Source organism: Miniopterus natalensis, chromosome 2, assembly GCF_054644295.1.
Source record: "Miniopterus natalensis isolate mMinNat1 chromosome 2, mMinNat1.hap1, whole genome shotgun sequence".
Classification (NCBI taxonomy): domain Eukaryota; kingdom Metazoa; phylum Chordata; class Mammalia; order Chiroptera; family Miniopteridae; genus Miniopterus; species Miniopterus natalensis.
In genome coordinates this window covers 170,559,757-170,631,845 of record NC_142082.1, presented here as the reverse complement: position 1 = coordinate 170,631,845, position 72,089 = coordinate 170,559,757, and the positions used below count along the sequence as shown (strand labels likewise).

The window sequence follows — 72,089 nt, the reverse complement described above, 5'->3', positions numbered from 1 at the left end:
CCAGCATGAGCCCATCTCCACTGGGCAAAGACAACTCAGAGCACATACCTACTTGGTGAGGTCCAAATTGTGATGAAAAATGTTAGGCTTTGCTATTTGAGCCATGGAGTCAGAGTGCCTGGGACCATCCAAAGAACAAGAGAAGAATTCTGAACTCTTTATTTAACCTTTTTAGGTCTCACAATTCCATAGTCATTTGGGGTTTGAATGTGTAGGACAGACAATGTGTGGCTTTTCTTCAAATGCCCAAACCCAGATCCCATATTATCCTCCATGGATTAAGGTAATGTCGTCGGTGGCTCCTCTAATGAAGTGAGGCCTCTGATAAGGACACGCGGGGGAAGCAAAGTGGGAAGGATTGCTTAGCCCAGTATTCATACTCCTACTCTTTTCTCATGCCGTGTCTCCGGCTTCTGCCATGGCCACTGGCGAGACAGAGATTTACTCATATGCTTGCTGAGTGAGATCACTGTTTATTGCAACACCCTGTTCCCCTGGCCACCACATTTATATGCACTTTACATAGGAATGTGAGATTCATTGCCAGCTAATAATCTTGGAAAGGCCAGTGTCTGGTGACACATTCAATATCCAGAGCTGTTGGGTGAGGCTGAGCCCTTCCTGGAGACAACCACTTTTGCACAAGTTGCATCAGAGTTACAGCAAGTATTGGAGTTTAAGTATAACCACTGATGGATAAAGGAGGGGGGAACTGAGCAAATGCATGGCCATCCTTGAAATCACGGGCATGCTGGCAGCTCCTCCTATCTCACGTGGGTAATAGCCAATTGCAGCCCACTGAGACTCAGCAGTAATTAATTAATCTAAGTAAGTGTGTCCATTAAAATCTACTGTCTGCTTCTAATGGTACTTGTGAAGATATTTAGAAGTAAATACGTTCTCCAGGGTAGAATACTTTGTAAGAAAAATTTGCGAGAAGCACTCACTCACTTGAACTTTTTATAAATTCCTGGGTCAATTAATTTTTAATCCTTGACTCTTGCCTATGGAAATTTGTCTGATGTTCTAAATCCTGACATGGATTGTTCCCTGATTCCAGGGACCTTTCCTTGCTCTGGGTCCCCATAGTCATTTTGCATATGCCACTCGTTACATTTTATCTTGAATGGCCTAGTACAGAATTAAACTCTCTTCACTCTTACAGTAGATCGTTAACTGTGTATGTGTGTTTGTTCTACTTCTCTGATCATATATTTTTTATATCTCTTTATTTCCCTCCCTCGATCTTTCTCCTTCCTATCTTTCCCTTCCATTTATTCACAAATAGTTGAATACCCACTAAGTACCAGGGACATTACTAGGATTGGATATATGGGAGTAAGCATGGGATTTAAAGAGCAAAGTAAATTACAATAAAATAACTCTGGATACAAATATGGTGTCACTGATGTTCACTACACTCTATTTTTTATAGCAATCTATTTCATACTTTTTTAAAGTTTAGGCACTTATGCTTACTGATGCTTTTCCTTACCCACAATTATTCTATAGACTTTAGTGATAAATACAAATTATAATCTCTATGTGTTTATACATTAAACTAGCATCAAAGTTACAACTAAATTGACAATTTTTCGCAAGCACACTGCTATGTAAAGGCAGGGAGAAAACAATTCTCTGAGCACTGCCAGTGGGCAGTGTCTAAGGAAAAGGCATCATTGATCTTCCTGGGGCAGCCCAGACACTTTCAGGAGGCAGGCTAAGATCCCATTGTGGGGGAGAGGCAAAAGATGGAGAGGCAAACTGGAACAGAAATAGCTTTTATTAGAATTCTCACTGAAAAACAATACAGAAAACCAGTGACAATGAGTATAGGTCAAAAGTCAATATTAAAATAGTTCAAGGAAAAATACATGTACAGAAAACAGTAAAACTATTCATCGGTCATTCATCAACATGAAAACAGTTTTCAAGCTAAAACAAAAAGTTAAGCTATTAATCCAACTCAGGTATTTAAGACACATATCGAGAGAAGCTACAACTAGACATTCTTTCCTTTCTCAAAGACGTCATGGTTAGACCAACATCTCAAGGTAGCCGAAGGACATGAGAAGGAAAGAGAAGGAAAGGGGAGAGGGGAGAGAGAGAGGAAGGGAGAAAACCTAATATTTCATGAGTTGTTGTTTTTTTAAAATATGCTATGTAGTTAGGCACTGCGTGCATTACTTCATTAATCCTTACAACTTTGCAAAGTGTATGACTCCTCCCCATTTTTAAAGCTAAAGAGGGTCATAGAGTTTAAATGACTTGCCCAGGTCACGAAGTTGGAGTGGCAGAGAGATCAGAACCCGCCTCCACTCCCAAACCCTCCTTCTGCCCTCTGACACCAGGCGTTTCTAGACTACACTGTACCCGGGAGTGGAAAACACCTCTGGGTGGGTTCATGGACCTGAGGGGGTATCGATTTAGCCCATTCAATGTATACCTTATTTTTGGAGCTTGGGAGTAGAGCAATCTGGACCACATTTCCAAGACGGCAAGTCTGATTTGACAATTTCTTCTTTGTTTCAGAAGAAAGGCCACAAGAGGAGAAAGCAGGCATAGGAGGCCCGAATGCCACCCACTAGATTGGTGGGCTGTCAATAGTTTTCCGAGAGCATGTTCGTTAACAGAAAACAGAGGGAAAATGTATGGTAAACGGAAATGTGCAAACCCAAATGTGTACGTAAATCGATGATTACGAAGATGGGTCAACTCTTACAACCTAGATTCCTTAGCTGTCGAAATCTGAGGATAAAGAAACTCAAAGAAACACCAAGCATGTGGCAAAGCCATACACTAAATCATCTCTGCGTCACGTCCACAGCCGCACAGGCCAAGGTTTGCTATCCTGACGGCCCCTTCTTAGTTGATGATTTTTCACAATGTATTTCATGGCTTCCATCCCTACATGAGACTTTATTACTATCACATAGGAATAAAAAGCCATAAAGCACTAGAGTGAATTTATCTTGGTCGGATGCAAAACTTATTTTCTTCACATGACTTCACAACCATTTCAAAGCTAACCAGTCATTTCATGCTACATTAAGGAACATTTTAAACTACACGTAAGTGACAGGAAGCACACTTAAATTGTGACATCACAAATTAACAAGACTTCACCCTTCAGCAACATTCTTAGCTACGAGGACCAGGAAACGAGACCAGGAGACACTCAGCAACACGCAACCATCGAGCTCACCAAAAACAAAGGACACTGGGGAGAATTCCTGGAGAAAAGCTCGTCACTTTGACATGGGACTTGGAAACACATGAGGAAAGACAGAAGACAGACAGATCACCGATACAAACTGAAACCAGGGGATTTACTTCAAGCCTCTTGTTTCAACTCCTTCCCCCAAGAAGCTTTCTTACATGCCCACAGCCAGCTTTCAGACTTTTTGTTTTGGAGCAGGTCGGAGGGGGGATCTTTAGCACCTGTTTGCACTAAGAAGGCATTAAGACTTCTACACCTAAATGAAAATGAAAGAAGAAAGAGGGAGAAAACTCTACAGCATGCTAAGGGACCACAAGTGCTAACTGCTCACCTACAGCCCTTCATGGAGCCTGACACCATCCCCCACCCCCACACATGGGCGGAAATATCTAACTCTGCCAGAAACAATATTGTGCACGAAATCCCTCAGTGAGCTAAATAACTCAGGGCCACAGCCCAAAGACATTCTTTTGCTGTATTAGAGTGACATCGTTCATTCGTGGAATTACTAATACACTTATAAGTGGCCACACCAAAACCCAACTCTCCAGGACCACTGAAGACTCAGCGTGTACACTGCCATGGATTTCTGGCCTTTCGAAGATAAACTGGGAGTAATGCCTAATACCAACTCCCGAAACAGTGTCCCAGACTGGTCAACGGACTGGTAAGCTGCCCTCTGCTTTTTAAAATAACATTATATTATGCAAATTCAAATAAAAGCAACAAGAACTTGAGTTTCTCATTAGGAGTAAGGTCTAGGCAAGCACTGTCCACCTAGAGGTTACCATAATGACATCTTGGTTTGTCATCACAGGGAGGGGACTGGAAATAGTTAAATGAAAGGGAGTGCATACATAAATTCAATTATCATGCATGAAACATGCAAATGATTTAAGCACTGCGTCTGAAACTCTAGTTTATATTCATTAATCTCAGGTTGCACTTTTGAAGGAGAAAGACATGTTAATTGGGTCCAGATTAATGCACTCCCAAACCTCTCCAATTTGTTTTTAGGTGAGGGTTAAATGATATGTATTAAAATAAACACAGCTGCTCATCTGCCTCTACAGGCCGCCTCCCCCACTCCACCTCTACCTCCACTCCCAGCTGCCTCCCTTCCCCTGCCTCACCCCACTCCCAGCTGGCTCACCTCCCCCCCCCCCACCCCAGCTGGCTCACCTCCCCCAACCCACCTCTCCATCCGTCCCTTAGGGGAGGAATTAAAGAGCCCTAACATTTTCCTTTTGAAAATACATTGGAAGAATAACTTTGTCTCTTAGCCTTTCCAAATTCCAGAAAGAGAATCAGCTGCGTATCAAATCCCAAGGATGCCTAACTGTGGCATCAAGGACTCGGACACAGGGGCACGCAGGCTGGCATTTCCACGACAGGGGCTCTGAGTCCTTTGACCAGGAAGAACAGAAGGGCAGTTTCAGTGTCCCAGCACATGCTTCCTTGAAGCCAAAGTTGCTGCAGGTTGGCATGGCAATCCTGGGACTCAGTTATGTGGGACACTAGAGAACTGAGAGAAAACTTGGGGTTTTTGGTTGCTGTTCTTTCTCTGTGGCTCATGCTGCCAGCAGGAACTAGCATAGAGCAGAGGGCACCCAAAAGGTCCTTCAAAGATCACCTTGCTTCCCTCTCCTTCCTCTCTGGCAAAATCCAAAATTACCCTTAAAAAGAAAAATTCCTTCTTCCTTCCTTCCTTTCTCTCCCCGCCCCCTCTTTTATTGGCAACAAAGGAATAAAATGGTTTGGAAGACTCTTATCTTGTGAATAATGAAAGTTTAAAAATAGTAAAACATCCAATATCTTTTTCTTGGTTTCTTGGACCTGATCTTTAGAAAAATAAAACAAAGGAAGGGAACTCTGGGCTACAGGGGACAGACTGAGGCACAGAGGCAGGAGGGAAGGGATTCTCTCTCCCTGTGACAGCAGCCAGCAAGGAGTTAAACCAGCTCCCCCCCATCCCCCCCAAAAAAGAGGCCTTCGAACTAATTTCACACTGAAAATGAGGTTTAATTTGAATCACGGTCTTCCCAAAGGGAAAAGGTTCGTCTCATCCCTGGGCTTAGGTTCTCTTTCCCCTGCTCCTGTCATAGGAATTGAAAATTCAGATTGACCATTAATCATGCTGTGACACATTCTTTCTTTCTGGTCCAAAAGTCAAATGAAAGCCTGGGACCACACTGGCTGGCCAGTCCTCCCAGCCGAGGTGCACAACAGAGAAAAGACAGGAACAAGGGCACATCACGGACACAGAGACAGAAATTACCGGACGTGCACTCACAGCGAGACACACAGACACACAGCTGTTCACGGTCCTGGGCCCGGGGAGCCTCGTCGCCTCCACCCGAGTTTTGTGTATTTGCAAAATGTGAAATCAGTCACAGCACAAAACAAGGAGGACAAGACTGACATGGAATCTGTCGACATCCTGACAAATGCTCCGAGCACTCCTTAGTGAGCAAAGACACTCGGGCTGGTCATCGCTCCTAAAAGAGAAAATGATTATACGCTGGCCAAACCCTAAGTACAAGCTAAAGACATTCACCTCACGAAGCCATTCCTCAGCTAGCCCCTTGGCACTTGCTGGAATTACTCGTAGCACGAGCTCTACTTTCTCATTTTCTGCTGACTCCATGTGGGTAATTTCTCTCTCATGATTAAAAGTGAGCTTGGCAGATGCTTCAAAGCGTGGCTTCAGGTGTGCCGGGGGTTCCGGGCGCATCCTTTGTCTAAGGCAGGTGGCTGGTAATTCATCGGGGGACCCGGCAGGCCAGGGGCATATTCACACACCTACAATGATTTAAAAAAAAAAAAAATACACCCTTAATAGATATCTTTATATAAACATATTTTTATACTGAAACATGCAGCTGACAGATGAAATGAACTGTTTACCTTGGACAAGAATAGGCAGGCTTTTCTCTTCCAAATAATCACTCCGGCCTTTCTGAATGTCATCCAACAGCGATTCTGCCTCGTTCGACTCATCCAGCATCTGAGGCTTTGAGATAACCCTCGTCGCACTGGCCTCCTTCCCCGGCCCCTTCATTATTAGCCTCCTGGTGGGTGAGATAGAACACAGTGAATGTAATAACCGCACTTCACACAACAGGCTCGCTCTCTCTTTTAAATTGAAAATCCCCTTATTACAAAACAAGGGGTGTTCTTTTTCTACCTTTAAGTAGGACTGCCACATTCATTGCTTTCCACAAAAACGCAGCTGCTTTTTAAGCTACAGATAAATAGAATCTGCTAGGCGGTAATTCGACTCAGCCTGAATGCATTATTTTCTGAGACACTTTGGCGAAAGGCTTTTTATTATAAACGGGAATGAACAAGGAAAGTCCTTTTCTCTTCTCATTATGAATGTGTTTTGTTCCCTGCTATTAACCTATAATGTCAGATTGATCTTCTTCTTTCTTTCTTTCTCTGCAGCCAGTTCAATAAATCAACTTTTTTTTTTTTTTTTTTTTTTTTTTTCTGGAAAATTAGAGGGCTGATGATTAAGTCTTCATGAACTCCAGTAACAAAAATAAAAATAGCACAAGGGAGAAGCAAATACACACGCGGTAACCACAGACACAGGCAAGGAGGTGGCCCTCTGATGTGCAAAGTCACGGATCCTGTTTTGACACGAAAAGCGAAGATAAAGGGGATTTGCTTGTTAATTTCATTTTAGTTCATTTAATTTTAATAAAATTATGGTTTGCCAGGCATTGTGATGAAGCTGATCTTATTATATTTATTCAGCTAACAAAGAAGATGTAATGAAGCCGTAACTTTTCTCTATAAAGGGCCCAAACCTCCTGTGCTTGTTTATTTGTTCACTATGTGTCACAGCTGGTAATTCTACCGGTCGCCCCTCACTTCTCAGAGCAATGCCATGAAGAATTACAACCGAAGAGGAAACACCGTGAGGAAGGGTATCCAATTTGAATTTCTGCTGCCATGGCTCTAACTCCAAAGACAAACACTGAGGAAAATGGTGAGCTAATAATATCCAAAAGCAGTCGAGGAACCCCATTAGCTGAGGTATTGGTTTAATTTTGACCCAAATGTTGATATTTCTGACCACAGCATTACAATAGACCACGGTGGCTACGCTCTATGTCCATATGGATATATTGCCTTGTCAAAGGGAGGGAATCCCACAGGGTATCAGTGGGGTTCCAATTAAGAAAAAATAAATACTGCTGCAACCCTGACTATAAGTGGAGGTTGCCAGTATATCACAGAAGCACGGGCAGGTGCCTCCTACTAAATCTACAGACGTGAAGCCGGGGCTGTCATTTCCCTTCCCTCGGCCGTAATGGGAAGCAGGAGTTGAAGAGGAACTGTGTGTGGCAGGTAGCTTCAGAGCGATTTATTCTTGTTTATATTATTTTGACTTTATTTCCAATAGGAGGGTAGTGGGAATCAAAGGGGCCTTGTGCAAACACAAAGGAAAAAATCTGTACTGAGATCCCATGCATATGAGAGAGAAGGAGGGAGAGAGAGGGAGGCAGAGAGAGGGAGGGAGGGAGGGAGGGAGGGAGGGAGGGAGGACAGGCTTGGCATCATATTTCCATCTAAAGCCTTCCCTGTAGATCAGTTTGAAATTTTTAAAAGGGGAATATTTATTACAAGTGCGATGCTCCCAGATTTTCAGAACACTCACTCTAGGAAGAGATATGTTTGCAGTGAATGGTGGTGACAGAGCTTTTGAGATTCTACCACTCTGCTTAGATTTGAATCAATTTTCTGTCTTCTGATATGCTTGGGAACAAATGAGGCCCCATCGGGCTGCCGGCCTCGGCTTCAGAGACTAAGTGACTAAGTGATGCTGTGTCGCCACAAGAAGCCCAGTTACCCGCAATAAATAACCAAGCTCCTTCACCGAGGAACAGGCGGAAGTGACTCGGGCATCTCCAGAAGAGTGAAAGTGGAATCCTCATGCATCGATATCTCCAACGAGCTAAGGCCTCGACAGCAAGCCTGCTCTGGCAATCAAGAATGTTTATTTTTGTAATATTGATGTGTGAGGTCAACAGAAAAAGAAAAAATATTTTAGGTATATATTTGAAGGAATTTAATTTCCTGAATATTCTGATGTATAGAGAAGAGACAGACAGTTGTCAGAGGAGAGGGGTGTTGCGGGGCTGGGTGAGAAAGGTGAAGGGACTACGCAAAAACCCCACAAAAACTCACAGACACAGATACCAGTATAGTGATTACCAGAGGGAAAGGGGGGGTGGGGAAGGGGGGAGAAGGCATGGGGGGTAAATGGTGATGGAAGGAGACTTGACTTAGGGGGTGAACACACAATACAACATACAGATGATGTATTATAGAATTGTACACCTGAAACCTATGTAATATTATTAACCAAAGTCACCCCAATAAATTAAAAAAAGAGACACAGGTTTTACTGGGCTACCAACAAAAATACCTTTAAACACTTGCTTTCCTCAGTCCATCTTTTACCCTGGTAAATCATTAACAGAGAAAAGACAACATATACCCTTCTGCCACCTGTATTATCATTTTAAGGCAATAAAGTTACCTTCTATACTAATGGTCACATAAGCACCAGCCAAAACTCTTGCCCATATTAAACTTTCAAAGTAGTGAAATGAGTCGCTCTACTGAGAGCAGCTCTGACGATGGGGGAGCGTGGCTCTCACGCTGAAGACACGGGGGGACCTGCTTTAACCACCTGGCCGCCATTCATTTTCTCCTTTGGCAAAGAAAAGGGGAAGGAGCGACGTAAGAGGAAAAGACGAGGTACTGGGGAGGAGGAACCGTCCCGCGCCCACTGGGTTCGACAGCCGTCTCCTTCCTTTCCATGTGAAAACCATCCCCTCCACGCCAAACGCTGTCACTTACAAGCCAAGTCAGCTTCAACCACCGGGAGCCTCGCGCTCTGCCCGGTAAATACGGGACAGGGGCCGGTCTTGTCAGGCTGCGATGAAGGCTGAGTGGGCTGCTGAGTTATCTACGACAAACCGGCAAACAGCAGCTGCCCGCAACGAGGAGCCTCCGCGCAGACACGCACACCTGCGCGGCCGGCCTGTCGGGGCCCGCAGCTCCACTTGAGGAGCAGACCTGCTCCGGCTGCCCCTCCTGCAAGTCTTCACTCTCTCCCAGCTGGTGATGAAAACGCTACTCGGCAGCGCAAATGCGGGGTCGATCTGATGCAAAGCTGCCCCAAGGCCTCACCTCTACTAGAAAAAGATACAGGCCCAGGTTGTAAGGAGACATGGCTGGGGTTATGACTCTATGGCCAAGATGGATTGAATTTCAAACGACAAAATAGCGACTTCAAAAAAACCCCCCCTCATATTCTTAAAAATACTTTCTGGGTATCCTTTTAACTTTCATCAACACCACTGTCTTTGTTTTTTTTTAAAATGGAAAAGATAAGCTATATTATGAACATAAAGTTTGACATAAGTATATAGTCTCCCCTCAGTATCCATGGAGAATTGGTTCCAAGACCCCCCTCCCCCAACACACACGCAAATACCAAAATTCCCAGTGTTCAAACCCCTTCTATGAAATGACATATAACTTAGGAACAATGCTTTATATCACCTTATATCACTCACACTGCCTAATAAAATGTAAACACCACGTCAACAGTTTTAGAGTGTGCTGTTTAAGGAACAATGACAAGGAAAAGAGTCTGTGCATCTTCATTACAGGTGCAACTATCAGAAGCTTAACTACTGAATACAGGTCGGCGACAATGTAACTTTTCTCTTCCCAACATTTTCCATCTGCTTGGTGGGATTCTGCGGATACAGGCCCATGGGTATGGAGGGCCAGCTGTGCTGTTTCTACACTACTGTAAATTTTAAAATATCTGTTTTTCACTATTTTCCTTCTAAAACCCGTTTTCTGAATTGGGTTATTTGAAATGATCTCGCTTTTATAAAGCCAAAGATCTGTGCTAATCACACCTGACAATTACTGAACGAGCGCACACAAACTCTTAGGAGGGCAACTTCAGGCAGGTTTCCTCCTCCTGGCAGCGGCTTGCCCCTGAACAGAGAGGTTCTGGAAAGAGGCTCCAGGCTCCACGGACCCCAGGAACTTCCAGCCGAGAACCTCACCTCTGCTGCGGAAGGCAGTGCAAAGGCGGGGACGGGAGCCGCGCAGAGGGCGCGGGGACCCGGGGCGTCCTGCAGGCGGGGAAACGCGGCATCTCCCCCAGAGTCGCAGGCAGCTCGGGGGCGCTCTAAATGTGCAAGGCAAGACAAGCTTTTTAACTCCTTGCCAAGGCTTCCTGACATCCCACGCTTTCGGGAGGTCAAGAAACGTGTCCTCAGCTTCTGTTTTCTGTTCCCCTTCAGAGAACACAGTGAAGAACCGGCCGGCCCAGCTGCCTGGTGGCGCGCCACACTTGGCTGACTCCCGCCCTTACCCGGGGAGTGTAGTGTGCCCGGCGCATTTGGACTCACAGAACAAAAACCAAAAGCAATTTAACATGAAAGAAATCCACATATTTTTGCCTCTTTAACATCCTCCAGAGTGCCCCTGGTATAGTTGCACTGAAAAAGTTTTATCTAATGAAGATTACTGAGGCCCAAATCATGTAGGTAAAAAACTAAGACGTCAGATGGAGATGAAATTTAAAGCTAATTAAATTCAGTAAGGGCTCTCAAAAGACAACCTTCCCCATGCTAATATTCTGTTTCGGAAGGGGCCGTAAGGGGACATAGATTCCACAGTGTGATCCTTTAGCAAAGCCTGAGAAAGAGGAAAACAGATTAGATGCGTGGATTTCTATGCTGAATGGATGCCAGGGCCAAGATGCAAAGAATAGATAAGTTTGAGATTCGGAGGAACTAAATTTGAAGCCAGCCAGTAAAACGGATTGAACCTTATTACCTCTAGTCACTGAGAAATTCCCGAGACAGTTGGATGCAATTTGAAAAGGTCAGGAAAATATTTCCTGCACAGCATTGCTGCTTCATGGTTTAAGGGTGTACATTTGTGAGATGCCAGCTCGCATCATTTTTATTGACTTAGCTTTCCAGAGACAGACAGACAGTCTGGGAGGCAGGACCAGTAGATAAGAGAAAGGCAATCTTATAAATGAAAATCTCTCTTATTTTGCTCTCTCTTTCACTTGTGACTGTGAAAAATTCCAACTCTTGCCCACTGGAGGAGAGATTACACCAACTTCGCTGAAGAATGATGAAACAGAAATGAAAGATGGAGAAGTATCGCTCTAATTCTAATAATGCTATGTTTTTCTTAATTGCTGTTTTATTTAGCCTCTCCTATATGCTAGGCATAGTGAAAGGTAAATGATGCTATACTTAAACCTGAATGTGACTATTTAAAATGAAACACCGTAAAATACACTGGGGTATGGATATTAATTTATTGTCAGCATTTCCTTTGAGGGATGGCTTCATGATAGAGGGAAATCCACAGGAAAGGGTAAAAATTAATTAAAACATAAATATATACTCAAGATAGTGTCTTAATGAAGGCTCTATTGTGATTAGAACCGTTCTAAATATAAAGGAAAAAAATCTCTTTTTATTGCAACTTGTATGTAGTAAGAACCTTTGTTAGCAAATGCATTAGTGGGTCTTTGTTTTGGTATGCAATTAAAAGTCAAAGCTGACTTCTTTCTTCTTTCTTTCTTTTCTTTCTTTCTTTCTTTCTTTCTTTCTTTCTTTCTTTCTTTCTTTCTTTCTTTTTTTTCTTTTAAATTTATCTTTATTGTTGAAAGTATTACAGATATCTTCCATGTTTTTCCCCATTGATCCCCTCCACCCCACATCCACCACCCCCCAGGCCTTCACCACACTATTGTCTGTGTCCATGGGTTATGCATTTATGCAGATAAGTTCTTTGATTAATCTCTCCTCACCCATTTCCCCACCCCCACCTTCCCACTGAGATTCCTTAGTCTGTTCCACGCTTCTATGTCTCTGGATCTGTTTTGTTCCTCAGTCTATTTTGTTTATTAGATTCCACATATGAGTGAGATCATGTAAAACTGAATCAGAAAGAATCAGAAAACCTGAATAGGCTAATAACAAGTGATGAACTCAAAGCAGTAATAAAAAAACTCCCAGCAAACAAAAGCCCTGGTCCGGACAGCTTCACGGGGGAACTGTCTACACTTTAAGGTGTAGGGTTAGATAGTTTACTAAAAAATTTTCTTGCTTTTTGCGGTAGGCCTGCAGTGCTATGAACATGCCTCTCAGTACTGCTTTCGCTGTGTCGCATAGATTTGGGTGGTTGTGTGTTCATTTTCATTTGTTTCTAGGAAGTTTTTGATTTCTTTCTTGATCTTATGGGTAACTCACTCATTGTTTCATAACGTGTTATTTAACCTCCATGTGTTTGGATTTTTTGAGTGTTTTTACTGTAGTTGATTTCTAATTTCATGCCATTGTGATCTGAGATGCTTGATATGGTTTCAATCTTCTTGAACTTGTAGGGACTTGTTCTGTGTCCCAACCTGTGGTCTATCTGAGAATGACTCATGCACTTCAGAGGAATGTTGTTCTGTAAATATCAATTAAACCCATCTGATATAGTGTGTCATTTAGAGTCACTGCTTCTGTGTTGACTTTTTGTCTGGAATATCTATCCAGTGAAGTCAGTGGGGTGACTTTAAGAGAGAGATCAACAGCAATACAGAAAGTCAGAGTTGACTTTTCAATTCAGAATGGCACGATCCATTCTAACCCTGCAAAGGTTTAAGTGACATCTCATTTTTCTGCCCGTGAGGAGCCACCAGTTTTGGAGGCAAATAAAGCCTATTTACTCTTCCCTTGTTTAGCAGCAAGACTGAAACTTGTTGATGGGCTAGAGACCCAGCCGTATGCTCGTCTATGATGTTCTGGCTCCTAAAGATGGCCTGGCAGTCTCCTAGGCTTTTCAACCAGCAAGATGGTTTTTCCTATAGAAAGCCTAATTCCTAAGCAATCCCACACTTCATAAATGCAGGAATTTAAAACTGTACCCTGTAATCAACAAGGCCACCACTACTGGCAACACAAGTAGCAAATCACAAAATAGCTTTGCTAATATCAGGTATACAAAAGACAAGGGGAAAAGCCAGCTCATTAGATAGACGTCTGAATTCTTGAAAGTGAAGGTAAAAATATCTAGCTTGTAAGTGACTTCTTTCTATCTTGAATATTTGGCACTGGTTAGATACAAGCAAAAAAATTTGGTGGGATTTAATTTCTTTTCATCTTGTGTAGCATCTTAGGTTTAACAAGAACAAAAAACCCCACGGTGTTTAATGAATGTTTGTGATGGTATATAGAGACTTCAGTGAATCACACTTAAAACTCAAGCTTTTCCGCATTTTCATTTCATAGGCCCCATGTTACTAGAAGAAAAAGTATCTAATGTGTCAACTTTTGATTTCTGTGACCTAAATTCTCCATAGAAAAAAAAAAAATTTAACCTTTCACGTAACCATTATATCATTAATAATGATACCCACAATTCTAAAGGTGTTAGAAGCAGTTAAAATACTAATGATAATAGAAGTAGTGACCATTAGTCGAGCATTTATTAGGTGTGGGGGCCATGCAACTATATTATCTCATTTAATCCTCACAGCTGATTTAAATAAAGTAAATGCGATTCTTCCTTTCATATTTTCCACAAGGACATGGAAGCCAAGAAACTCATCTAGGTAAAAAAAACACCTAGTAGGTAGTTATGTGAGACTCAAATCCAGGCTTCTCTGAATCTAGTCCCTCTTATTTCAAAGCCATGTGCCTTTCACAAAGTTCATGATCACTGCAGGAGCCTCAGGAGTGTTACTCCTCTCTGATCACACAGCATTTCTGGAGCTGTGTTCAATCAAATTTCGCTACCCATATAGACTGAGTCATGCACACCAAACGTTTATCCACAAAACGCAACCACCACCTACAGCTTTGGGCTACAACAGTGGTTCATCGATATATTTCCTGTCCTCATAGAATTTCGTTCACAAAGAGAGTAACACTTATAGCAGCCTCGGTAATCAGATCGAATGGTTCACCTACACCTAATAAATTTGGATCTAATTGCGCGCAAATTGCTTTTCTATTTGAATTATCTTTAAATTATGTTCAGAGAAGAACACGGAGGGAAAGTTTCTTCTTAGCTGGGACTGCCTTAGGATCGACAGCTCACTGTCCAATGAATCCTCCCCCAAACACAACTTTAAATGTGTAGCTATTCTGATATTGTCACAGGCAAATAACTAGAATGGAAAGAAAACAACGTTGGGTCACAAAGGTTCAACACTTAAACTGTTTCAATAGAATGTACCAAACATAGCCAGGTTTCAACAAAATGTTATTTTACCTTTAATTGACAATCTTGTGTTCCAGCCAATTTACCAAATGTACCCCCAGGGATGATGCCTCCTGTTTGAAGAGAGGGGATGACTGTAAATGTTGAAGTGCTGGTTGCCAGTCCCAGCACATGTTGTCCAGAAACCTGTCCAAACTAGAAGAGCCTAGTTGACCTGTGAGGCCGCCTTTCAGGGGACCTTTCTCCCAGCCCCGAATGTGAAGTCTCCTACTGTTAGCACTGCCTCGGAGCTCAAGAGGCAGTAAAATGAGATGAGAGGGGAAACAGCAGCAGCCGGGCTGCCCCTCTCGCAGAGCGAAGCACTGGTGAGGTCTAAAGGTGGGGGCGTTTGAAAAACAGAAATAAATTAGGTGCAGCTACTGAAAGATGGAGAGAGGCGTAGGAAAGGAGGAGGCCGGGACCCTCCGTGGACTTAAGTCTGCAGTGCGAATTCCCCCAGTGCTCCTGATTCCTTGGTTTTTCTTAAGCACCAAGAGGGACAAAGAACAATAGGAGGAGTGTGAAATGGGGGGCTTTTTCTTTGAACCCTTGAAATGCTTGGGAACAAAAGGGGTCCAGTGCTTAACCAAGGGAGAAATGTGAAATGCCCTCCAGGGTGACTTAAGTTTTAATAGCCCATGTTGAGAAATCAGTTTTTTAGTCTTGGTTATCTTGCAAAGAAGATGCCTGAAGAAATATTTTTAAGACAGGGTAATTGGCTAACGTCTATGTTTTTTTGGTTGTTTGTTTGTTTTTAAATTGGAACCTACTCTCAAAACAAATTACAATCTTGTAAAAAAATTTCTCTGTAATCAAAAACCTGGAAGAAAGCATCAAGCTAGCTCATTATACGAAGTTCTTCTTTTACCTCATTTTTTCCTGTAAGCAGAAAATCAGCTTCAGGCATTAATAATATTATTAGAATCAACTTTCTAGAAATGACGCTAAGGAGCAATGACATACAATTAAAACACAGTATTTATAGCAATAGAAGCAATTAACACACCTCAGAAAGCTGCCAAGAATGAAAATAGCCTTTCCCTTCTCTCTGGATCAAACACCGAAATTTAGCAATTTCTCAAAATCTATTATTAGATTATTATTTTAATTATTCTTCCAACATTTCAATGTCACAACGTTTAATGCTTTGTGTACCTGCTCAAGAGGATTTTGGCAGCATGAGAACCCAAATGCTATCCCAATCCATTTTCTTTGAATTATAGGAATCTCCAGAGCATATTCTTGCCTGCATTGGAAGACAGCGTGGCTCAAATTTTTCTGAATAATTTTCAAAATCAAATTTAAAAGTTTTCATGAGAGATGATTCTCCCTAGTGGGTGATATGAAGCATAACCTGAGGGGAAACATGAAAATAATTAGCATAAACATATTAGCATATAGATGCCTTTGAAATAATAAACAGCAGAAAACCAAAATGCTTATCCCCAAAAGAAAGTTATGAGAAAATATGAAATTAACGTACCCTTCTTGCATGGCAACCCTACCCTGAAAGCCAAACAGAATATTCTCATTCAGTGAAGGGTGGAATGATCAGGGAGATGGAGAAATAACCCCCAACCAACTCTCCGTTGCTCATCACGGCAATATCAACATTCTCTCTTTACCCTTTAACCCCTGGCACCCCTGTTCTTTTCTAAACAGAAAACATCAGCAGGAAAACAAGCATCTTCTTTTTTCTTCCTCTAAGAGCCACCACCAAGTAAACAGATCTAATATCCTCCTCTTGGTTTTTCTTTCTTCCTTTAGCTAACTTTGTATCTTTCCCTAGATGGCACATGAAATTCCGGGCTTGGGAATTTCAATTACCAAGAGGACTGAGGAGCCTCAGTTGGCACGTGGGCTTAGCATTTGTTAACAATGCGCCATGAACATCATTGATTCCTTTGATATTTCAGATTGGTACAGCCTCCCCAGGTAGTAAGCTGGCTCGCTGTGGTGTGATGGAAGAACACTGTCTTTGGAGTCAACCCTCATTTAAAAATCTGATCTGGGTAGCCTTGGAAAAGTTCATTAAACACAATTAGTTTCAGTTTCCTCCTCTACGAAATAGTGATGGTTTTGTCTACTTTTCTAGGTTGTTGTGACAATTAGAGGTTATATATATATAAGCCACCTGGGATATGGTAGATACTCAATAAAGGTAGATCAATTCACCTTGCTCAATGGTGTTAGTGAAAATGCCATAATTTGAGGATTCTGGGATTTGGAAAGCCTACTTTCCACCCTTACTTTGCATGTATATGGATGAATATATGTCCCAAAGACATTTATTAAGGAGAGATACCACAAAATATGAATGTTCTGTTCTGAATCCAGGGTGGTATGGGATTCTGAAGGTGGTAGTATAAATTGCACTGGAAATAATGTCGTCAGGAAAATAAAGATCCTTATGGAAATATTCCGTCTTCTGAAGCCAAGAGCATGGATTTAATTTTAAATTTGTGGCAACTGACAGAGACCCACGAATATTTTCTGTCATTCAAAAAAGTAAGGATTTGCCAAACACACCTTAAATTATCTGACACAGGCAAATTCCCTGAATGAGCCCCATGTTGGAATGTCAAAACACACTCAATGTCCCAATATCTTGACACTGTCTATGTTATTTCAGTTCTTTAAATATTTAGCTATTTTTAAATGGTTGTCAATACAGCATTTAGAACAAATAAGAACAGTCCTTTGCCAATAATACCACTTAATTTTCTCAAGTTGTTTTCAACTTTGAACTTTAGTTTGGTGCTAATTAGTTACTTCAACATTGTGTGTTTTGGTCTCTTGGCATATAAAATGGGAAAGAGAACATTCATGACAAAATACTGAATTCTGTAGGGATTTGAAACTCCAACTTGGTTTATGTCATTTCATTCTCTTTCTGTGGAGCACGGGTCTTGAACCTACCCTTTAGAATCTAATACCTGCTTTGATGTCAACAATGACATGTCCAGCAAATAATACCCATCAATTTCTGGAATGTTTACATTGCCTCATCAATACCTAGCATACTGCTGGTGTGGAGTTATGAGACTGGGACAGGGTGTGGGCTAAGAAAGAAAAACCCTCACATGTAAGTTTTCTGGACATGTATGTTACCTAGTTGAGTTTGTAATAAGTATGTTCCTGAGAAAGTTTTGGCTGCTTTGCATGAACACAAAATATTTATTCTATGTTTCCCCTTTTCTGTTCAAGCTTAACTCAGTGACCATACGTTCTGAGACAGATATTATTTGCAGGTCATTCCTGCTGAACGCCCTTTAATCCTCACATTTTATATCTGCTAGGCCTAATAGAGGTCTAGTTTATTGCCCTTTAGGGTCAGGAATTGTTTTTGTTTGTTTGTTTTGTTTTTTAATGTTTAGGAAGACACACACCAGTAAGTAAACCCAAAGCTAGTGTTTCGTTGGCTTCAGGGATTTGAAAATATTTTGATTGCCTGCATGCCTTCTGAGACCGATTCCTTCTGGCTATGAAGGAAAAAGGCCAGTTTCACAAAGCAAATAAATACATATGTATACAAAAGGTATTCTCAAAACTCTGCCAGTCATATGGTAAGGTAAACATGTTCTCTTCTCCACACAGAAAGGATTTAAGGCCCTATCAATTTGTTCCCACAAAGATATTCTCACTTCTTACAAGGTCTCGTTCTAATGCTAATGACAGCCAGATGTTTTCAGAGTTTAAAGTTATTTGAGGTGAGTAGGCAGGCACTGGACAGCCTGCCTTCCTGCAAGCTCTGAAATCTTCTATTTCCTTCAGATATTGAAGTCTGTTAGAACTTGATAAAAATAAAAATAAACCTTTCAGGTCAACCTCCATTGGTTATTTTTAAAATTCACTTGGTAGAATGTTCTTCATTTGTTTTATACATTGTCAAAATATATTTTTCTTTACTTCCACCGCTACAAAATAGTCAGTGTTTTACACAAACATTACCTTGATTAAAAATATAGATGTGGAAGATTAAATCTCCTTCACACACACACACACACACACACACACTCACAAAGACACTAGTATTTTTCAAATATTCTTAATGATTAAGAAAATAAGCCAACAAAAAACAGCAGTGATCAGCTACCTAACATATAAGCTTCTCAGGGATGACGATGACATCCAAATTTGGGATATGTGATGAGGTAGGGACCAAAGTTTTGCCCCCCCCCCCAAATTTGCCTTTTGGGATAGTGATTTCAAACAGGTTATTAAGAAATAAAAGACTCAGAAAGAATTTTTGACCCTCCCCTGCTTACCTGCCTACAGGAATTCGGATAGAAAAACCTGCTTAGAGGAACGGAGCATCACTTTAGCATCAAAATATAAACTAAATGTGGCAAAAGGGGAGAAATCTAGCAAAGCTATGTACTGGACTCCCCCCTGTGTTGCATTGTTTCTGGGTGCCCAGCAAAAATTTGTTTTTCACATGTTTGCTCTTTCTCACCTACCTGTGAATCGCCCATTAACCCTTTGAAATCTCAGGCCCTGGCCTCCCTCTCCTGTCCAAAATGGCACAAAAACCTCAATTGCCCAATGTGTCCTCCAGTCTCATATCTTATGGCACTCCGGCGAGTACATCTGCAATAAATCTAGGATATTTCCTCTTGTTAATCTGTCTCATGTTAATCTGATTAGCCCAGCCAGAAGAACTTATGAAGGTTATTTTTTTCCACCCTCCACAGATGCAAATATAATAATAGTTCATTGATAATAATGATTGAGGAGCATCTCTTTCAGTTTTACATAAATCAGCCTCTTCCATTTCCCAGTCCCCATGTTCCTGCAATGACTAAGCGCTCAGCATCGCACCTAGAGATAAGCCTCTCTTGTTATCTGGAATGTTGTGTCACCTGGTGAACTGCTGTTTAAATAAGAAACTGGCATATTCCCATTTTTCATCCTATCCAATGACACAAACAATTTGTAAAAACCATGCCCCATTCATCTCTTCTTCAGCTCTAAAACTGTTAAGACATATTTATGTGGAATCATAGTAATGTTGCTGTATTAGAACTATCAATGAGCAGAATGTGTTCATCCGTAAGAGTTCTCCTTCATCCAGTTCCTGAGCAACCAAGATGTCCTTTAGTAGGTAAATGAATAAACTGTGGTACATCCAGACAACAGAATATTATTCAGTGCTAAAAGGAAATGAGCTATCAAGCCATGAAAAGACACGGAGGAACCTCAAATGGATATTACTAGGTGAAAGAAGCTAATCTTAAAAAGCTACATATTGTTTGATTCCAACTATTTGACACTCTGGAAAAGGCAAAACTTAACACACAAAACAGATGGGTGTTTGCCAGGGGTGGGTGGCAGGGAGAGATGAATAGGCAGAGCCCAAGGATTTTTAGGGCAGTAAAAATGTTCTGTATGGTATTATAATGATGGGTATATGTCATTATACATTTGTCCAAACCCATAGAATGTACACTACCAAGAGTGAACCCTATTTTAAATTAGAAAATTATGGACTATGTGTGATTATGAGTGTCAATGTAGGTTCTTTCTTTGATAATGAGAGAGGCTATGCATGTGTGAGGGCAGGGAGTACATGGGAAATCTCTGCACCTTCCTCTCAATTTTGTTGTAAATCTAAAGCTGTTCTAAAAAATTTTCACAACTTCCTATTCTTCTGGCCTTGCAATATTAAAATCCTGATGAAGCCCGGCCGGGGGTGGCTCCGCGGTTGAGCGTCGACCTAGGATCCAGGTGATCGGGGTTTGATTCCCGGTCAGGGCACATGCCCAGGTTGCGGGCTCGATCAATGACTTTCTCATCATTGATGTTTCTATCTCTCTCTCTCCCTCCCCTTTCCTCTCTCTGAAATCAATAGAGATATATTTTAAAAAAATTAAAATAAAATAAAAAAATAAATAAAATCCTGATGAAAAAGCAATTATTCCTAGCCCTATACTCTAATCTACCTGCTTGTCTTTCTGCCTGCTGGAAGAGTTGGGGCACCTGGAAGCCAGTGTCTGAGAACCCTTTCCAAGTCACTAACTAGAGGGAAGAGGGGAAGAGACACAGGAAAGAATGTGTACTTTCCATAGGTCAGGTTCAATAACATTAGTTCAAGAAAGTCCTTTCCAAAATTTGTTCTCTGAAGGTGGGGCATGCCTGCAGGTGTTATTAAAAATTCTCTGCTTTGCTAATAATTGCACAAATCTCCCATTTATCATGGTGATGTAGCATCTGAGAATCAGACTCTTAACCCATCCCATATTAGCAACATGATTTGTGTCCTCTCTACTTACAATGTCAAGTATGAAGGGTTGGGGAAAGAAGAAAAGACAAGGGAAGTGCCTTATAAGCTATGAAGTACTCTGTAAATATTGATAGTGTTTTTTGGAGATATTTTTATCATAGTGATGATGATGATTAGATGCGAACCAGTTGATGAGAACCAGTTGATTTCATAATATATGAAAAGAAAGTTATGAGGAAGTAGACTAGACATAGTATGATTACAAAGTCCAAGAGAATAATATAAACCTATGATTTTGGATTTTGTTTATCTGACCCCAAATGGGAATAATCATGGTCTCATCCAAAAGGTCTTCTGAAAAATTGATTTCTCCAATTTTCTCCCAATGTATTTGAATATGTTTACAGGTAATCGATGCCCAATAGTAGATGCCATTTATTGAGGTTTTTGTTTTGTCTTTTTTTTGTGTTTTTGTTTTGTTTTGTTTTTTTGCCATGTACTAGTATTGCTAAGCATTTTGCATGAATCATCTCATTCAGTTAGTAGGGGCAGGAAGGCAGGAATTGATAGCTTACCTTATTAGGTAATATCAAGACTTCATAGCACATAACTGCACATTATATAAAAGGAAGAAATAGGATTATGTGAGCCCAAAATAAAGCTATTTCATTTCTAAATGGGATTTTATGGAACTGATACATTCAGGAGAAGGAAAGATGCAGGAAGATTGATTTGAGCACCTGAACTGGTTGGAGGAGGCATCACCGAAATGAATTGGTAAAATGATACTGTTTTATGGATGGACAATAGGAGAGGTTTCAGGAAAACATACAGGTAATGAACATAATTTCCAATTCTAGTGAAGATATGGTCCCTCTGGCTATGGAATACTGTTCTGCAGTACACAAATGAGTCCCTGAAAACTATGCCATTCAACTGAAGATTTATCAGCCATTAACTACATTCTACATACTGTCCACTCCCTTAATACCTATGTATCTGGAGGTGATTTTCACCAACCTGCAGGGAATTTATAATTTTATTTTGGCTTCTCCATTTCTTCTAACACTTACCTGGACAAAGCCTACAGCACCATGGGAGGTCTGTGCGGAGGTATAGAAACTAACCTGTAATATCAACTTAACCAAACCCAAGTGGGCAGGTGCATTTGTTGCTAAAGGTTCTATAATATGTTTGACTTCAAATCTAAATTTGAACCTTTTATCACAATGTGTGTCAGTAAGAGTGAAACTTGAGGAACCATGAGTTAGCCAAGGTAGAGTCTCCGATACCAATTTTTCCATCCAGCTTGACAATGTCCTTTTGGGCTTATTAGCACAACATTTTAGCTAGCATTTATCATCTGCTCTGTCTTCTTTTCCTTTTTCTACAGAAGAGCAAGTAGGTAGACAAATCAATGAAGAGAGTAATAGAAAATAGGAAAAGCGACGGCCTCTTCAGATCCCTGCTTCTCAGAGCGAAATGGGAGCAATCGCCCTTGTACTACCAGGTTGAACTGAAAAGCACATTTGACTACAGCACAAAATTCATAGGTCATTGTTAGGTGATAGGTTTTGCTAACTGAAAGGGTAGATCAATTCCTGAGATGATTCATTTTCAAACCCTGGAAGCCACATTATATAACAGGTGCGATGTAAAAGAGTAGGCTTGCGGCTTTGAATTCTGGCTTCACCATGTCCAGGTATTTGGGCTTCAGATTCCCCATCCGTGGAGCAGGCAGAATAACCTCCCCCCCCCCCCCCCCCCCCAGGTTTCTGAACGTGCTCAGGACAGTGCCTGGCGCAGAGAAAACCTCATATAAGCATTAGGCATGGTCATCATGATCATCACCATTCACAATTACGTGCTCATCATTGAAAAGACAAAAGAACATCTCCAAGTTATGCTGAATTTAGCACAAAGGGGAATTGAACGCCATTTCATTACCTGGTCACAGCCAGTTCATTCATTAGCACGCACAGCGTGCTTACTATGTGCTGAGCACTGTGCGGTATTAAACAAGGCAAAAAAATCACCTGTCCTTACAGAGTTTACGTTCTAGAGGAATGGTGGACACTGAGCAAGTTTATCATGCAATGTCTGTCGTGAAGAGTGTGACGGGGAAAGCTAAAGGGAGGCTGAGAAAAGCAGTGACCTTCCCTCTCTCCCCACCTTAGGCTGTGTTTCACAAAACGGCTCACTGCAGGCCATGCTTTTCCCCCTGAAAGGAATTCTCTAGCTGATATTCTAGGTAACAGTTTTGCTGAAATCCCAACCATTTGGATGCAACAAAAATAATCCGGCATACGAGCGCATCCAGATAGACATATGTAGACTGGTTTTCTGAAATGTAATGTGTGTGTAATTTCCCGAATGGCTGGTTGTCACATCCATCTGGTCTTATTTCCATAGCACTTAAATGCACCACGAGGATATAAACTCTAAAAGCTAGAAAACAATTTAAATACCCAAACACACACGAGGTGTGTTTTCAAAAGCCGCAGACAGGCGAGCACTGTGGTGACTTCATTAACTTCTCAGCCGCAGCTGAGAGTAGCTGAGGCTAAGCATAAAGGCCACGGAACATAAAAGGCATTCCACCGGCAGACCTCATTAAGTAGGCTTAGGACAAGCTTGACAAGCTAATGACAAAAATCTAATTTGGAATTTCTGGACATAAGAACGCTGAACAAGTCCAAATACACCGAAACTCCACCATGCGTGCTATCTGAAAAGGCAACAGCCCGGTGTCAATTAGGTCCATGTAGTGCACGAATCACAGCCCAGGGATGGATGTTTTCCTATTCAACCACACTGAATAGGAAAATCGTGTTCAATGTGTTTTTGGGTTTGGGCACTGGTCCTATTTACATTGCACAGATGTTGTAGGTTCCTAAATTAACAGTGGTCTCCAGGGAGATGCTCATCAGGCTCCGTATGCTAAACAAAGGCATGGCTGGAATGTAGACACCACACTGCTTGCAGAGGATTTTTGCTACTGTTTTCCCTTTGCCTAAAAGACTTTTCCTATATCTAAGTTTTATCAGCGCCTATGGAGTCTAGACTGTGTTAGATTGTACTCATTTACAAGCCACAGCAGAATTCCCTGGATGCTCTAGGTATGTGTATCTCCATTCCAACTACTTGTACGTCCCTTTGGTGGAAATGAAATAACAGCACTTGTGTGTGTCCCGCACAGTGGGGAGTGCCTTACAAATACTATGAATTCCCATATTGTTCTCATTATGATCAACCTTATTTTTAGAGAAGCAAGCTGGAGATTCAAATAATTTGCCCCACCTTTAGTTAGTGGACAACCAAGGACCTACCCCCAGATCATCTGACTTCAAAGACCACATTTGAGCTCCACTACTCAGTGCAGGGAGGAGGAAATGTTTGCTGAATAAGTACATGAATGAATAAATGCATTGCTTAATGCCCTTAAAATTAAACGATGAAGAATTTGCCAATTAAACTATAGTGTTGTTGCTCTAAAAGGTATATAATGATGCACCTTTTATTAAGAATAGTTATTTAAATCCTTTCAGGCACCATGTCTTGTACTTTCTATCTTCCTACAGTGCTTTTCACGATACCTCACAAATCAGTGAAATATTTTTACCCAATAAAATACATTATAAATGGATGCCATGGCTTCTTTGATTTTCCCTCTCCTGTGATTAGCTCCTTGTATGAAAGAATAGACTTTTCTGGAATCTGGCTTTAGGTGCTAATTTCTTAAGAAATCCCTAGACTCTTGCCCACATTTACACTTCTGGGCCTTTGTCCAGGCCTGAAAGAGACCCAAATTCCTTGTTCCAGCTTTTCCAAATAAGGTCACCCCATTTCCACCTACACCCTAGTAATAGTAAAAATGACAATGTGTAACTATTGAAAATAATGCAATGAGTCAGAATATCTTCAGTGTTTGTTGAAAAGAAACAAATTCACTCCTCCTGCGCAAACCTGAATAATATCCCAGGTCTCATAATATACTCATTACTGGGTCCTGTACTTAAATGCAGTAATATTCACTGAGGACATTACTGTTTGCCAACATTGTGTGGAGAAACCCTATCAGCTTCTTTTTCTAAACAGTCTAGAAAAAGATTCCGAGTATATTCTCCTACCTTCCCTTCTTCCCTGTCCCTCACTCACTTAACATGTCTGCAAACCCCGTTTACAAAGAAAAATGGAATGTCACTTGCCCTGTCTTGTTACTGTGAAGATTGCATATGATAATGGGTGAAGAATGATTTTTGAGCTATGAAATGTTACATAGCTGTAAGAAATTGTTAGAAGGGAAAAAAGCCAGACCTTTACAGACCACATGCCTTGAGAGGCCAGGGGTTTCATTTCATTCTCATGTAAATGACATGTATACATGCATGCACACACATGCACACATAGATACCTGGGGAAAATGGACTTATATATACTGGTGGGAAATTCAAATCACTTTACTGTAAAATGTTGAGTTAATAAATGCTACATTTAAAAAAATCTCTAATTGCCTCTGTTGGTTTTTGAAGACAAGCCACAGTATTTTATACAATCATGATATCTATTATATATTAAGTGTCAACTTTATAGTAGGCATTGGGTTAAGGTGTTTATATACATTATGTAGTTTATTCTTCGTAATACCATTCTGTATGGGTATTATTAACTCTCTTTTGCAGATGGGTAAACTAAGGCCCAAAAGTATTAAGAAAATGCCCAAGGTCACACTGCTTGCAAATAACACAGGGAAAATATGCATTTCAGTCCGCCTGTCCACAAAGCTTTGCTTACCAATTCACATCACATTCCTCTGAAATCTGCATTAACTCAAGAGGAGCATATGTTACACGGTTTAGGAAGGAAGTTCAAATGAATCCTATCCTTTGGGAAATGTTAGGGTTCCTTTGACCAGAACATAAACTGATTAAAAATATGCACCTTTTTTCAAAACAACAAGGATCTTTACATTTAAGAAAATGTCTTCAGAGGCTTTACAGCCCCTGGATCAGGTAACACACAGTATCTGTAATATAGGTTACTACGAGTTATACATGATTGGGGACTGTCTTGAGAGCGCCTACTGTGTGCACACCACTTCTCACAGAGGAAACTGGGTGAGGGCAGAGGGGAAGGTTTGACAAAGAAATAAAAGATACCCCTCAGGGAGCCTACAGTCTCTCCTTTCGAAAGAAATCAGCATAGAGGAAGAAGTCAGAGTCAAATTAATCTTAGAATACATTAGTGGAACTTAGAAGTAATAAAACTAAATCAAAAATTTTTCAAAGGATTAAGTCCTTCAGCCTTTAACTCAATCTGACCTGCTTCCCCCACATGCCAATTAGAGTTCAAAGGAAAGATTCATACACTTCATTTACAGATCTGATGAACCTTGGGCACAGTGATAAATCCTTTATAAATCAGAAAGATAGCTATATTTATTCTTAAAACTAACTAATTTGCACACTAAAGTTAAGTTATTTGCCTGCAGACAATTCATTGGAATGTCTGATAAAAATCCTTAACTCCATTTCACATTTCACATCACTGACCTCTTTTCCCATTTGAAGGTTTACTGTGCAGAAGTGCTCACGTGTCAAGAAAGATGATTAAAACATTCTGACACAAAACAATTTCACATCTACATATGAAGATAAAAAAGAAATCGCTAAAATATTTAAAGAATCTCATGATGAGAAAAGAAGGCCCCAAACATCACTCTAAATAGAATAGAGAGCTGAGCTTCAAGGAGGAGATTTTTCTTCTTTTATCTATGCTCTGAAAACAAACTTACATTTATTTAGCAGGTGTTTTAATGAACCCTGCAGCACAGAAGGTAAACACAGCCAACAATCAAACTGGTTGGCCGACTCCAGTGTCTAAATTCAACTCTTTGTTTAGGTGATCTTATGAATGTATGAATGTGTACACACACACACACACACACACACACACACACACACGTATTGTTCTTTAACAGTGAACTCAGATTGTCCACAGAGCATTTAGCAAACTACCTATGGCCACTGGGAAAGAAAACTTTCCAAGTTTTCAAGAATAAAGAAATTACAAGAATAAAGGAATTTTACATTAAGCACCTTTGAAAGGACTAATGCTAAAGTGATAATCAGGAAAATTCTGAAGGTGGCTTTTCAAAGCATACTATTAAATAATCAGCACTATCACACATTAATTTTATTGAAGAAAAAACTGGGACGAGCTCCATCAAACAGACAGCAAACAGCAATAATATGCTACAATTGGTATCGATATAGAAAATAGGACACAAATGGTCCAAGCAGGATTTAATGTCCCTTTTATCCATTTTGATTTACGCTATTTCAAGCACTTCATGTTTTCCTGGGCCAGTTAACAGCACTTGAACATTTCTGTAGCTAAGATGTAAAAAGTCATTTTCACAAATTTCTTATTTTTAGTATTATTCTATTGTAGTTTTTCTGGATTTAAACCTATCTTAGGGATCCCAAATTGCACAAAACTTTGGTGATAGAAATTAGCATAATTGATATAATTCAATTTTTGATAATTATAATTCTCACTTAAACCTAAATTAAATATGCCAAACTATAATTACATTCAAATTTGCATCATGGAAATTATCCCCATTTTACTCATGGCATCTTAAAATATCTAATAAGGGATCTTAAACTCTTAAGTTTGAGTCAAGAGGCCTTATTCTCACAGCCTTTGGGGAGAGACTTATTATGCATTAAGTACAGTTATTCAGCCTCTTGGGAAAGGGAGGATGGGTCCATTATTTCTTCACTTTATGATGTGAGAGATCTGTACTATAATCTTTGGGTACCTCCAAGTCACATTGCCATTATGAGTGCTGAGTGCCACAGCAGATGGTAAAAGATTAATGTTTTCTTCAGAGAGAAGCCTTAAGCAAAGCAGGTCATGCTTTAGGACAAAGTTAATGGGAACCAAAGACACAGAAAAGACTGTAAAGCTTTAAAATTAGGTACTTTTAAGCACTGCATTTCTATCTATTTTTAAATGATTGAAGATGAGGCAATCTGAATGTGAGTTGCTCATTGATTCTTAAGAACTGTGTGATCAAACATTATTATTATTATTATTATTATTAATTTGGGATGCAAGAAGAAAACATCCATAAAATACTACTCAGTGTAAGTTGTCTGTTTAACTAACCTTCCTGCTATTAGATTTCATTCAATTAGCTCATTGATGTGATTAAACTTGCAAAGCAGTTCATCTTCATCTTGGGGACAGTAGGTGGATATAATCTGGGATGTATGTCGGTCAGGAAATAGATGAGTCTGAATGTGCAGGGTTGGCACATTGTCAAAGCACGTGATGAGTTCCTTACCAAAAAAAACATATGAATATATCTCCAGTTGAGTAAAATATTCACATTATACTGGGATAAGGCAGAAGAACCCTGGCTGACATCCCATCTGTTCTTATGAATTAAATTTAGAAATCATATGTAATATAGACATTTCTGTCTGAATATCATAAAACCCTGACACATCCAGGCTTTCATTAGAAAGCTCCACAATGTGACTTGAATAACAATCCGTCTTAGCTAATTAGTATTTTCAGTTGAGCACATTCACTTCCAGACATATTGCTGTTTGCACATGGTAATTTAGGTAAACAGATACCATCCGCAGCTGCATCAATTAACACTGCTAATCAAAACTGAATTCAGGTAATTAGGCCCATTTATGCAAAAAAATGTGTAATTTTGGAGAAAAGCTAGATTTTTTTCAGTACTATGTCAATAAGTAAAAATCTCCTTTTGCTTAGAAAGATGAAGAATGAGAGGAGAGATATTATCATTAATACATACACCATGCGGAGTGAAAGTTCCTAAATTAAATCTCAAACTTTAATTGGCCTATATTTTCAGAAATTGAATCATATTTTTCATAAATGTTTTCCTCAATGTTTCCACATAGTAAAGTTGATTCACATCCCTAAGGGTTTAATCATAATCAGGCAGGACTCAAATGGTTAATGAATTCTCAAGTATGTACATCATTAGAAGAGCTGTTGGTCAAACTTGCTCTCCCGTCTTGCCTGGCGCCTCCTAGGGAAATGCTCTCGGTGTGTCTTGTTTTATTACACACTTTAATTTTCTCTGCTGCAAAGTACTCTCATTTGTAGTTAGACTCATAATAGTAATTTCTTATTTTCCTGCAAATACTCTTAAACTTCAGTGCTTCTCCACCATGCCCTTTAGTTACTTTTTTTACTCATTTCAAAATGAATACTGTGAATTATTTTTCCTGGTTTTCTCCAAACAGAAACCAATCTGATTATTTTGATTAAAAATTCTAATTGAGTCACAAAACTATTTAACTGTTGGTAAGTTATAAGTGATTAGTGACTAATGAACGATTCTGGGTGAGACTGATAGGCCTAGAGTTAAAGCTGAGTAAAAGAAAAAACTGACCATTTAAAAAAGCCTTCTGAAGTATATATGGGAATATAGATCTATAGCTATATCCATATACATAGCTGCATCCACTCACCTTTCTCTATATGTATATGTATCAACTTCTTTAGCTTTTCAGACTTTGAAGCTTAGATTTACTTCTTAATGCAAATATCAGGCTTTTATAATGAAGTATAGAGTCCAGTGTGCCTAGCTTTATTTTAATGGTAATAGTCCCCTTCATTATAATTTCCTCAGTACCCACCATGTCTTGGGCACTCTTCTAGGCTCTGTGGGTAAAAATACAGAGATGGATTGAGACCTGTCACACTTCTCTGGACCAAACTCAGAGAGTTTACAGACCAAAAGAATCAACTTTCAAAAGGTGGACCCAGTGTCCAAGGGAAAAATTATCAATTCCAAACTTTCAGAACCTCCTAAGCTAATTTTGTAGAGATTTATTTTTGGGACCACTGGTTAACTATTTTGTTCTCATAAAAATCAAGAAATAAGAACCAAAATATTTTGCCAGGTAGCACGATGTCCTTTTTGCATATTGCAGTAATCCACACAACTTGTATGTTTATTTTTTGTATTTATTGAAAACATTCCCCCCACATATTCCTTTAAACGCATTTGGTATAAATAATTCCCTTTGAGACAGGAATCTAACAGACTCTGTGTTCATATCCAGTTTCAAAAGCAGGAATTATAAAATGTGGAGGCACTTTTATCAATGGGTTTTTCAACTACTCAGCTAATGAAAGTATATGGGGTGGGACAATGGTACTTCTGATTGTGATGCTGTTAAACAGAATTCTTTATAAATTTTAAATGAAAGGCAGGTAAGCACAAACACTTTAAAGATAATTTTAAAAGATCATAATGACTGGTTTTAAATGAACTAAACAATAAATATTTGGGGAGGGCAATTTCTGGTGTCCCTGAAATAAGCCAACTAAGTAGAGCGCACTGGATGAAGGTGCAGTGAGTAATCTTTGGAATTCTAAACCATTTCTCTCTTTCTTCCTTAGAAGTCAACCAGGAGAGAAGTAATCCATTTTAGCTCCTAATGAGTAAATTTAGTAAATTTAGCTCCTAAATTTAGTAAATTCTTTCATCTAGAGAAAGCATTTTAATTCATCTGGACACCCTGTGCTCAGTCACCAAGTTTTAACACGGTGGCATGCTATAAGTCTAGCTCTGGTGGGAAGGTCTTAACTATGGGGCCATCTTCCCACCTAGGCTGTGCCACCGACTGGCTGTCTCACTTCTGGCAAGTGACTCTCCCCGAGTCTGTTCCTGGTCCATAGCCGGGGCTCAGAGGCCCACCTCGCTGGGTTGGAGGGGATGCCTGGAACATGCGAGGTGCTCAGGAAACACCTGCTGAAAGGTCAGTCAGCGATGGCTCCAGAAACACTCATGCTAAAGGCATTTTAGTCAGTTATCTTATCAAGCAGTTCTCCAGATTCCAAAATAATATGGACAGGCGATCGGTAATTTTCATACAAATAGCGTGAATGCATCGATACATCGCTACACTTCTTTAACTTGTCAAGCAAATGACAAGAAACAATTCATGCGACCAAAATTACTCAAACAATTTTATTCTAGAATTAAAGAGAATACTATCTTGGAAAATGCACAAGTGACTACTTTTTGACTAAAACCCCTGAAAATCCTTGAATTTCTCAGTTGTTAGCTCTCTTTAGCCCGGTACGATTAAATTGCTGATGGTCGGCCTACTCTAAATTTTTAGTGGAATTCAATTGTTGGCTCACAAACAATATGCAATGGATAAAAGGACACCACTGGTCATTTTTTAAGCAGCCTGCTTTTGAAACAGAAGGACTCCAACCATAATATGCCGTCATAAAAACATCAAACAGGTTAATTTTGGCTTGTTAATGGCAGAGACTGTGACTTCACAACTGTAAGGGAAGATGTCAGACCTGGAACTGGATGGATCGGAGGGGACAGGCCGCCAGAAACAAAGGCTATAAAGAAATAAAAATGTCTTCTAAGCACACTAAAGCGAAACAAATGATTGGATTTGGATTTAACAAAACATCGTCTTATGTGTCTCTGCTCTTGCACCAGTTCTTTTTCCTACGTGAAGACAGTGGGCATTTCCCCTCTCGGGCCACGATTCTCCGCTGCGGAAAAGACGGCTGCTGGCGAGCCCGGCGCAGCTTTCTGTGCTTACAGCATGTTGCGTTCCAATAAGTTTTAATGCCCAAAATGATTTTAATTTAGTTCTGGTGAGAGGTAAAATGAAAATAAACAAATCAGAGGAGATTATTGGATTCTATCTGAAGACTTAATAGTGCTTATTTTAGGGCTTTAATTTAGAGGCAGTGTTTACTTTTTACTGAAAATTATCATTAATAAGAAAAGTAGTATTATCATGGAACAACTGGATTTTTTAAAAAAAGTTTGATAATTCAGCGTACCAAAGCTAAAGCTGATAATCTATACTTTATCAGGCAAGGTACAGAACAACGTATATGTTTACAATTTGCAGTCACATTCTTGCCCCGTGATTAAGAATTAGGAAATTATCCTGACAGCAAACAGGTCTTAGTTAAACGTTATTAATCTACGCGGCAAGGTATCATCCAGCTCTCTGGAGGATGCTGGAGTCACTTTGCCAGTGGAATAATCTCAGTCACTCTATCACAAGTTTTGCATCTGTGACTTTCTTCATAAGCCTGGAGTAGAAACCTATCTTTGAAAGGGATGTTAAAAGAGTACATGAAAAGCTTGTGCAAAAATAAACTGTAGTACCTGGGGCTTCTTAATTTTTACACTATAATACCTTGGACTTTTCTACCTCGACACATCCGGAGTGAATTCTTTGATGAAAAGAGAGAGAAATAAATTACATATGGAATGGAGAGGGCCTTTATTATCATTTTAATAGTCCACAGACACATAAAAGGGAGATGCGCTCTCTCCGTGGTGGGACCTAAATCTAAAAATATTCACTGACTTAGCAATAAAAAAAATTTAATATGATATGAAAAATGGAAACAGTTTTTTGAAGCGATGTGAATATGCAACTTTTCAAAGGCTTCAAGAAAATTTAATGAAGAAAAATAAAACCAAACCATTAAATGGCTCTGTAAATAACTAGAGTTTGCTCCTCCTGTGACATTTTTTAACTTAATGGAAATACTGAATATATTCACAGACTATCAGAGATCATAGGCAATGAAATTCCAGACATCAGAAACAATCAACTTTTATGAACAGCTTCATAAGCAACCGTACCACACGCCCCCACTTTCAGGAGACAGCATATAGATTAAACACGGGTATAATATGCAGTTCGGGTGGTTGGCATTGGATTCGAATATTATTTATTCCTAACCTTTTCAGAATATTCTTAGATGATTTTCGAATGAGATCATGCACTTTCAGTACGTGCAGACTGCTCTCAGGCTCCCTGTTTTTGTTGGGGTGGAGGTTTTGATGTTTGGAATGGGGGGAGCCTGGAACTCTTCCCACGTGCTCCCAATGATCTATACATTATTGTATATTCTCTGCCATCGAGATACTCTTGCCAGAGCTACGATGCTTCCAAACAGCATCCCATTTAGACGTGCAAAATTGAAAATTAAAATAGGAGGGCTTTTTATTATTATTGTTTGAATGACATACGACCTGCTCAATGTTTGCATTTAAATTGGCCAGAATAATTCAGCTCTGGCTTTTAATTTCAGAAGGGTTAATCACCCTAGCAAAGGTCAATCAAACTTTAATCTCCAATAAAATTGCTGCAGCCCCAATCACCTGCAGGACATTTATTACATTCCTATTTCCATGGGAAAGAATGCATTGCTTTCATTACGTGCCACTAATCTTCTAACTCTTTACATTAGCACATTTTACCAAAATATATTAATTCCTTTGAAACTCTGACGAGAGTTCATTTCTACACATCTCAGGAGATAATCCTGTTTAAAGGAACGGGTGCATTAGCTGTGAACCACTTTCCAGGCCCTTTCTAATCCTCATAGACCTTCGCTACTCCAACTGAGTTTATACAATAGCAAATCTCAATTACACAAAACATTATGGAGGTTTAGGTTAAAACAACATTATATTATTTTAGGAACTTAATCCTCCGTATTGTCTGTATTATACTATTCATCTACTTGTTTCTGTCCATAATGTTTACCACGTACAAGAGTTATTATTGATCTGGAGGAGGCAAATGTTAACCATATTTGCATAGCAGTAGAAAGACTTAAGTTCATTAATTCATTCACTGAATGAATATATATTCCGTGCCTATTATATACTGGACGCTAGAAGGGAGAGATGCAAAGTCAAACAAAAAAAGAGAGAGTATCTGTCATGAGAATAACATTCTCTTCTGAAAATGATGTCCGGAATCCAATCAAATAATTATTTAAACCTTCATGTTCAGCTTTTTTTTATCAATGTCATTCAATTTTAGAAAAGCCTAAAAATGTGCGTCAAATTTTAAGCACAATTTCAATACGCAGGTTTTAAAAAATTACCTGGACACTTAAAGATTCTAAAATTCACAATCCCATAACATGATTCACTTTTAAAATTTGACTGTCAAATTTTAAGACGAGTATATTCAAACCACCGGTCCCCCATGGTTAAGCATAAAACCACGAGAAAGTTTAAATGGGCTTATTAAAAATATACATGCTACAAATTAATTTGTTTCCAAAATGCTATTTCATGATGTTTAAACCCTGTTATTAACACAGAAGACAAAAAGCAACGGGCAAAAAAATGAATCGTTGGGTTGGTTTTTTTTTGCCATGATATAGTGGCCTGGATGACCACACGGGGGAAATAAAAGAGCCTTAACGCATGTCTTCAATTACATAGCAGATTGATTGCCTCGGTATCGGAGCAGTGGTGTGACACAGCATTAATAAGCCAAACTTTGCCTTCTGCACATTTTTAAGATGCTTCCTGTCTCTGTGCTCGGAGGAAGCGCACGGGCACATACACAGACATGCCCCTTTCCCCGACACTCACGTTCATTCATTAGCAATATGCCACGGCTATAATTTGGGAAACTCCCCAGAGCTTGAATATTCAACCAAGCAGAGCAAATCACAGTGAAAAGAAAATACAGGTATAACAGTCAATGGCCAGACTGGCACTGGGGAGCAGCACATCATTTCAAGAACTACCAGGCCCTCTAAATGTTGTCAAAAGCCCCAATTACTTTGTTTAATTAAAATCAAGACTTCAGTCCTCTCGTCCCTCACTCTGAGCATTTCTTGAAACTCAAATAGAACCTCTGCACCTCCCATAATTATGCTCGTTTTTTTTGCTCCTGTAACTAGGCTGACAAGACAGAACGAGGCAGAGCAAGGGCTGTTACGCTGCTGAGCAAACTACATCGAATGTTTCGTGATATAAACGTTCAACTGACATTTGTTACCAAATAGTTATTCTAAAACCTGATAAAGATCAGTAATACTTTCAACAATAAAGATCAATTTAAAAAAAAAGATGAGCTAGACACAACGATGGGGAAACTCTCAGTATCGAAAGCTATTTCATTATATTTCTGAATTTCCAGATTGAGAAAAAAAACCCAAAGCTTTCAGAGAATATGCTCTACATATTCAAGAAGCATATGGATCTTTTTGTGAATCACTGTGGTCACGTAACAAAACAGAACTCACCAACCATCACACACAAAAAAACCTTAATAAGAAATCCCAGGCTGTGGAATTATGAAAGAAACATACCTTTGAGTGAACAAGTTTGCGATTGCTCCTCTTGCCTACACAGCTCTGCCGTTCCACCTTGAGCAAAAGTCGACTCGGTGTCCCTTGTGATCTTTGTGACAATGCCATCATATCACCGGCAAATTTTTCGATTAAACTTTGCCGACGTAGTAGCAACTTTGTTAATTATGATATTAGCCAGCTGGCGGGTACAATCAGTCAACCGCTGTAGGAAAGCCAGACAAAGAGACATCTAATCACCGCAACCAGAGCAGATAAATTTTGTTCCCGTCTCATCCGTGTCACAGATTCTATCCCTGCTGACCCTCTCCTCAGCCACCGACTGTCAAATTTAGATTCTTCGAGCTCCTTGCTCCCCCTTATCCCTGCCTTAGATCTGAAACTCCCGGTTATCAGGAAGACACGTGTCACCAGCTGTCTCCGGGCAGGAAAGCAATCAGGTGAACGCCACTTATTACCTTGCATTGCTTTCCGAGCAGTGACAAGATTGATTTGGGACCACGAATACATTCGGCTCTCAGACATGTGGTTCCCAGGGTCTGAGTTCAAACAGTGGGCTAAGTGCAAGGTCGCCAACAGGGAGGGCTTCAAGCCGTGTTAAGGATATGGGATATTAGAAATATAAGGAGAATTTTTGGAAATCTATCCGAGTTCTTTTTTCAGATGCCTTTGTATTTTCTTTCCCACCTCTGTGCCTCCTTGGTAATATCGATGGGCAGATTGTTACCCAGAGGAGCCAGCTTCATGGCTAAGTAGCCTTACGTCAACCCATACAAGTGGCATTCTGACATCATTGTCTCCACCCATCCCTTTTTCATCAAGAACTGTACTCTATAAATTTCAATTTCTGGAACATATCCTCACATAAAAGTTCAAATCACATTTATACAGGATAATATGAGAAACTAATTTGGGTATCTCAGTTAAAAATCATTTATACAACTTTGGATTGAGAGATATTTTTCTTTACATCCTAATACAAATTTTCCTCTGAAAAAAATCAGTCCATTGGAATCATACAGAAATGTAAATCTATCAATCAATTGATCCATAGGTAGATATACACACAAATACGTAAAATGAATTTACAGAAAGTTAAATGCATATTAGGTAACATGCATAACATTCCCATAAAATGATATAACATTTTTGGTAGTGAAACATTCAATTGATCCGTAAAAAGCTTGATCTGCATAGTAAGCCACTAAGCCAATGTCATATTTACTAAATGATATTTTCCCCCACTGAAATGTTAAGCACCAGTGAGGTAAAAATTATGCACTGCAGAGTTGAAAAAGAGTAATATACAACATGATAATAAAGTCATGTTTATCGATAAATTAGTAGGTCTTTCAGGGATGGAAGATTTCAGTGGAAAGTTAAAGTGCAATCATTTTAAAGTGTATTTACATAGGAATTCTATATATTTGGCTCCATAAAGGGACCAAAATGGTTATCACTACCTTTGAAAAATGCAGTTATAGTGTAGGGTATCAACAGACCATGGTGTGTACCCTAAATTTACATTTTATTTTCACATGAGGATGTTCCTGTAATGGAGGATCCGAAGTCCCTGCACTTGGTTTATTTGGCCTAAAGTGCTGAAAAGATCAATGCGTCGAGATGCAATATAAGATACATGTCACGGGGTAAAGGCGATTTAAGGATTTTCAAACTACAGAGCAAAATACTTTCATCCTGGGGAGATACAAGGGTTTCTTAAGTCCCAGCACAGAGATGGGAGGGGGAAGATATGGTTTCAGGAATTCTTAGAAATTATATACATGTATATCTCTCTCTGAAAGTAAGATATTCTTTATCCTTTATTTCTTACACTGATGTTAAGAAATGAGTCGGAGCCCACAAAGCAAAAGAGAGAGTCAGAAGTGTGAGAGGATGAGAGTGTGATGTGGCACAACGTCAAGGCAGAAGCCCGCTGGGTGAGAGCTTAGTAACGCTCTGCCAGGGAACGAGCTGTGCCCGTCACAGGCACCCTCATAAACCCGGTGACGATCATGGGGCCCGGCTCATAGTAGTTTCTCAAGAAACACTTATTGATGAAGATTGAATACTTTTGTAGTACACACTGTATTCCTCCAAGCCCAATTCACCTACTTCTAAAATGAAATAATGCAAAAAAAAAACCCCAAAACTCATCAGGCCTATGTTGATTGCTGTACATCAATTAGCATATATTCATTCATATTATACCATTTAAATACTGAAAAACAGTTCATATCTACAAAGAGTTCAAAATAGGCATTTCCTTTACGATTACAAAATAAGTGTATCAATAATGCTCACTATTTGCTCCCATGAAAATAATTATAACTCCGAAAGTTTGAGTCAGTCAAAAAGGTCTTTAGTCTTTGACTGAACAAAGGACTTTCTCCTAGGAAATGCAAAGAGAATAAAATATATTACGTACACCAAATTTCTCATTGCAGTTCTATCTATAAGAGAAAATGGAAACAACCTAGTGTCCCCAGTGAGGGAAATTATTAAAGAAATTATGGCAATTACTCGTATGCAGTCATTATGTGACAATGAGGATGACTGAGAAAGCCAACTTCTTACGACTATACTGAATGAAAAAAGCAGAATACAGAACTGTACATATGTTGATCGCTGAGTACATTTGGACAAAGACGGGAAGGAGAAATGCAAAAATAGAGATGTTCTGTGGGGTTAGAAAGTATTTTCTTCTTTTACAAAGGCAGGCCTTAACACCATAATAACTGTTCATTTCAAAAACTTAGAAGTTAAAAAAAAAATCTGTAAAATGAGAACAAAAATCATAATAATATCCTCCTGAGAGGGCTTTGGTATTAAACTAGATAATGCATATAAAACCTTTTGCATATTGCCTGACCTGCAGTAAATGCTCATTACGTAGCTGGGTCATTATCTTTACTCTAATGACCAAATAAACAGTCCCGACATGTCTTTCCATACTTACAGCATCTTTTACTTTTTCTGTGAAACGTTACATAAAAGTGGAGGAATGAAATGAGGCAATGGTAGAAAAACTAAGTTGAGACAGAAGAAATGGACCTGGAAAAATCGATACCATGAGGAACCTCAGTGCTGCTTCTTTTATTTTCCAGGGTGGGCACTTGCTGATTTCTGCTCCCCATGGGCACAAATTCCAACTCAGAGCAGCGCCACCTTTCTCTAGGGCATGCCACATGTCATGAGTGTTTGTTATATAAATACAATGTATGGGAGTGGGGTTTTGTAACGATGGAAGTAGTGAGAACAAAGCAATCTAGACGTGGAGACACTGTCCACGGAGAAGCATGTGGATCCGTGCAGGCCACTAGTCCACTCTGCCACTGATGGTGTTACAGGTGTGCCACCGACCGTCTCCCGTGGGCCTCTGCAGCAGCCCTTCTTAATCCCTCTGATCACTTGAATACATTAAATTAAGTCTCATACGTATATTCATTTCATTTCTGCCTTCCAGCCTGCTGGATATAAATTCAAAAGCCTAAATTCCTGTTTCTGCTATACTGTGGTCTCAGGAGTGAGACGTCCTGTTTCCATGCCATTCCTGGCTCCTGCCTTCCTAGCTCTGGCACTTTGGAGAACTGATTAAATCTCATTGAGGCTCTGTTAAAAAAATCACAATACCTTGTAATGCTATTGTAAACATTAAATAATACAGGCCAATTGCTTAGCACATCGTAGGTGTCCACTAAATGCCCTGTGACTCCGAAAGTGGCAGTGGAACGGCTGGGAAGCAGGGCAGCCCGGCAATAGGAGCCGGGGATCCAGAATCTAGCTTTTGGGTCAATTCAGATCCTGGTTTTCTCACTTAAATAATTAATAACAACCACAACAATAGTAAAAACTTCCCCATAGAGTAATAAGAATTAAATGACTACTATCAAGAACTCACCACATAGTAACTAACGTTTGCAATTACGGTTATTACTCCTGCCTCCTATGCTCATTGGTCATTTCTCCCTCATTGTTTAGCTAGTATTTAGTAAAATTACATCAGGACTTTGCGAAGACGGCAGAACACATATATTCACATGTGTTTGCCAATAGGTGGACAAGGTCTTCACTGCAGCGCTATTTGTAATAGCAAAAGACTGAGAAGGGTGTACAAAGTCACGCAAGGTAACAGGTTAAGTGAGGCACAGCCGTACTGGGGAATGCCGTGCGGCCGTCAAATGGACGAAGTACTGATACGAAATTATTTCTATGATACATTTTAAGGGAAAGAATGATGCAGAACCACGTGCATCGGATGTTATCATTTTGTTTAATAAGGATTTGTACATAATGTTTTACATTTAGAGAATATCTCTGGAGAACACACAAGAAGCAGCTAACAATGGTTGCTTCAGCAGGGAAACTGGGGCTTGAGAGAGCAGAAGTGACCAAATTTCACCTTAAAAAATGCATTATCCCTACTTAAATATGCAACCAGTATATTTCAGTTTCTTTATAAAAAAGCCTGGAAGCCTCCACTTTCCCATGCTAGTGGACACAACTCACCAGCTCATGTCTGCCCCGTGGTCCACAGGATACACAGGGCTGATTTTCTGAACCATACCATGACCTCACTACCTTCTGCTTTGAACTCTCATTTCAAGGCTATTTTCAATTGAATTTGTTGCAGGAGTTAATCTTCCTCACCCAATAAATGTGAAACAGTAGATATTCCTACAGCATCTCCTTTCTCAAAGGATGTCTTCTTTAGAAAGGATTTTATTCAGCACAAGAGACACTAACTGCATTCCCACATCCTGTACAATTCTAGAGTCATTTCAAGTAAGGAGCTCTCTCTACATGTTCCAGATGCATAAATGTTTGTCCTCAGACAGGCACTTTAGTCTCAAGGCTAAGTTCCCAAATGCCAGCAGAATGTGCAAAGCCAAGGGCTTCTGGTGGCACACAAGACAGAACATAGCACATACACCTGATATGTAATAAATTGTGAACTGATCACCTTAAAGTTTGGGGTGGGCTTAAAACTTTGAGAACTCATTGCTAATCATAAGCATCATCTAAACAAATGTCCACCGACACCTTCATAGGAATCTTCCAAGTAACACATTTTCTCCCTATTTGAAACCGACAGTCTTTTCTACACCTAGAAGGACAACTACCAAGCACAGATAATATGCATCGGAATGCCTGGCTCCCCAGCGGGCGATCTCAGGCAACCTGTGGCTCCTGTTGCCTCGCCAGTAAAACAGCACTGAGCTCAGAGGGGAAAGATGTTGGTTAAATGGGTTAGTTAATGCACCAGACACAACGGTCAACACTTGGGAGCACTTGATAATGGGTCCTCTCATCAGCGGCATTGTCACTGTCATCATCGTTAATTTTAAACTCCATTAGATGGTCAGTTGCAGCTCTAGGGTATGAAAAATTACTGGTTCTTTCCACGTGCTAATTTTTTCCCCCCACAGCAAATATTACCCATGAAATGAATACAAGTCTATATAGCAACTGGTAATACTTATCTTATAGATCAGCAATTCTCCAACGCTCGTGATCATGTAAACCACATGGGGATCGTGTTAAAATGCAGGTTTTGATTGAGTGGGTCTGGGGTGGAGCCTGACTCTCCCCATGTCTGGCAGGCTCTGAGCCGAGGCTGCTGCTGCTGGTAGCAGAGCACCCGGGTTACACACCACCGTGGACTTGACAGAGAGTAAGAAGGACAGCCTTGGTAATGAGCGCAGTGAATAGTAAACCACTTTCTTATGGGGCAAATGAATTATATATGTATTCTCTCTCTCTCTCTCTCATGCTTACCTTGCTGATAAAACACTAGTGCACAATAAAGGTACAGCTACAATTTCCCCTAAGTCCTGGTGGATACAAAGCAAAGAAAAAAACACTTGATTGTATCATTCATAATGGAAGGGTCATATTTATGGAGACTTTTTAAGTGAAAAGGCAAAGATTTTAGCCTTGAGATATTTTAGAAGAGTGATGACTGTTATTTCCTTTCTTGTTATAACACAAGTACACAGTCGTAGTTTATAGACATTCTGTTTGGCCCAACTACAAAATAAGGTATTAACAAAATCCTTTTTTCTGTGATCTGTATGCTTCTCTTGTGGAACTAAATATTCATAGCTGTTTCTAAAACAACTACTTAAAGCTAAACGGTTTAATCAGTAAGAATATTATATCCTCGGTAAACTGATGTGTCCTGACTCAACAATTCTGGAAATATTAGCTAAGCCTCCATTATTTCTATTGCTATGAGCTGATTCTTTTGATTTGCTTAAGGATAACTGGTAAAAAAACAATAATAGAATTTGCATACAGTAAAACACTACTCTAAATTCTAAAACCCAGCATCAGGGCAAAAGCTTACTGGAGGCTATGCGGCCAACTTAGTTTTAATTTTGTTCTGTTGACAGGCTTTCTTTTTTCTTTTTTGAGTGGATTCATGGCAAGGAAATATTTACAACACAACCAACTACCACATATGCATTCAAAATATTTTTGAAAAAAGTGTGTTCGTGAAACAATACTTACTCTTACCACATGCAATGCACTTTGATATTCTTCCTCTTACCCCTTTTCTACTAAGTAGATTTCATGATCCACTAATGGATCATTCAGACTTTAAAAGTATGATAGCCCTGGGTAAGTTCTGGGAGCTGAGTCTGGTTCTCTGGAAGTTTATAGGTGTAAGAGATGTTCAAGAATTGAGGTCACGCTTTGCAGTCATAGACCCAAAGCATGATCAGAGAGCCCGAAAAGGGTTAATGTCAGGAGCCATATCTCCACCAAGACTCGCAATATGAGTGAGTCTCTTGAACATCATGTAAGAAAATCACTTTCCACATTTAGATAGAAAAATGGAGTTCAAATGAATTACCTAATTACTATTAGAGGAAATAAGCAAGTAAGTTAAGAATGGATATGGGTGAGAATGGATGAACACAAGGAAATATGTAGGTAGCTATTTTGTATCATTTAAACATTAATTTATTGTTCCACTTATTTATGCACTCACTGGTTAATTCAAAGGATTAAACCTACAACCTTGGTATATCGGGACGATACTCTAACCAACTGAGCTACCTGGCCAGGGCACAATTTAGTATCTTTTAAACAAATTCCAATATGGTAAGCTGCACTGTCCTGGGAGTTAGTCACATCAGTGAACCAGACAGTCATTATTCTAACACAAACTGAAGCTTTTAAAGACTTATAAAGCACGCACACACAAAAAGGCGCATGGGGGAAAAATGAGATTTTGGTTTGTGCCGATCCATTTCATGAGGGCAAGGCAAAACTGTACTTTTCAGAAGTTCAAGCAGCACAGAGTCATTATAGACTAGGAGTGTAGGCATTTTTGTTTCAGTTTTATAGAAGGGACACAGCAATCAGGTGTGTGATAAGAAACGAAAGCAAATAAAATCAGGGAAGTTAACTGAGGTACACTGGAAGCATCTTACCTTGGCTGCTTTTGAGGTCTCTTCGTTTCTATTGCAACATATAAACAAACAAACAAACAAACAGAAAGCATACCCCAGTGGGCGGCAAGGTAAGAGGAACTGAGTAGAGAAGAGTAACACCGTCTTTAGCGGGTCTCACAGTAGTTCTGCCTAAAGAGGGATGGGTGACTTTCCTGCAGTTATTCTCAGATTCCATATGGAAAGTACATAAACAGTGAAGAAAATCTCCCCAGTTCAGAGTAGGGCACCAGGCGGGTGACTGAGAGATACGTTTGAGTGAAAGAAAGTTAGCTAAATATTTTAAAAATAGTAATATTTTAATTATGCTGTAGAGATCAAATTCTTTATATATTTTATCTCTAATTGTTTCTAAGGAAAATGTTTATTCTGATATTTTACTAATAATTATTAGGATTTTTTAGTGCATATAAGTTGGGATAAAGACATGTTTAATAGACTAAAAGGTCACATCACAATATTCTTTCTCTTGAAAAAAAGACCTTTTCATGACCCTCTCCAGGGCTCCTGGCTCTTAGGAAACATCAGCTTTTTGCTCAGCTGAAATTATTCTGACAGCTTTGGCCTTACATTATCGTCACAAGATCATGGTACACTTCAAGATAAATGAAGATTCATAGGGAATTAAAAATAAAAAAGAATTCATACCAGTCTCCAAAACAGCAGATTAGACTATCAAAGGTTACTGAGATAAAAACTTGATATTTTCCGGTTGAATTAATCACAACTTTATATGCTTCAATGTGGGTAAGCAAACAATGCCTGCCGTTCCCTGAACATCCCTCCACTCCCACCTCACACAAGAACTGACACATTTCGTTTTAAAGATTTGTTGAAAAGAAATAATGTTATGTTGGCATCCGGTGACCTAGAATCCTATGAATTCTCCATATGGATTCTTTCTGATTCTAACTGCTTTTCTCTGCAATTCAGTCTCCCTCACTCCCACCAAAACAGGGACTCAATAGTTCTACGGAAAATTTTTCTAAGTAGGTTGTACACTTTTTGCTACCATACAATCTACTAAATTGTTATGGTCAGTCATTCTTATTTTCTATGCAAATCCGATCCTACAGAGCACATACACATTCACACAAACATAGTTAAATACTCTCAAGTCTGGTTGTCTCTTACGGAGTAACATAATTACATTGCTTTGGGGAATTTTTTTCAAGAAAGTTTACTATGACAAGAAAGAGAAAGAGAGAGAGAAGTCCAAAATAGAAAATAGAGTTTGTAGCTGAGTTTTAAATAGCAATTTTTATTTGTTTGTGTAATTATCAATTTATTTTAAGAGTCAGGGCCAGAGTGGGCGTTTGGAAGACTACACATAACAGGAAGGATGAAACAGATGCGGTGCACAGTTGAGATCAAAGAGCCCAGCAATCCATTCGGAGAGTCAGAACCCAGCTGAGCCTTGAACCCCATCTGCATAATAAGAGAGGTGACTGAAACACAGGATTGCACAGATGAGCTGTCTCCCGAGGAGGCTGGGGGGGGGGGGGGCACTGAGACACTTGCAAAGACACTTTGGAAGCGCACCTGCTCCTCTGCAGTCAAGCCTGTTGGAGGCCAGCCGGCCAAGGTACTAAGCCGCTAGCTTTAGGAGAAAGGAATATAACGTCCCATGGATGTCTTTTTATTGGTCACGATGGTTCCAGGCCATAAAAATGACAAATTAATAAATCACCTCCATTTTTCCAAGGTGACTTACCAAGTGTTTGCTTTTCAGAATTGAGGAAAAAATAGGTAGTGCTAATTTTCCTGTGCTGTGGAACAGTATTAGGGAGATGCCTGCCTTATGATCAAAATCTGTTTCCAGTGACTAATGTTTGTCTTGAGACAAGCTTGAATAATATCGGTGAATATATGTGAGTTCTATTTTCCATTCTCAGGAAATTAGCATTTTTAGTAGCGTGAAGTATATCCCAATTCCTATGAACACCACGCCAGGTTACACTCAGTGCTATGCTAAATTATATCATTTGGTTCTATAAAGCAAGAAGACAGCGCAGGCATCGGATGCACTTAAGGTTCTGTGCCTGTGACAAATGCTACATTTATTCTAATGATCGCACCACGGTGTTATGTTGTAGCTGCTGATAAGAGATTATTCTAAACATCAAACCAATTTTCTTTTAAGAAAGCTAAGCAAGCTTGGCCTTTAGCAGCACAGACCTACTGGGGAAAAATTGTTTGGGGTTATAACATTAGATTTCAAATGAAATTTTCAAACTTCACCTTTTGTATAAATTCACTTTCTCCAGCACTGCGTGTGGTAGAATGGTTTCAATATGCCAGTCACAGGCCCAAATATGTGGCAAGCATTAGCTTTGGCTTTATTTACCGAAACACGCAAGCATGGGGTCTCTCAAGAGTGGAGTAAGTTGCGAAATGTCATGAAGTGGCTCCGTGGGGCTGAAGTGTGGTCTTTGACCTGCTCCCTGGCGGTCTAATTACATTCTCACTTGCTCCTGAACCTGCGTATTTTTCAGTGTTGATTATGTGGAGGCGCTTGGAGGGACACGGAGAGGAATGGCCCGTGGGGCACGTGGAGGGACACGGAGAGGAATGGCCCGTGGGGCGCGTGGAGGGACACGGAGAGGAATGGCCCGTGGGGCGCGTGGAGGGACACGGAGAGGAATGGCCCGTGGGGCGCGTGGAGGGACACGGAGAGGAATGGCCCGTGGGGCGCGTGGAGGGACACGGAGAGGAATGGCCCGTGGGGCGCGTGGAGGGACACGGAGAGGAATGGCCCGTGGGGCGCGTGGAGGGACACGGAGAGGAATGGCCCGTGGGGCGCGTGGAGGGACACGGAGAGGAATGGCCCGTGGGGCGCGTGGAGGGACACGGAGAGGAATGGCCCGTGGGGCGCGTGGAGGGACACGGAGAGGAATGGCCCGTGGGGCGCGTGGAGGGACACGGAGAGGAATGGCCCGTGGGGCGCGTGGAGGGACACGGGGAGGAATGGCCCGTGGGGCGCGTGGAGGGACACGGAGAGGAATGGCCCGTGGGGCGCTTGGAGGGACACGGAGAGGAATGCCCGTGGGGCGCGTGGAGGGACACGGGGAGGAATGGCCCGTGGGGCGCGTGGAGGGACACGGAGAGGAATGCCCGTGGGGCGCTTGGAGGGACACGGAGAGGAATGCCCGTGGGGCGCGTGGAGGGACACGGAGAGGAATGGCCCGTGGGGCGCGTGGAGGGACACGGAGAGGAATGGCCCGTGGGGCGCGTGGAGGGACACGGGGAGGAATGCCCGTGGGGCGCGTGGAGGGACACGGAGAGGAATGGCCCGTGGGCCGCGGGCCGTGAGGCGCAGGCCGGGCCCTGAGCGCAGGGCGGCGGGTGAGTCGGCGCTGCGGGCCGGGCCGCTGCGGGATGGAGGAGAGGGAGCCTCCACCCGGGACGTGTGATCTGGCTTAGGGCACGAAGGGCAAGGCAAAGGGGGAAGGGACAGGGGAGAACTGGTGTTCCGGGGGAAGTACAGGGACAGAGGAACCTAGAATGCAAATTGAGAGAGGGCAGGTCATCCCATTTGGTGGCGGGCAGAGGCCATGGCGACGTTAGAAGCCCAGCCATGAGGCGTCCTTGCAGGTCCTAAGCTGCCTGCCCCGGCCTTGCTCGGCGCGGTGGACAAAGCCCCTGGCACGCCCACGGGAAACTCGGGGGACCCGGCCCACTCCGGACACTGCGAAGCAGAACCTCCGGGATGAGAACCGAGAGCTGGATTTCTGAACAAACTCACAGATCATGATGTTATTTTAACTTCTCAGCAGCAACAGGGGACGTTTAAAGCATTTGGGGGGAGCGCACTGAGGGATATGTTAGAAGCACTTCTGGAAGGGAGGGTTGGGAGACACGGTGAAACACTGGGCAAGAAGTGCAAATCAGAATTCATTTTAATCTAGGTGTGTGCTAATAATAATTACCTTTGCTCCACATAAACATGAATATTTTTATTTCTCCCCAAAAATATAACCCAAAATCTCATCAGAATTTCCCATACATCAATATTCTCATGTGTTTTTAAGAATGACTTTGAAGTTCAACTTACTTCGATAAGACATTACTGTATTTTTACTATTAAAAATCTTTTTGAAGTACACTATTCTACTTCTGATAACTCTACTTTAAATGCTTACCCTCAGAAGGTCTCACTTGATTCTAAACCTTCAGATAAATAAACACTAGCTTCACTATCTTTAGAGAGAAATTAGCCAATCATGCATAAATACTATTATACTGGTCAAAAATTAAGAGAATAAATAAGAGTCAGTGTTAGTGAAGGTGCTAAAAAAAAGGGAGCTGATACTATCTATTTATGAGAGGTTAATTTGATATACCATTTTGAGAGGAATTGGTAATGCCTAACAATTTTAAATACACACACTCTTTAACAAACAACAACAAAAAGTACAACTTAGAAAAGTAACTACAAAAGTGCAAACACACACACACAACAGATGCTCATATATCCATTAATTTACAGAAAAAACGTGGGGACAATTTACAAGAACATCAGTAAGGGAATAATTACAACAAGTACATACATATTACAGGAAACTATGCAGCTACGAGTCACAAATTCATAACTTATAATATGGGGGAATGCTGAATATCAACGGTTATTTTACATTTAAGTTTAATAGCAATTCATTTTCAAAATGACATTCAACAGATGCTATTTAAATCACTAAATTTATACCAGGTAAAAGATGGAATTTTTTTCTACATCAATATAGTAATTTAAAAAAAGATTAACAAAACTAATTTATGTAATTTTTTTAAAGTCAGAAAATTTCTTTTAACTCTTAAACATTATTAAAAAACACACAAAAAACACCCATAACTTCAAGAACTTTTCTAGAGTTAAGCAGATTTATATATTTCCCTGTTTTCATTTTTCAAATTTTCAGTAATTGATTTTGAGTTGTAGCTTTACTCCAATTTTAAGAAATATGAGAAGAAAAGTAAAACATAAAATAGTGATGGTGTAAATTAAGTCCTATTTTCATGTGGTTAATAGTTCCCATGGGACACCTTTGCAGGCTATATATGCTACAGTGAAAGGAACAGCCTCCCCAAGCCCATTCAGATAGGAAATAAACAGGAGAAAACCACTGCAGAGTTTCAGGAGCTGGATGGCAATTAGCAAGTCCCTCAGCTCTTATTTTATTTAAATTATTTTTAAGTTCATGTTTTATAAACCGTGAGACTACTTATGTAAACATTAAGTTCTTGAGCAAAGTATTCTTTCCATAAATGTAAAGTTAGGAATTTCAATAAAATTAAATAAGAATATAAAAGGTTTTCTCTAGATATATGATTTTTTGAAAAAGGTATCACAACAGTCAACTATTGTTGAAACAGTGTTTCATCATTTAAGTGTAAATAAGTGAAAACTGAAGATTTCATGTCTCCAGTGTTTGGACTTTTAGGTACACTTTGAACCCAAGGTTATGGTCATGTTGACACAGAGAACATCTAGGAAGGCCCTAAAGTAATTTACCAACAAGGAAATAATTAGAAAAAATTTTAAAATAATAGAGTGTTTCTATGTGTTGGACAATCACAAAATAAAAAAATAAATTAAAAAAAAGAGTGGGCCACTGAACTATCCATCATGATTTCTCTGGTATTTTCCAAATCAGTAGGTAAGGTCATTTCCCCCATAACTACAGCAAATATGTAAGCACATATTTCAGATCATGTATAAATACCTTCAGCTTCATCAATCCTAGTTTTTTTTCCCTCCCCCAACACCACCCCAGGACTTATCATTCTATAGCTATGTACGAATTACAAACATTAGAGGTAAAAATGGTAAAATTCCATGGTACATTTTAGTACCTTAACAACATTGCTTGCTATAATTTTTATGTCTGCTATCAGAAAAACAAGTTGACTCATTTAACAAACACTATTGAGTTCCTACGAGGTGCTAGGTACTATATTTGGTACAATGTTAGGTGATAGGGAAAGCAGATGAACAAATGGAAAAAGTCCCTAAACAGACAAAAGCTGGTTTCCTTGTTTTAAAGATTTGTGTGGGTTTTTTTCCAGAGAAAGTAATTTTTTAATCTTCCCTTCCACCATAACTATTTCAATACCTTAAAATATTTACCCTTTGTTTCTTATTTCTATTTGCTCTAAAAAAAAAATAAAAAAAATAGCATGTACCCTTTACATATATAATGCTTATGACATGTATGCATCTCTTTTGTTTGTTTTTTAAATACCGTAGGTTAGAAGGTAAAAGCTTCTGGGCAGCAAGGCAGAATGATAAAAGCATAGCATTTGCTCTGGCTAAGGCCTACCTGTAAAAAGCTTAAAATGAAACAGAACCAGTTCAGTTTTAAACAGAGGCCACATAAATCACATCAGAAGCAGACTGCTCCCCATAGAATACTTGATATTTCACATTTACTTGACATTATGAGTTACTTTTGTCCTGACTTAATCGGAAAGTGTCATTCAATATAAATACTATCATGCAACATGCCCAGCTGTGCCAGGGGTTAATGTCATTGCTTTAGGTTTGAAAACAATTACTATTAACTTTTTAAAAGGTATCACAAAACCCTCTCACGCAAAATACTGAAATTGGTCTTAAATCTTCACAATGTTTGTGGAGCTGCAGAACAGAACTTTTCATTTTTTCTCTCTCAAAATACTTCTACTTCATCAGCAACAGATGAATTGATTAACTTCATTATTAATTCAAATGATTTTTTCATTTTTGTAAGCCCCAAGGTTGTCTCACTGAGATCAGCTCTCTCGGTGTGCTCCCTAAAATATAATCAATCTCTATTATGGTCATGAAAATGGTATTTGTCACTTTGCTGAGAAAAAAAATCAATATATCTTCCAAGGCTGAACAGGCATTTAATGCAACGAATTGAAGACTGTTAGAGAAATTTAGCTTAGCGGGGGCTTAGGACAAGCTGATCGAAATCCAGAAAATTCACAGTAGGTTGGCCAATGAAATATATAGACATGCCATAGAAATTAATGTCGGGTCATTAGAATAACCTGTCATCTTCAATTCTGACAAGAAAATGGATTTAGACAGGCAACTCTCCAAGGGAGTCCCCATTTAAAAAACAAAAGTGAAATCCATACACCAAAAAAATAATAATAATCTTGAATATGGCTGATAAATAAAAAAGGCTTTATCTCCTTTCGTATAAAATTTACCAGGTAGAGAGATACTTTAGAGTGGTAAAACTGTAAGAAACTTTAAAGGTCAGAAACCTAAAGGGGTAATTGTCATTGAAAATATGTTGGCGCTGAGCTTTTGGGCCTGTAAATGACTGCAGCGGTTAACTACAGAGCAAAAACGGTGTCATAGGGTTGGAGAACCCAAGGCACATCCTGCCAGGCTCCCGCCCAGAGAGGACCCCTGACCCTGTTCTTCTAGCTTCTGCCAAGTCACCCTCAGCCAAAAGGAAGCTTGCCCCCTGACAACCTCTTGTCTACAGAATAACTCTTCTAAATAGAAAATTCTGTGTTGAGTTGAAATCTACTTTTTAAAAAACTGCCGGTCTTTGGTTTCAAGTCCTATATTTGGATCAACGTAAAGACAGTCTGTTGCCTTTCCGTTGAATCAGCCCCTTCAGTGGTTGAGGTCAGCTATCCTCTGCTCCAGCCCTTTTCATTTCTGAGCATAACTATCTAGTTCCTTCACCCATTTCTCTCAGCACACAATTTACAGAGTACATGGCTTCAAAAATTCATGGTCTTATCTTCCCAAGACACTTCAATTTTGTATCACCAAAATAAACATAAGAAAACAATAAGCATACACTCCATTGGAGTCCTGATCTACTCTAGTTGGAAGCTGCAATTCAAAAGTGAGCTCCCTCTTTCTTTGTGTTTCATGGCAGCTTCACTGGATTTGTTTGGGGTTGAGTTTATGATGAATTAGAGTAGAAGCTCGATGAAGGCCGGAATTCTTGTCTGTTTTGCTTACTGCTCCATTTTCAGTACTGAGCACACAGTAGGCATTCAATAAATATTTGGTGAATGAATTGTAAGAATTAAGCAGTCATTTAAATGGGAGAGATCTGTGCTTATGTGCGCTGTTGACAAGTCAGGTCCCTTCCATTCTGTACTCATGAAACGGATTTTTAAATTCTAAATGTAGGGCTTTGTATTTGCTGAATATCGCCTTGGGTAACACCAAGTGCTTGCAATAGCTAAAACTATGTCTAAATGCATATACATGGACAAAAATGGACTGTAACACAGTGGCTCCGGTTAGCCTAGGAGACTCAATGGATTCACAGTCATTTTGTCTTTGTCACACCCCATAGTTTTCAACCACAAAGTAAGCATCTCTCTATAGGTGAATTCATTCCAATTCAAATCCTGCTATAATTAGTTATTTCATTTACTCTTCAAAATGGAATTTATTTCCTACATGAGATAACTGAGGCACAGCTGATTAATACCCAGCTCTAGGTCACACCATGAGGAAGTACCAGGGTCAAGATGGAAATTCAGGTATCTCAGGACCAACTTTTATATGTTTTTCATTATTCCATGCTCTCCTTTTTAGAAAATAAAAAAATAATGCAAAATGGAAAATAGTGTCAAGGAATTCCTAAAGAGAAACACTTTGAAATCATTTGTATCTCCATGGTAAAGAGTAGTACAATTTCCCAGAGTTTATCATAAATTCCCAGTAGAAATCCATTCTCCTTAAAATATGTTCCCTTCTCTGCTCTATAGTCTTGAACAATTAGAGATCAAACTCCTAAAAGAATTTCAACTCCAAAATGTATGTCAAATTTTGAATTTTCATTCCTGTAACAGAAGAAGTTGGTTGAGGTAGAAAACATTAAAAGAAGTTTAGGAGAGGAAGCCAAGACCCAAAAAATGGACTCCATGTGAATAAACCATGTTTGCATAATGACAAATTAACAACTAAATTCAACTTAGAGAAAACTGTGCATGAAAAATAATTCATGCCCACTTGTTCGGTGGGAATGAGCCAAGATAGGCTAGGGATAAATTGAATTTTTTAAAAAATTTCACCATTTTCTTGGGTGTCACATAGAGTGAACATGCATGACAAATGTTTGTATCACCCACTGGGTTTCTGGAAGTAAGTCCCTATGTGATAAAAGATCAAGGCAATTTTGACCAATGATTCAGGCAACTGCCAATTTAGTGAAAATATTCCCCTCAAATAAGCAAACATTTTACTGAAACAAACTGGATAAATCACTTGTTCAAATAATGGCATTATGATCATATAATGTACCAACCTTTTAAACGATCTTAAAAATTCAATTTCTTATTTAATAAAAGTACATGATAATTCATCTTCCTTTACAACAAATTTGTGGATGCTCAATTCATTTTATGACTTGCTCAATTACAAAGTAAATAAGTGACTCATAAAAGTCATTTATTAGTGGTCAACAATGAAAACCAAAGATCTTATTTTCTCTCTGGGCTTACCCAGCCCCTCTCTGGTTTACATGAATAGGATTTTTTCAATGCCTTCATCTATTGTTGGCACTGGCAGAAGATATTTCTCATAGAAGTTTAACTGTAACTCACCAAAATTACAGAGTTGTTTAATTTCGGAAGTCACCAAACAGATCAAGTTAATGAAATGCATTTCTTTGTATTTAACATGGCAGATCACTATATCTTAGGAGAAAATTATACTAAACCTTCTGTAAATATGTTTCCTTCATTGTAAGTCTGGGAATGTAAACATGCTTATGTTAACTGATCTATTCACTAATTAACTTACTCAACAAAACTTTATTGATCACCCACTATGTGTCAAGCACTTTGCCACATCATGGGAATTTGAAGAAATGAGCCGCATGCCTTTTTTTCAGGTAGGTATAGTCTAGTGGGTAAGATATAAACATGAGTATAAAATTTCCATGCAGTGCAGTAAAAATAGCATCACAGAGATCTTTTAAGTTCACAGATGTCACCGGTACCCAAGAATGTGAATATATTTGTTTCTAGAATATTCTGACCTCATTCAGTATTGGTGGTGGGAGAGGAGAAGGGAGGGGAGGGAGGAATGGCAACAGAAGGAAGGGAAAGGAAGCCAGAGGAGGTAGAACCATCTTAATTGTCCATCTAAGAGGATTTCATTATAAGGTGATTTCTCCTTCACGGCAGGCTGTCAGCCTGAATCTTGGAGGAAAGTACAGTGATTTTTATGCTGATTACATTGAAACCCTAAGAGATAAAGTGACATATTTGGATTTAAGTGGTTGAGAGCAGAACCAGGCCAGCCAGTTTAGTCTATAGCCCACTATGTCACACCCGGGAGAGAGTATTAATGAAAAAGCTTTTTATACTTGGAGGCAGGCTTCAAAAAATGTCTGTGACAGTAAATTAAAGGTTTGACTTAAAACACAAACAGAATAGAAGAACTCTAGTATCAGCTGTACATTTGTAATGAAATCTTTATAAATAAAATTTATAATTATCCCTTCTCAAAGGTCTAGCTTTATTCTTACTAGCTAGAATGTGAGAATTCAAGCAATTACAGAGATGGCTGTTGAGACAAAGTAATGATGGGCTCCTGGTTAAAACCTGATTCAAAGGATGAACTTTCTGACAATTCATTTTACTACAAAAACTCAAGAACATTAAGTCAGTGACTCCAGCTTTCCTCTACTTATGCCGCCTTACATGATGATGAATCTAGTAAAGAACAGTCGTTGATTCCTGTCAAAATATTTGTCTTCTTTTAGAACTGACTTAGAATAAATGAAGTCTTTCTGCTGAAACCTCCAAGATTGTACTAAAAAGTAAAAGCAATGTTGTAAGTTTCCACCCCCCTCCATCACTACATTTTACTACTTTCAGCCTTTGAGATTTTGCCCCACTGTCCTTCTGTCATAGCCCTGGATCAATTGCTAACTCTGAGTAATTTAATTAAGAGATCTCTATTCCTGCACCAAAGCTATTTAATGATATTGAAAAACTTCCACCACTGGCCAGACTGATGGTTTTACCACTTTCACCTACTCATCTCCCTGTCCTAGTCCTCAAACAGCTGTTTCAAATCTTTACTATTCTTCTCTGGTCAACTCTCAGCTGACCATCTTGCTTCCTTCTTCCTAAAGACTAAAAGAGCCCAAGAAGTGGACATCTCTTCATTTTACCAGTTGGCAATTGTCCTCAGCTTTTTCTGTCCTCTCTTGGGGGAGAAACATGCAGATTTTTCTTTCTCAGTTCTCTCTTCTACATGGATCGTTTCCTGTTCCAGTTCCACCAGGAATTGCTCCATTAGCTAATCTGTTTCTGTCTTTCATTATGAACATCTTTCCCTACGAATGTGCTCAGCTCTCTTGCTTTCTCCAAGGTCTTGCTTTGACCCTGCCTCTGTAGCTACTATTCTATTCACCTCAACACCAAATGTGTAGAAAATGTAAGCCGCCTACTACCATTGACTCTTAAACTATATTCATGATTCCACTCGTTATAGTAGGGTGCTCATTCTCAATAATTCAGTCTTTCTGAGATGACCATAAACTTCCTTATTTCCAGTCAAAGGCCAATGCTTAATTTTCATACTACTTGGCAACTTAGTGAAACTTGGCACTAATTCGACTCCCTTCTGCTCAAAATCCATTTTTGCCTTGGTTTTTATGGTGTCCCCATGGTTCTCACTCTTCTCCAAGTCTCCCTTGTCCCACTCTGCCGACTTTGACAGGCTCTTCCGTTCTGCTCATCCTTTCTGTGCGAGCCAGTCTGCTAGGTCTCCATCTCTGGTGCTCTTCTGTGCTTTCATTCATTCTCCTGGAGTGTGTGTGGGGGGCAGGTGTTCTGCTGGCCCCTAAATATCATCGCCTCTATTCAACACGTACTCACCTGTCTCAACAGGTACAAATTAGAATGATACGGTCACAGCTCTTCTGAGTTTCACACCCGCATGACTAATCTCTGCAGATCCTTACTAAGCTTTCTTTCAAATATTTCAAACTAATTATTTACCTCACTCTTCATCCCCAGAAAAGTATCCTACTTCCAGTATTAATGGAAATGGCATCACCATCCACCACAATCTTCTAAACGAGGGCATCAGTGCCATCTTAACTTCTCCTTCTCTCTGTCCTGTTGTAGTCAGTCACTAACATTTACCAATAGTAACTCAGAAATGTCTATTAAATTTATCCTCTTTTGTTCATTACCATCAACTCATTATTTTGGGGGGTTAGGGAATCATAAACTCTTATCTTTCCCCTCTTGTTTGTTCTCATAGCCAGTATGTATATGTTTCCACAGGGCAAAGTTAGCCATCATAAAAAAAAAATAAGAAGAACAATGCATTTCAAATCACAAGCCTGTCTGAAAAAAAAAAACTGCAGTCATATAGCTTGGCTGGTTATTTTCTACAAGATCAAAAATTCAGATTCCTCACCCCCACCTCCACCCTTTTTTTTTTTTTTTTTTTTTGCATTCAAAGCTCATCGCCATCTGGTCTCATCACATCTTTCTAATTAATTTTTCACCTTCCTTCACATGTGCATATACTCAAAGCTTTACATATTGAAATTCCCACCATAATTGTGGGGTACCTTTGCAGGCCTTATTTTCTCTGCCTAGAATGATTTCCCCCATGCCTTCATTCTGCATTCTTTAGTAAACAGCTTGAATGTCATCTTTTCAAGTGAAACCTTTCTCAGTCACCACACAGAATTACTGAAACTAAACAAACCTCCTCTAATTCCTTATGTGGCTATTTTTTTTTATCACCCTGACTTTCAGTTCTTTAGGACAAAGGATTTATTTCGCTCATCTCTATCTCCAGAGCATAGCACAGTGCCTAGGATATAGAAAGTATAGGTAAAAAGAAAGGACATCTTAAAGTCATTTTATAAAGCTATATTTGGACAATTAACAAGATAGCTTGGTAACTAATACATTCCTGTCTATTATATTATAATATAAAATCCTACGTGGTCATGTGTGTTTATATTTTTCGGTCTATCTACCTGACTTACAAATTGAGAATATAATGTACCATTAGATGCACTTACAATAGCTATAATGGCCACTTTTATGAAAATAAATGGTTTTTCAAAAGTAAAATAACTCATATATACAGAAGTCTATAAATATTTTAAATGGTTCACAGCTTCATGTATTAAGTTGAGTGGGAATTTATCTACTTGGAAATGTGTAAGAAAATAAACTGCTTTTTATGTACTTAGATCTGACCATATTTTCTTTCCATCCTATCTAAAAATTCACAAATCAAATTTTTATTCCTTCTTTCTGTAATAAGAACTATACAAGTAGAAGTTTTCTTAAATTCATTTTAACCCTTTGCGGTTGTATTAAATTTGGACATGGGTGTCGTACTGGTTGGAATTAATTTCCATTGAAAGAGCAGTGATACATAACATGCAAGATTATAAAGGATAAACAAGAGAAATTATGAACTGATACATGAATGAATAGAGTTAAGATTCATACGGTTCCTTGCTGTGGTGGCTGAGAGCAGACATACGACCGGAACGGTAAAAAAGCTTTGGTGGCTGAGAGTGGACAAACGACCGCAAAGGGTCAAATATCCTGTCAGGTCAGAGTGATCTCAAAACTTAAATCCAGTTTCTGAATTTTCTTTTAGTTTCTACTACAAACTCTAGAAGAATAAAAGCAAAAGCGATCTGAATGAAACAGAAGCCCCTGCTCAGTATCCACCCCATTACCAACATGCACCACTTACTACATACATTTCTTAGTTAATGGGTAAGAAGAATGACAGAGTTAGTAATACCCCTGTGATGTTATTGTCACCATATATATTTATGGTTTTCATGAAAGAATCCATTTGCAATTCACAGTAAGAAGCCTGAAGTAGTCATTGCTGCAGAAAACAAGTGCTACTCTCAGTTTCCACTGGAAACCTTTTCAGTCTTTGTTGTCGTATCTGAGCATCTGCCACACTACAGTAGAAGAAATCCACGCACAGTCCTATGTAGCTGTCAACGTGTTTCCACTTCTGTGTTTCCATTCTTTGCAAGCTGTTATTCACCTGAGAAGAGTTCATTTATCTGAGTACCTGATTAGTAAGCTATGTTCTTAACTCAGAATTGTTTCTATGCTCACCTGTGATTCTGTAAGCATAACAATAGGAGTTAAGAATTAATATTTTTCTAATTGCTTTGTGAGTACCTTAAGGGAATTACATTGCTTTTTGCCTTAGACACATCTAAATAATTTGCACCCATCTGATAACCACATTTCACCTGCTCCAAAAAAATATAAATCCCAGAGAGAAAGTGAGAACCTAGTATTTTCCAATTAAAATCTTTGATAGGCTATCAACAGCAAAATGAAATAAAAGAGAATATAACATGAAGATTGAAACGAGAGGCTCTCAAACAGCAGTGACCAAGATCCCCAGGAAGGTAATCCTTCTATTACTTCCTTTACCATTTCCTTCTCCAATCACAGAGAGTAAGTCCAAGCATCATTTTCCATGATTCCGAAGGGTGAACTCAGTGTAGCGATGAGTGAAATCACTCACTGTCCCTATCCTAATATTCTGGATAGAAAGCAAATTGAAGTCTGAAACCATATGTATTAGGATATACAAGATACGGCAAAAATAAATCTAAAAATTAATGTGACCCATTTTAACAAAAGCAATTTTTTCTAAGAACTTCTTTTTTCATGTTTCTAAAAAAAAATTACAATCCTCATTCTTCCATTGGGGATAATACCAAAGTCAAAGGTCAAAGCTGGGGTTTTATGACATCACACCCTTTACGATTGTGAGTGTGCAAAACAGAGTTTATTCTTGTATTATTATTTATTAATTATTGCATTATATTCCATATGAACAACTGCAAACTTATTTTTGCCCCACCCTGTATCATTTCCACAATTTTACAGATGCGAGCAAAGAAGTTGTGAGCAAGAGACACATGCAAGCTGACCTCTGGAAGGTATCTGAGCTGGGAGAAGCTCTTAGATCTTTTGTCTCCTGGAAATTGGTCTTCCACTGCTCTGCGATCCCAAGGGGTATATCTCCAATTCTTATATTTTGGGATTTAGCCAACAGGTCTAATCTATTATGACATCCAATCCTATCTCAACACTTGCCCCCACTCCATCCTAGCTCTGGACTCCAACGTCTGCCCCATCTCAGGCTCTATCCACTCCTGACAGCTTCAATGGGTGCTTCAGTTCCCAACTAAAACCTCGCTTCCTGAGCAAAGTGTCTCAGACACACCCCGGGACTTGGCCAGATCCCCTTGTTAGCTACGCCCGTTGTGCCCTCTACCTGCCCTGTTTTCACATACTTAACGCTAGATGAGCATCCGCCCCCTTATCTGGGATAGGCTAGGAAACAAGTGTTCTCATTCACTGCAGTGTATCCAGTCTCGAGGAGAACTGTACTGGCTCATGGAAAGGCATGATGCCAAGTTCCTGGTTTTGTTTAGAAAAATAATGTTTTCAGTGTATCAGTCTATCTTAATAAATGAACAGTGACTGGCATTTTTTTAGCACTTACTATCAACTTCTTCAGATGTTCAATGTCTTTATTTATATTCAGAACCACAGGATTCTGGATGGCTATTGAGTGTGTGTCTGGACAAAAATAGGACACTGGGATTGATTTATTTTTGACACACGCTTGACATGTACAGGAATGTGCTACCTTCACACTGTCGCTGCCGTTCCCTGCAGTTCTGACGCTGCTCATCGCTGACACGTTCGTGGGGCCCCGCCCAACGTCTAGTTTGTAGCCAGGCGTTGTGAGGCCGCCTATTGGGCTCACTTGTGCATTTTTTTCCTGCTTTTCAACATTATTTTTCTTACTTTTTGCTAACTGGAAAACTGGAATAAAGCAACTAAGAAGAGAAGCTAAGTCACAAGGCATGGTGACAGCCTTTATTCTTTAAGTGACTATTTTTTAATAAGCACCAAATCTTCCCCCTGGAATTATAAAAAAAGGGGGGATATTTAAAAAAACATCCTCTGATCTCCCTACGGATACTTACTCTTTTTCCTTTCTTTAAAAGCCAAAGCCTCTACTCTGTCAAGGTTCCCATGGCTCAAGTTGAGTAAGCATAAGCTTATCGTTTTAAAGTAAAGGCTGCCTTACGCAGGCCTTGCTTGTACGTCCTTGCCGGCGAGGCTAACGTCCTACTTAGTAGCTAGGAGCTCATTAACCACCACTGGGTTTTATCACAGGAAAGTAAGAATCATCAGTGGATTCTGAGCTTTTGAAACTAGAAGGAAGTTGCTGGCCGTCAATATGGCAAAAACAGTCAGTAGGGAGGTCTGGAAAGTACAAATACAACTTTGCTTTTAAGCACTCTAACTTTTAGCTACTGGGGGAAAGTGATGTGGAGAAGAGAAACAATACGAAATATTCCATAAAAACAGAAATTCCACTGGGAGACTGAATGAGGGTCCCGAGAAACCAGGTCGGGAACGAGAAGAGCCCAAGTAGAGTCACACTGCATGAAAAGATTGATACATGCATTTCCCATTACTAAGTTTAAAAATAGCAACTCCACATTTTCTGTTTATTAAGCCTCTATGTCTCATTTATTTCCTGCAGACATGTCTACAGATGGATGTGGAGACTGGCACCTGCTACAGACCATGTTTTCCTCTGGGAAACACATGTTTGCTATTCATCATGGCCATTCTGTTCTGAGATTTGCTTTCAGAGATACTGAGAAAGGAACTGTCACTAGGCTAACGTACTCTGTCCAGCAAGAGGAAGCAGGTGACAAGAATTTCTCTAGTCACTGTGGGAGCTAACCAGAAATGTTTGCTGTGCTGGCTTTGTTATCGCGTCTCTTTTCATTTCTTTAACCTACTTGGATACAGCAGGAGAGAATATTAATTAATCAGCGCAACAGTGAGCCTGTCCTCTGGGGAGAGGGCGATACACTTGCAGTATACTGGTATCTTTATTCTATCAAATAAGCCAATTTACAATGGTCCACATTTCTTGGTTATGTAGGCTACGAGAGGATGGACCTTCAAATAATAGATGTATTCCATCCAAAATTAATTTAATTCCTATTGGTATATTGTTCAGACATTCTATTTAACTTCGGTGAGACAAAAAACACAAAAATAGAGGCCATGGCTTTCACTATTTAACTGTACTTCAGTATATTCCCAACTTGGTATTATTCAGGTGTTAGCGGTAAATGCTGAAATCAAACCTATGGCTATAAGCCTTCTGTTAATGAGTGAAGAAATGGCCTTATCTTCACATCCCAGGAGCCTAGAGCTGCGCTCCACAAAGCATTTCCCGGCACCGGCGCTGGTGCAAGAAGCTTTGCTATCGGCCCCCCACAGAGTAAGCAGGAAATGGTGAGAGTGTTTAGAAGCATCGCCGGCAAAGTGACAGAGGAATTTTATGTTTGTTGAATCAAAAGAATCACGAATTGAGTTTGTGTTTTGCATGTCTTTTTAAATTCTATTTTTCCACTAGTTTAATTATATTCTATTTTATGAAAATATCAATCCACAACATATAAATTAAGAGGGGAAAGGATCCTTTTTGAGATCTAGAGCACTCAGAATGGGCATGTGCCTAACATGCACGTCCAGGCCGACCAGGATGGGATTCCAGCTCCTCCATGTAGAGCTATGGGGCCAAGTTACATAACCCTTCTGTGTCCCCATTGCTTCGTCTGCAAAATGCACAGGATGCTGTCCATATTTCAGAATCTTTGGGAAAATCCAGAAAACACTGGCTTCAGTGTCAGGAGGCCCTCATTTCCTCGACTACAAAATGGACATAATACCATGTCCAAAAGTTATAAGAGTTAAATAACTGGATAAGTCTGCAGCTCAGTGCCTATTTGGTGTCTAGCAGAATCCCAAAGTTAGCAGTTAGTACTGAAAGTGACTTGCACATAGTAACTACTCGAAAAATATTAGCTTTTATTGTCTCACTTGTGTAAGGGTGATGCAAACATTATGCCTCATGCATGGTCCTAGTCCACACTTTGGAGTGACCTGGGCATCTCAGCCCGATCATGCCACATAGAGATGCTCTACAGAAGGACCTGGATCCTGTGGGAAGCTGTCTATGATCTAGTCCATCATTACGGTCCCTTGTCTACCAGTGGAATTTTCTCTGGGTGTCTGCATTAAATGATTTCACGCTGGCAGAGGGACCTGACCATGACATTATAAGAAGGGACACAACAGCTATTTTGGTAGTGAGGGACAATGTCAGAGAGATAATCTTATCTCTTCCTTCACAAACCAGTAACATATGTGTCTTCACACTCTCCCTTAAAATATGTTGCTTGAGGGGTAGTTATGACTGGCAAAAAGAAGACTAGAAAGCTCCTTATCACTTTTGAGTTTACAAAACACTGATTTGATTCTTACGACACCACGGCAGACTCTGTTATTCCCATTTCAGTGACAAACCCGTGCCGAGAAATTAGTTTTCCAGGCATATATTGCTGGTGAAGATATACCTTCAACTTGAACCCAGTCCTTCAAACGCTCCAATCTGTGCACCAAAAAATAGAGGTGAAGCAGAGTTACATAAAAAAGAAGACTATTTCAGGAGAAGGTCTCAACATAATAGTTTGATGTGTGAAAAACTTTAAATCAGGAATATGGGCCTTTGTAAAAGAAATACAATGGGCAACTAAGAATGAATATATGGATGAGATGTGGGTAGAAGAAATAATGGATGTATATCCAAAAATAAAGAAGAGCATCGGGAGAAAAGGTTGAAAGGAATACAGCTTGTGGTCTCAGGCATATCTAGATTCAAAAACCCACAGACACAAATGGAAAAAAAAGAAAAGGAACAGCTGACAGTCATTCCTAAATGGCCCCAGGCTTGGAGAGAGAGGCAGCCTTTGAGGATGTCAGACAGCCCCCGGGAGAGCCCCAGCAGGCACCCTTGGCCTAGTTAACCATTCCCACTCGGGGACTTCTCCAGAAGGCGAGGGGGTTCACGCTGCAAACAAACGTCTCCAGCTGCTGCGGAGGCCTGCCTGCCACCTCATCAGCACCGCGTGCGATCTTTGATAAGAGGTCATGACCTTTAAGAGGGCTGCACCTCCAGCGTCCTCAGTCAGCTAGACCTCTGTGTGGATCAATTTAGGTCCTTACCTGAAATGAGGTTTTTAGTAGGAAAGAGAAGGTGAGAGGCCGGGCACTGGGTTCTGGTGGGAGTAAGGAGAGAATGCACCTTCTCTCTCTTTTTAAAAATATATCTTTGTTGATTTCAGAGAGAGGAAGGGAGAGGGAGAGAGAGAGAGAAACATAAATGATGAGAGTCATTGATCGGCTGCCCCCTGCACGCCCCCAACTGGGGATTGAGCCCGCAACCCAGGCATGTGCCCTGACTGGGAATCGAACCTCCTGGATCCTAGGTCGACGCTCAACCACACAGCCACGCCCGGCTGGGCGAGAATGCGCCTTCTCAATGGAAGTTGGCAATGTTGAAGGCTGAAGGTCTAGCCCTTCACAATTGTGCCTAACAGTAGCCATCATTCTTTGCATAACAGATCGTACAGAAAAGTTGTGTCTATGCGGTAGGTGTGTATCTGCACAGACATGCAATAAATAATAGTAACACTAAAGATCATTGCTAACGTTTTTTTATCCTTACCATATGCCAAGCACTGTGTTTTGCATTCATTATTGCATTTAATTGTTACATGGCTCCAACTGGGGTAGGTATGTTACTTTCCTCATTTAATAATTGAAGAAGCAGGTATAGAAACTGATTTTTATACAGCTAGGACGTGGTAGAGTAAAAACTCAAACCAGTCAATCCAATCCCACTTTAACCACTACATTTGTGTACTGAACTAAAGCTGCAATGTTTCTATCATAACACACACACAACACAGACACACACATACATCAATATTTTAGACCCTGTAGCAAAGAAGCCAGAGCCCCCTATCCACGGAGTTTTTAACCCCTGGTTTAACACATACCAAGTACATAAAATTGGAGTAAGAAGGAAAAGAATGCAGCATTTCATTATCAGTAAAGACGGGAAACAAGGAGAGAAAAAGTGAAAACAGAAGGACCTAAACATTAAGTATGGAGCACTTGTCAAAAGTAGAAATGGAAAATGAGACCTTTCTGCATCCCTAAAAAACAATGAAAATGTAACCTTCTAAAGCTTGAAGGGATTGCTTTAAGTTCACCAAAAATTTACAACTTTGATGAGGCTTTCTGCTAAATTCTGACAGTGATCATATAAAATCCTTGGGCAGAAAAATGTGCACAGTATCAAGTTATTATGGTAATTTACGATTCACCTATCTACTGTCAATTCATCAGTCTCACAACCTCGTATATGTCTGTTTTGTGGGTTTTCAGACTTAAACAGAAGTGTCTGGGAGATGATAGAGCGTTGGGGGAGAAACGTAAAATAGGGCCTGGCACATAGTAGAAGCTCAATAAATGTTTCCTGAATAAGTCATTAAAGGGCAAACATGGCACACTCGTCTCAAACATCAGATTTACTCGAAGGTAAGGAAGTTAAAGCATTTTTCATAATAAAACCATCATGATACACAATGGAACAGAATATAAAGTGAATTTCTAAGCTAAAGCCCAAAGCTTCAAATGAAAAATGGACTTGCTCTGGTACCTGCTTAAGGCAACACCACCAGCCCCCAAACCCTTAGGGAGCCCTGTTCTCTCCTCTCCACCATTGTTATCACTTAGCTAAAACATTTGGACAAGTATATGCATATAAATAGGTGAACGCATGTATTTACCCTGGATTATGGACCTCTGACCTTTCTATTTTAAAATGAATCTGTTTAAGGAAACTGTTTTTTCATGTCATGTTAGAGAAACGGTGCACCCTTCCTTTTGGCTTATTAACAGACAGTATAGTGGGGCCCTAAGAACCAGAGCAGATAAAGGGTAACCGACTCCTTGCCTTTCTCCTCTTCACGACCCTTAGCTGTGATTCACATTTCATGCCATCATTTGAACCAAAAACAAAAGAAAGACATATTATTTTCCAGCATTTTTCATTTAACAAATCAGGAAAAGAAACGCAAAAATATCATCCTTATGTCCCACCCTTTTACCCCTGGCCCCAAACCATGACTCTCCTGAGACAAGGTTTTGAAAACCAGATGGCACCCGCTAGACAAATGGCAGGCGTCACGCCAGTAGGCGACCAGGCGGCCACTCAGTGCCCTAAAGCGCGGTGGGGCTCGGCCGTGCCAGGCGACCGAAAGAATCCGGGCATGTCCACGGCGGGGTTGAGCTGGTCGAGGAGAGTACACTACATGGCAACTCTGAAATATTTCAAACTTATTGATCCCGAACCTTTCTTGAGAAAATAAATGAGTATTACAGATTTCTCATGGACCCCAAAGGACATTTATAAATAAAAAATCTGTGAACTTGAGGCCAAAGTGGTTAAAGAATTGATCTGCCTACTAATGCAGAAGGGACCTCACACTCTTGGAAAGATTCCAGGTCCAGCCATGGCGTGGGCATCCATGGAGCCTTTAATTATTCCACATTTTTTTGTTGTTGTTGTTAAAACTTCAAAAAAAATTTATTCTATTTTTCCATGGCACCCTCTGGTAACTTTCAATCCAACCTGATGAGATATAGCCATAGAATGGTCATAGAGCATAAAACAAAACAAACCAGGGTATACTCCAGAGTAAGGAGATGCATGTCAAGGCTCGAAATTCCAGTGAAGATTTGTAAAATTTAGCTCAACATATGGCATGTGGGCACTAGCTGAGGGATATTTAGATTCATCTATAAAATGAGCTATGATAATACCACTCTAATCTGGCACATCTCAGCAATTTAGTTTTCCCACCTTAAATGTATATTACATTTATCTCTCCTAGGTGACTCTTGTATAGTCCTCTTAAGCTTCCTAAAAATATATCCAGTATGAATGCAAACTGCTATTATTCATCCCAATTTCACCACTTGCAAGGACATGCCCCCGAGGAGATCATTCCACAGCACGCTGCTGCTCACAGGGAAGGGCTGACACCTAAGCTCTCATCGGGGGACATGAGAAAAAGGCATCGGACATGGCAGGGTGACAGGTCAAAAGGTCAAGGATCAATATAGCGATGTGCTTTGGGATATCTGCTTGATTAAATGAGCTTCATAAAATATTTAAGGAGGTTTATACTCACCACTTACGAAATAGTAATCAAATTAACAGAACACGGCGAAATCAATTCTCAATGTCTTGTTTTAACAGAAGTAAACAATAGCCTTTAAATGTACCCTTTGAGGAACTCCAGAAATACCTGTATTTAATGGGCATTTTCACTCTGCATGCTTAGTTTCTGCCAACCCAGGAGTTATTATTAAAACTGTTTGGAATTCTTCCGCTGCAGCGTATTTAGGCAGTGGCAGAAAGTAGCCCAATAACATGCTGGGTAGAAGGAGACACGCGTTTGGTGGTCAAAATGCACCGCGGTTAATCCTCTAAAGTGAAATTTCGGCATCCTATCATCAAGAGTTGCTGGGCATTTGATTAAATACCCCAGGCATTTGGTCTTCATCCTACTTTCATTTCTCCCCCCAACTGGCAAACAAGAGAAATTCGACCAAGAACCCGAAGAAACAAAGTGTGTGCTTTAATACAGAAATGCTTCTACCTGCCATGCCCGCTGCGATGGAAATGGGCTGGGCTTTCACAACGCCACTCAGCTTAACTCCCAGCTGGCAGCCCTGCAAACCGGCCGTGCGCGCTCACTGCTCTGTTCTGTTCTTTAACTGTCAACTGGAACACAACAGAGAGTCAAAGAGAAACAAAAGAGAGACGGACCCAGAAAGGACCTGGGGGATGACGCAAAGCACGCGAAGGAAGCGGCAATGAGCCCAAGGCCCTGCGCTGGCCAGACGAGGCAGCCAGACTTTGCTCACATGGACGATAGTTATGCTTCCGTTAATCGCCACTTTTCCCTGCAGAAATTCATGCTATTTTACGGGCCACAAATTATCTAGTAGATAATATTTGCAACATTTTAGGAGACGTCATGTGATGTGCTTAACCCAGAGAGAGCACAGCTACTACCATGTTACTCAGGCACGGATAAAACATATTTTACATATTGTGGGGGATTTTGATATAAAGATAAACCACGCTGAAAACACAAATATTTTTGGAGTACGAAGAGAGCACCTGACCACTCTGATGGATATGTGCCAAATAAAGAGGGTTGGATATTGAATGTCCTCATGTTATAGCTACAGGAACCTGGGACTTTCCATATGTCCAGCCCCTTCATTGTCTCTTCTTTGTCTTTTGTGCTTTATTTCTTCTCATGTGGATGTTATATTTTATAACAGTAAATACAAGGCTGTCACCACGAAATCTTCATTTCTCATTTTAACTTTAGAGCACTTTAAAGTATGCCATTGTCTTTGGTGTGTTCACATTGAAGAACTCACACATCAACAGCTAAACCTTATCAAAAGTTAGAGGATAGTGCGCCTTTCCTTCTCATTATGCAATTATAATGCACATAATTTATTTTTTATTTAAATATGTTACATGTTTAATGAGTCATAATTTTCTAAGCTGGAAGAGATAAAAAATAGTAAAAATAATGTAACTAATACATAAATAAAACACATTAAATAGCTAGGCTTTAAATGCCTCAGATTGGTCACAGTTTAGGCAATGTATATGAAACTTTATGTTATAGGTTTCTGTGTCAAATTGATAAGTGAAAACTTTCACAAGGCTGGGATAATGACAAATAAAATCACATGTAATCTCATTTTATGGGACGTGATAAAATCTCACCTCATCAGATGGTCCACTCAGAATGTTGCATTTCCCCTGTTGTTTTATTACTAATGTGGTAGCAGCATCCAAATAGTCTTTCTTATAGGATATTATGTTCAGGAAAATCAGCATTAGGGTATTAACTAGATGACCCAAAGTTAGAGTATATATTGTAAACAACTGCTGTTGTCGTTGGTTTTAGCCAGTCTGAAAATTTAGGATAAGGGAAAAAGAGTAAGAATTTTCCACTGGGTAGCAATAAGAAAAAAATTAATATTAAGGTAATTTAATATATTTCCATAAAATTGCTACCTTTTTATATTTTAATTTTCTCATAATCAATTTCTGATCCCACAAAATATTAAAACTCAAATTATATCTACCCCCAGACATAGCAAACTAGGAATTTGGTAATTTTCTATATTGCGACCTGAATTATCTTTCTTGATCACATACTCCGCTCAAATTCATTATAAAAATGACCAATTTACCACCTCACTTAACACGAGGGAGACAATACTACAGAATGTGGGTCCCAGGGTAGAGCAACCAAATGCTACCTGGGGACAGATGAATGTGCTAGAGCGTGTGCGAGCAACTTAAATTGTTCCAATTATTCTTTTACTTATCAAACGATCTCTATACTCCCCTCGATGAGTTCCAAACACACACTTGGAAGCGAGAGAGCCATTAGCACCCGTCATTTCCGACCGCCAGAGACCAAGGCACAATCAATCTCTCACCTTGTAGAGGCGGGACAGCAGGGGGATGGTCACAGGATGAGCGATGCACCGAATGTCCCGCAGCCTCCTTCCCCAGGGACTGATCCAGGCCTAGGAACGCCGCCTGCCTGCGTGGGTGGAATGCTAAGCAATGCGGTGAAACAACCAATGCGTTAGCTGGAGCCTTGCAACTTTGCAAAATCTAGAAGACACTGTAAAATTAGCAAACAAATGAGCAAGTATGTGTCTAAATAGTCAGACACAAATTAGCTGCAAAAACACACTGTTTTAAATAAAGAAGATTAGAGAAGGGCTCATACTTTTAAATATGAATGTGTAAATAATACGCTTTTTCTAAGAAGCTGAAGGACTACTGTCTTCTTGGTTATCAATTAAAGAGGGAGACTGTTTTATACTATATAACATAAGTATTCCATGAGGAAATCACTGGAGCTGAATTACAGTTAAAATGTTGGTCAAATAACTCGTTATTTTTCCTTCAGAAGAATTTATATGCTCAAATTCTCATTCAATTTTCTCATTTATTTTCTTGAAGAGAAATTGCCACTAATTTTTGGAAGGCATAGTTTCAAATCAGACTTGTTTCCAAGTCAAAGTCTGGCCTCCATTCCTTGTGTCATATTTCTGCAGGCGTGAGAGGGAAAATCAATGCCTCCACTCACCTTGGAAAGAATGTCACCGCCAAGTGTCCATGGTTCTATGGGATCCAATAATCCGTAGCTCAGTATTGATTTTTCTATGACACCTGTAGAAACAGCCTCTCCTTCCTTTCTAACAAAATATAGCAACAAAAACCGTGTAGTTTCTGAATGAATTAAACAGAGGCTAGTAAGTACAACTTCATCCTGTAAGGGAATGTGGTTCACATTTTCTGAAGAAAGATACCTTTGTTTGATTTTTCTGAGATATTTAACAACTTTCTAAAGATAACATGAGCATATATTTTTAAAGATAACTTGAGCGTAGTTTTTTATGGTACTTTGCAGCTAATTCATACATCACCAATAGCATTTATGTTTCTAAGGAAATTGACAAATTATAAAGCCTATCAAACTTCAGTTTCCAATTAAAAAATATTTCCAAAACAAAACCTTTTTTGACTATGGAAAACCACGATCATGCTTTTAAAGTCTGAAGTTTTGATAAAATAGAGGGCCCATCCAGGTAGTGAAGTAGAGTAAATCAAAGCCTAGGAGAGAGGGTAGGTTAACTTTTGGGGGTATTTTATAGCATTAAAAGAGTTGGGAGAACAGGCAAAAGTCACCACACTTTCCACTTTCCTTGACAAATATAAATGCAAAAAAACCCCACAAAAAACACCTTAAAATCACACACCCAAAAGTCATGTTTCCAACATTCTTCACACACCTGATTTAAACCTCAAAGGTGTTTGTTTCACCCTGGGCAGATTTCTCTGGGCATGTCTGAATTTGTTCCCTGCAGCCATTCAGCCCACTCCATCACCACTCCATCAGCCTGAGGATCTGCAAAATAAAAATGCAGTGTTAAAAAAAACACATCCTTTTACACTGGCTTTTCCTAGTAAAATCCTAGAGAAGAAAACACAAAGCAGGTTGTTTCCCACAATATCTGTGACATCTTGGTTAAAAGTGACAAGGCCATGTTGTACTCTGACAGGTGTAGTGTTAAGACCTGACAGATATAAACCTGCAGGAACAACCTCCCTGTCACAGATATTTAAGCTCCTGGTGAAACTTTGATTTGATGGTCCCTTGATTAGCTTGTGCAACTGTGAGTGCTGCTGCCTTTCAAGTTCATTATAAATTATGCTATTCCTCACATTACTGTCAATTTAAGCTCTCATTTTACTACAAGGAAGGCATTTTAACTGCTCATCAAACTTGTGCACATTTTTGAGTTAAAGATTTAAGATCAATCCAAACTTCAGCTCTCAAGGGAGAAGTTCCATTGTGTATCAGGCCATGTCTACACTGGCTGAGCAAAGCGCTCTGTTCAGATGGAGAAGCGCCTTTGGCAGCTAGAGTCCACATAGCTGACCCATGGATGCCCGGTGGAGCGTCTTCACCTAATTACAGAAGTGCGTTGACATTACTAATCATTTGATGACAATGACCCACGGTGACACAAAAAGCATGGTACGATTGTTGTTCTGATTTATTTGCATGGTAGTCATTTAGAATGTAATTCAAAGAACCTATAAATATAAGAAGGATGCTTACACTTTACAGGCAAGGATGAATGTGGGTATTGAAACAGTTGGTGACTACAAAATTGGTTGAACCCAAGTCATATTTCTTCTAAACAAAACAGCGGTGGAACGATGTTAAAATGCAATCCCTAACTGGTCTAAGTGAAACTTACGCCTCTGATTTTGTATTTATGAGATAAAAATTCTAAGAGTTCAAATAATTGAAAAGATGATTTCGAGTTCACAGAAAGAATGGTCAAAATGATAATTGATATTTTGAAGGAAATATTTATATGCTTCCTTCTTGCATCATCAAGATTTAGTGACAACTGAGGGTGCATTCAATTCTGTACAATGCCCTCAAATCATCTTAAACGTTGAGATCCTTTCAGAATTCTAGAATAAAAAGAGGTTTAGCAGAAATGTTATGCTAACAACTATGAAATTATAGGCTTCCCCCTTCCTCCCCCCAAACACACGCAACCCTGTGAAATAATAGGTACAACACTGATCACCTTGGGGATTTCGCCAGGCTTCCCCCACCTGTGAGCAGGCCCAGATGGACCAAGTTGCCTTGAAGGGAGAAAGGCTCTCCGCCCCCCATGGGTGGCCTCAGAGGGTGTCAGGGAGCATCCATTCCGACTACTTGAAGGGAGCAGGGGTGAAGACTTAAATGTGTGGGCATCTATCAGAACTGTGTTTTACACCTTACCAATGTCACCCCAACATAAATTTGCCATGTCAAACGTCAAGTCCCAGTTTCCCTAATCACTTGGACTTTGCAGGCAGGATTATCTCCTATTAGCACTCCCATCTTCAGATTTTCAGGATAGTGGTCAGTCTGTTTCTATTTTATAATTGTTCAATTAAGATGCTGGATCCTCTTTTGCTGGGAGCAAAATTCCTCATTCGGTCTGAGTCATGGCAACATCTTAGTTGAATAACTTATAAATTACTGCTCAAACTCTGAAACCAAAATAAATCTAGGTGATCTAAGAATTGCTTTATTAAGCAAAGTCTAAAATAAATCGAATCTATTATTTTCTCTTTCTATATAAAAACCCTAAGAATGTCTAAATATAAAACCACTGCCGATATCTTTGCCACACGATGTTGATGATCATGACAGTGATGATATTGAAAACACCCTTAGGGCCCTTACTTGCTTTATTGGCATGAACTCACTTAATCCCATGACAACCCTATAAGGTAAGTCCTATTTTTTGTCTTTTACAGAACAAGAAACAGAGTCACAGCAGCAGCAGGGAACTTGTCCCAGATCACATGGCAGGAAGTGGTAGAGCCAGGATCTGAGCCCAGGCAGTTTAGCTCCAGAGTCTGTTCTCTCACTGCTGCTTTTCCCCTTGCGTGGCCATGGCAATCAAACCGATGTTGTTATGGATGGAGATCCATATCAGAAAGTGGTTTCTTTATATTGTTTCTTTCTTTCCTATATGAGTGGAATTAGTATGCAAGAGACTAAATTTTACTTGCTGAACTGTTCTGGCCCCTAGGTTCATTTTCTGCTCTCTACATTTTCTTCCCTAAGCATTTTCTTCCATACTGAGCCAGCATCTCCTTCTTTCAAAATAAGTTAGATGCACTCAGAAGCAAAATTAATTCTCACTGATCATCATCATTTCAAGACAGCATTTACTCCTCTAAAACTTAAATTCTGGAAGATGCTCACCGAATGTGGAAAATATCAAATAAGAGAGAAATTGCAAGAATAAAAATGATTAAACAGGGCCCCCAAGTAGAGCATGTATCTAATTGCTGCCTCATGGAATCAGGCCTCCTGAGGTCAAACCCTGACACCACCTTCTGCAAACTGGGCCAGTTATTTTATCTCTCTATGACTTAGCTTCTTCATCTGTAAAATGGGAATAAAAATAGTCCTACCACTCGGGGTTGTGAGGATCAAAGAAACAAATCCATTTAAAATGCTTAACCCAATGAATGGCCCATAGTGAGCACTCCATAAATGTATGCTGTTGGTATTACTACATTTAGTTCATATAAGACTAGCCTCCAGCTACAACTGAGCACTAACAATCAAAAGTTTTGCCCATTTTGTTGTGAAAATATTAGTACCGATTTTAGGAAAATTGGTTGTGGTCACAGGAAATCTTTTTTAGTCCAAGGGTAATTCGGCTTCAAAAATTTACTGCGACATATCTCCACATATAATTCCACTGCCCTTCATTTTTGTGGGCACACAGGCAAATCACAGGATATGTCAAAACTACCTAAAAAGTCATCACAGCTCTCAGTGTTGTCAGACACTCGCCACAAGGGCCAGTGGATCTTTCTATTAGGTTAATTTTTTAAACTATATAATCTAGATTTCTGCACAGAGTTACTGAAGTGAAATTGACCTGGACAACAAAGACAATTTTAACAATTGTGAGATTCCACTGTAGTAAAACTGTCCATGCATTCAGCTTACCTGTTTCTTTTCCTTTTCTTTTCTTTCTTTTGCTCCCTTCCTTTTTAAATTGTCTAAAAATGGGCTTATGCATAAGTCCCAACTCTTTTTTTTTTTATTGTTCAAAATATTACAGACGTACCCCTTTTTCCCCATCAACTCCTTCCACCCTGCACCCACTCCCCTCCCCAGGCCTTTACCACACTATTGTCCGTGTCCATGGGTCATGCATATATATTCTTAGTTCAGTCTCTCCCCACCTTCCTTCTGAGATTCGTCAGTCTGTTTCATGCTTCCATGTCACTGAATCTATTTTGTTCATCAGTTTATTATGTTATTTAGATTTCACAAATAAGCGAGATCATCTGATATTTGTCTTTCTCTGTCCGGCTTATTTCCCTAAGCATAATATTTTCCAGGTCTTTCCATACCGTCCCAAAGGGTACAGGATTCTTCTTCTTTACAGCTGCGTAGTATTCCATGGTGAAAATGACCCAGGGTTTTTTTATCCACTCATCTACTGATGGGCACTTGGGCTGTTTCCAGATCTTAGCTCTTGTAAATTGCGCTGCTATGAACATCGG

The 72,089-nt window shown here is 39.8% G+C and overlaps 1 long non-coding RNA gene across 2 annotated transcripts; it reads right to left on the bottom strand.

Annotated features, from left to right (window-relative positions):
• Positions 1 to 15,462: 15,462 nt before the first annotated feature.
• On the bottom strand, positions 15,463 to 68,414 carry LOC107544085 (uncharacterized). Of its 2 annotated transcripts, XR_001603865.2 has the most exons (6): positions 68,276 to 68,414; positions 67,570 to 67,678; positions 66,908 to 67,098; positions 66,183 to 66,371; positions 34,947 to 35,151; positions 15,463 to 15,896 (listed from the first exon to the last, which is right to left on the bottom strand). It is a non-coding gene; the product is annotated as an uncharacterized LOC107544085 (long non-coding RNA). The 2 variants fall into 2 exon arrangements; XR_015714007.1 differs by lacking the exon at positions 68,276 to 68,414 and having other exon boundaries at positions 67,570 to 68,206.
• Positions 68,415 to 72,089: the final 3,675 nt, after the last annotated feature.